Genomic DNA, 72,089 nt, shown 5'->3' with positions numbered 1-72,089 from the left:
TTTATTTCTGCATCATTTTTTGTATTGTACTTCTTTCATTTCTGATTTCATTTGAGTCTTCTCCCTTTTTTCTTAGTCTAGCTAAGGGTTTGTCAATTTTGTTTATCTTTTCAGAATACTAACTCTTAATTTTATTGATTTTTAAAATTGTTTTTCTATTTCATTTATTGCTGCTGTAATCTTTATTATTTCCTTCCTTCTGCTGACTTTGGATTTAATTAGTTCTTTTTCTAGTTCCTTGAGTTATAAAATTAGGTTGTTTAACATCTTTCTTCTTTTTGATGTAGATGTTTATTGCCATAAACTTCCCTCTTATTACGTTTTTGCTTCATCTCATAAGTTTTCATAAATTGTATTTTCATTTTCATTTGTATCCAGGTAGTTTTAACATTTCCTTTTGATTTCCTCTTTTGTCTAATGGTTGTTCAAGAGTGTGTTAGTTTCCATGTGTTTGTGAAATTTCCTGTTTTTTAAGAAAATTAAATTATTTGGGTGGGCGTGGTGGCTCACGCCTGTAACCCCAGCACTTTGGGAGGCTGAGGCGGGCGGATTACCTGAGGTCAGGAGTTCGAGACCAGCCTGGCTAACATAGTGAAACCCCGTCTCTACTAAAAATACAAAAATTAGCCAGGCGTGGTGGCACACACCTGTAATCCTAGCTACTTGGGAGGCTAAGGTAGGAGAATTGCTTGAACCTGGAGATGGAGGTTGCAGTGAGCCAAGATCGTGCCACTGTACTCCAGCCTAGTCGACAGAGCAAGACTCTGTCTCAAAAAATTGTATATTTTTAGAGATGGAGGAGTCTCACTGTGTTCTCACTATGTTGATCAGGCTGGTCTTGAACTCCTGGCCTCGAGTCATCCTCCCATCTCAGCCTCCCAAAGTTCAGGGATTACAGGCATAAGCCACCATGCCTGGCCTGTTTTCTTTCTGTTATTAATTTCTTGTTTCATTCCACTGTGATCTGAGAAGATACTTGGTGTGATTTCAATCTTCTTAAATTTTTTAAGACTTGTTTTGTGACCTAACATATGATCTATTCTGGAGAATGTTCTGTGTGCCCTTGAGAAGAATGTGTATTCTTTTGCTGTTCAGTGGAAAGTTCTGTATATGTCTGTTAGGTCATTTGGTCTATAAAGTTGTTCAAGTCAGCTGTTTCCTTATTGATTTTCTGCCTGGATGGTCCATCCATGACTGAACATGGGATAAGAAAAGCTTTCTAAAACTCTACCGTTTGCTTGAAGGAAGGGGGAAGTTCTCTATGCCTTTTCTCCTCTGGATGGAGAAAAAGTCTGTCATTCTTTCTCAGGGTCCACATGTCCACATGGAGATCACAAGCCTTTTTTTCTGCAGGAGATAGAGGTGCAGGTCACTGTTTAGCTAGCCACTTTTTGCATATTCTGGCAGAGGCATCTCTAGCCCCAGATTCTTTTCATACATGTGTCAGACACTAGTTTCTGTATCTACTCAGGGCCATGAGTGAGGCTGTGGGACTTGTTACATTTGTATCATTCATTCCATAATCCATCATAAATCTTCAGTCATGCAAATCAGAGTTCTACAGAGAAACACATGGTGGATGATAGATAGCACCAGCTTCCTCCAACAATGAGGGACCTTTTGACTTATGGATATCCTACGAGGAGGAAGCTCTGGTGTTATCCATGTATAGGGCATTGCATGTACATTTTGTCTTGGTGATCTTCACATATCCATATAGGCCATGTAGGGACTATCTTATAGCATGGCTCATTTGAATGTGGCGAAATGCCTAGAGATCATTCTGGAACATGAGCACATGTGAGACCTATGAGAAATTGCTCAGAGGCCATGTCCCACTCATTTTCCCACTCATTGTGTGGCATGAACAGTGGCTGTAGCAGTGGTGGGACAAACCTTGGGCTCCTGGGTGGCAAACGCTTGTGATAGTGGTGCCTGTGGCAGGCTGGGTGGGCCAATCCCCAGCCCCCTAGTTGGTGTGTGCAGGTGGGTGCTGGCTATGATGGTAGTAGTAGGCTGGATGGGCCTGTCCTCAGGTATCCAAGAGGAGTGCACAGATGCCAACAGTAGTGGAGGGAGCATGCCCCAGGTGGCATGTTGGGTACTGAAGGGGGTGGTACCAGGCTGGGCAGGTCTGCCTTCAGGCCCTCCCCAGTGGTCCATATGGGAACAGGCTGTGGTGGGCAGGGCAGGGTGATTCCCTAGGTTCCCCAGCAGTGTGCTTGGGTGGTGGCACAGCAGTGGCAGCGAGCGGGGAGAGTCCATCTTCAGGGTATGTGCAAATGCACTGTGGCCCTGCTGCTTGTGGGGAGGATAGGTTTGCTGTCAGTGGCAGCAGCTGCAGGCAGGCAGCTCTTAGGCTCTGGGGAGCCTGTGTTTCAGCTCTGGTAGTGGCTGCCATGGCGGTGGCAGCAGCAGCAGCTGGGGGAGCCAGTTCTCAGGGTACATGCAAGTGTGTGTTGGCCCTGTTGCTGATGACGGAGTGGGGAAGAAGGGGCCGAGTCACTGTAAGTGGTACATGCTTTGGTCCTTAGTGGCGGCAGTCTGGCCTCAGGGTGCACTTAAGTGTCCTGCAGTCCTGCTGGTGATGGGAGCGAGGTTGCTGTCAATGGCTGTGGCTCCAGGCAGGCGAGTTTCAGGCTCTGAGGAGCATGTGACTTGACTCCCTTTGTCTTTGGAGCAGCCTCCTGGGTGCACTGCACTGCCCGTTCCTGGGGTGCAGGGCAGTGTGTGCCAGCGTGCTGGGGAGCCTACTGTTTTGCTGGGTCTAGCTGGTGTCATACTGCTGCAGACCTCTGGGTGGATGTGAGGGGATGTTAGTGGGGCTCCAGGGATGTGCAGATGCAGGGACTGTTGCGTTCCAGGGAAGAATGCAGTATAGTGGGGGTTGGGCTCTCAAAATGGTGCCATGCTATAGCTGCTTAGGACTTGGGGAGTGTGTGGCACCCAGTGTGAGCAACATCTCTAGAGCAATGCCATCGCATGGTCTCCAGGCAGCTCCCCATGCTAGTCTTAGGGCCTGTGAGGGTTGAGGGGCTCTATTGTGGCTAGTATTATAGGAGTCGGTAGTGGGAATGTGGACGACTAGGGATCTCTCACTTACCCTTTCCCCACTGGGGAGCCTCTGGGCTCCCATCTGATCCTGGCTAAGCTGATTTGTGTACCTCTCCTCTCCTTCCATGCCTTGCGTATTTCCTTTCACTTCTCTGTTGAATTCCAGTGTTCTGTCTTAGATGCTGTATTCATAGTGTAGCTGGATTACTTTTTTTTTTTTTTTTTTGAGACGGAGTCTCGCTCTGCCGCCCAGGCTGGAGTGCAGTGGCCGGGTCTCAGCTCACTGCAAGCTCCGCCTCCTGGGTTTACGCCATCTCCTGCCTCAGCCTCCCAAGCAGCTGGGACTACAGGCGCCGCCATGTCGCCCGGCTAGTTTTTTGTATTTTTAGTAGAGACGGGGTTTCACCATGTTAGCCAGGATGGTCTCGATCTCCTGACCTCGTGATCCGCCCATCTCGGCCTCCCAAAGTGCTGGGATTACAGGCTTGAGCCACCGCGCCCGGCCTGGATTACTTTTTATTCCACCTTGCTGTGCTTGTTGGCTGTGGGCAATTATGGGGCATTGTGATAATGATGGTGACTATGAGGTGATAACTGATAATGTGTTCCTGGTGTGGCCAGTATGTCTGAGGGTGGGAGATGTTCTAGGATGGTACAAGGTATATATGGAAGGAATTGGTGAGCCACGTAAGGATGATCTGGGCATACTGTGTAGGTAAGGTAATGGGAGGATTATAAAAGGTGGGTAGCTCCAGGGCGTGGTCATACTGACATCCCACAGTTATTATATATAGATCCATGAGTCTTTTCTCAAGCCTTTTTTTTTTTTTTTTTTACAATAAGACTGATGGTCCCCTTACCCCTATGACTTTGGTGCTCCTCTGTTGTTCATCTTGTTGCTCTGTTTCTTCTATGACTAGTCTTTCTCTTCCTAACCTCTAAGTTTTGGTGTTTTCCAAGGACATATCTTTAAGTTCCTCATCTCAGGTCCCTTCTTTGCCAAATCTCACAAGTGCGAGGATGTCTCCATGCATCCTTCCTCTCTTGACCTCTCCTATTGCTTCCGTCTTTCTGCCCTAGCCTCTCCACTTGTTCCTTTCTCTCTCATGTAAAATTCTGGGTGGGAACTCCAGACTGGCATCAAGCTGCTATCTTGTTACTCTGCCATCTAAACTCTTGCCTTCCTTCACACGGCCAGGGATTGCTCACCATCATGTCTAGCCCCTAGAAGGAAAGGCAAGGGCAAGGGCCTAAAGTCTGTAGCAGGGGGCCTGGAACAGGAAGTTTTTCCTCAGGTAAAACTTCCAATTCTGTAAAAGAAGGGGAGTATGAATATTGATCAATAACTAGCCCCCTCTTTCCCAGGATAGCTTTACTATTCATCATATAGCAATTTAGTATTGTAACCAAATTCAGAGTGGATTAGTGTAGAGGATTATTGGAGCTGCCCTCTCTCCATTAGCTGACATCATGTCCTCAGGACAGAGAAGTCTGAAAGATCATCACATTGCAATGCTAGCTTTCTTGTAGTTCCTTTTGTTCTTTCTGTCATTTTCTACTAGTGACTTTAAGTATCCCAGTTATTTTTATAGATTTGTAAACTTTATGCTGCTTGTTTATTGTAAGCTCAGTTCAAAGCTACTGTGGAGGTGAGAGGGGGTGGATGATGATAGATTATTTAATGAGTACAGTGTATGTTATTTGAGTGATGGATACCATAAAAGCCCTGACTTCACCACTATGCAATCTATGCATGTAACAAAATTGCACTTGTACCCCTTAAATTTATTAAAAAAAAGCTATATGGAGGTGGTGTTCATTGAAGAGCACCAAAGGGGATAAGGCACTGGGGACCTATCTTGCTGTTTTTGTTAGGGGTGTTACTTGGTGTTGGGTAAAGGTAATGAAGTAGTAGAATGACTGTATTAAAGCAAAAATGTTTCAGTGTAAAGTTCAGTAGATCCACTAGATGGTAGCAAAAGGTTACATGTTGTACCCTCACAGTGACTGGGTTATTGATAACATCTTTAAAACTAGTAAAACAATTCTGGAAAAGTGAAAATTACATCTGAAATATTGGTTCCTTGGAGAGGGTAAACACACTGGGTTCAAACTTCTACAAGAAAGTGCTGAAAAAAGTTGTTTTCTCAATAGAGCAGTCTCTGTTCAAATGGTAAGAAAACACCAGTCTTAGATCTGGAAAAGCACTTTATTTGAGCAGTCAACAACTTACATCTGTTGGTTGTATAAGGACCCCTTCACTTCCAGTTGTCCTAGTGCCTTCTTCCAGGAGGAGTCAATGATCTGGCACCCCTCCCAGCCAAGGGGCTAAGCCTTCAGGTAGAAACATTCATTGCTGATAAAGTTTTTCATTCTAGGTCTTAAGTCCAAAGTGCATTACTCTGTACACATCTTTGTACAGAGGCTTCGGAAGAGTACCTACATGGCTACTATGGAACATACAATACCAAAGGGCGTTAGCTATTAGTGTACATTTTGAAACTCTTTGATATTCTTTGGTTATGATGAGGATTTGGTTGTGTAGGGGGCCTCAAATCACTCCCAGACAAAGACCCACTTGGGAGCTGAGAGAGAAAACTTGTGCTGAGTGTTATTTTCTGACATCCTTTTGCTCTGAGTTGGATTGAGATACCCCTGACTGTGGCAGGCACTGACCCCAAGTGGGCCCTAGTGAATCTCCTGCCTACTGGAGAGAGTATCCAGGTTGGCCATCTCTCATGAATACTTCAGTTCCCTTGGAACTTCCTAGAAACTGTCTTCCTGGGTAGCAGTTGCTCAGAATCCTTCTAGTGCTTGCTTCCTTCGGGCAGATGTTGTACTGTCACAGTAGGTTCCACAAGGAAGGTTGAGGTGGGAACTCTGTCCTCAAGGCACATACCATCCAGCTGGAATCAGCTTCCCATATTGATAATACAAACCCATCAGGCTCAGAGGGGGCAGTTCTAAAACCAAGATGCACCTCAGCGACACCTAGGGATCTTAAAAACCATTCAGGTGCTCGGTCCCCAGCCCCAAAGATGAGTATTTAACTGGTCCTTTGGGCCACATGCATCTTTGCTTTTGCGTATAGCATGTCTGGTTAAGAAACACCACTGATGGAGGTTAAGAGCACAGGTTTTGAGTCAGCAGTTTGTATGTTCAAAAACGAGCTCTGCATATGTTTATTGCAGCACTATGGACGACAGCAAAGATATGGAATCAACCTAAGTGGCCATCAATGGATGATTGGATAAAGGAAATGCGATATGTGTATACCATGGAATACTAGTCAGTCATAAAAAGAATGAAGAAATCATGTCTTCTGTAGCACATAGATATAATTGGAGGCCATTATCCTAAGGGAAATAATTCCTGAAACAGAAAGTCAATATCCTGTATTCTCACTTTTTTTTTTTTTTTTTGAGGTGGAATCTTGCCCTGTCACCCAGGATGGAGTACAGTGGTGTGATTTAGGTTCACCACATCCTCCGCCTCCCAGGTTCAAATGATTCTCCTGCCTCAGCCTCCCGAGTAGCTGGGATAACAGGCGCCCACCACCATGTCTGGCTAATTGTTGTATTTTTAATAGAGACAGGGTTTCACCGTGTTGGCCAGGCTGGTCTCGAACTCCTGACCTCATGATCCACCAGCCTCAGCCTCCCAAAGTGCTGGGATTACAGGCGTGAGCCACTGCACCTGGCCAGCCATATTCTCACTTTTAAGTGGGAGCTAAACAAAGGGTACACATAAATACATAGAGTGGAATAAAAGACACTGGAGACTACAGAAGACAGGAAGGTGGGAGAGGGTGAGGACTGAAAAATTACTTGTTGGATACAGTGTTCACTATTTGGGTGATGGGTACACTAACAGCCCAGACTACCACCATGCAATATATGCATGTAAGAAATCTGCACTTATACCCCCTTGATATGGTTTGAATCTGTGTCCCCGCCCAAATCTCATGTTGAATTGTAATTCCTAATGTTGAAAGTGAGGCCTTGGCTGGGCACGTTGGCTCACGCCTGTAATCCCAGCACCTTGGGAGGCCGAGACGGGCAGATCACGAGGTCAGGAGATCGAGACTATCCTGGCTAACACGGTGAAACCCCGTCTCTACTAAAAATACAAAAAATTAGCCGGGCGTGGTGGTTGGCACCTGTAGTCCCAGCTACTCAGGAGGCTGAGGCAGGAGAATGGCGTGAACCCGGGAGGCGGAGCTTGCAGTGAGCCGAGATTGCGCCACCGCACTCCAGCCTGGGCAACGGAGTGCGACTCCATCTCAAAAAAAAAAAAAAAAAAAAAAAGTGAGGCCTGGTGAGAGGTGATTGGATCATGGAGACGGTTTCTCATTAATGGTTTAGCACTAGCCTCCTAGTGCTGTTCTCGCGATAGTGAGTGAGTTCTCGGTACATCCGGTCGCTTAAAAGCGTATAGCAACTTCCCTTTCTCTCTCTCTTGCTCCTGCTCCCTCCATGTGAGATGCCTTACTCCCATTTTGCCTTCTGCTATGATTGTGAGTTTCCTGAGGCCTCCCCAGAAGCTGAGCAGAATGGCAGAATCATGCTTCTTGTATAGCCTGTGGAACCGTGAGCCAATTAAACTTTTTTTTTTTTTTTGAGTCTCACTCTGTTGCCCAGGTTGGAGTGCAGTGGCACGATCTCAGCTCACTGCAACCTCCACCTCCCCTCCTGGGTTCAAGCAATTCTTCTGCCTCAGCCGCCCAAGTAGCTGGGATTGCAGGCATGCACCACCATGCCCGGCTGATTTTTGTATTTTTATTAGAGACGGGGTTTCACCATGTTGGCCAGGCTGGTCTCAAGCTTCTGACCTCAAGTGATCCGTCCGTCTTGGCCTCCCGAAGTGTTAGGATTACAGGCATGAGCCACCACTCCAGGCCATTAAACTTTTTTCCTTTATAAATTACCCAGTCTCAGGTATTTCTTTACAGAGTGTGAGAGCTCATATACACCTAAATCTATAAAAATAAAAAAAAAATACATTAAAACAAAAACAAAAATGAGCTCTGGCACCTGTTGGCCTTGTGGCCTTGGGAAATTTATTTGATCTCTTTGAGCCTCAGTTTCTTCATCTGTAGATGACAGAGAATAATACCTTCCCTAAGTGATCAAGTTGAAATGATAGGATAAATATGATTTACCTTGAGTGTGGGCCAGACTTAGGGACTCATTTCTCTTAAATATATAAGATGGTAGTAATGTTTGGTAATTTCTGAGGCCTGATCACAAAAAGAGAATAGCTTCTCTCTGTCTCTCACTGGGATTACTTGTTCTGGGGAAAACCATCTACCAAGTCATTGAAGATACTCCAACAGCCCCCAGAGAGGCTCATATGGGAGGAATCTGAGGTCTCCCACAGCCTATCAGCACTGCCTTCCCAGCCTTGTGACTGTACCATTTTGGAAGCAGATTTTCCAGCTCTAATCAATTCAGATCACTGCAGCCCTGGTTGACATCTTGACTGTAACCTCATGAGATGCCCTGTGCCAGAACCACCCAGCTCAGCCGTTCCTGAATTTGTGATCCACACATAAACTATGAGTTTGATAAATGTTTATTGTTTTATTTTACAGTTTTTTGAGATACAATTCACCATTTTAAAGTGTATAGTTCAGTGGTTTTTAGTATAATCACAGTGTTACGGAACAATTGCCATTGTCTCATTCCAGAACATTTCCATTATCCCAGAAATGACAACTCATATGTATTAGCAGTCACTCTCAGTGCCCCCTACTTCCCATTACCTCACAACCACTAATCTTCTATCTGACTCTATGGATTTGCCTATTGTGGATATTTCCTAAACATTGAATCATGCAATATGTCACCTTTTGTGAATGGTTTTTTTTCATGTAGCGTAGTTATTTTCTAGGTTCATCTATGTTGCAGCATGTGTCAATCTTTCATTCCTTTTTATGGGTGAATAATATTTCATTGTATAAACGTTTTCTCTATACATTTATCAGTTAATAGACATTAGTTTTTTTCCATTTCTGGCTATTGTGGATAATGCTGCTATGAACATTTGAGAATAAATTTTTCTATGAACATATGTTCAATTCTATTGTGTATTTACCTATGACTGGAATTGTGGGGTATGGTAACTCTGCGATTTTGTGAAGACCTGCCAAAGTGTTTTCCACAGTGGCTGCACTATTGCATGTCAGCAATGTATGAAGCTTTCAATTTCTACAAATCCTTGCCAACATTTGTTATTGTCCCTGTTTTTTTGATTATAGCCATTCTAGTAGGTGTGAAGTGGTATCTACTGTGATTTTGATTTATATTTCCCCAATGATAAATGATGTTGAACATCTTTTAATTTGCTTTTTAGAACTTTGTATATCCTTTTGTGAGAAATGTGTATTCATATGCTTACCCATTTTAAAATTGTGTTGTCTTTTATTGCAGAGTTTTTAAGAGTATTTTGTTTATTCTGGTTACTACAACCTTATCACATATATAATTTGCAATTATTTTATCCGATTTCATGGATTGTCTTTTAACTTTCTTGATAATGTCCTTTGGCACAAAAGATTTTAATTACGATGATTTCGAATTCACATATTTTTTATGGTTTCTCATGCTTCCGGTGTTTTACTTATGAAACTCTTATGTAACACACTATTGCAGATATTTACAAATATTTTTCCGTCTAAGAGGTTTATGATTGGTAAATAGGAGAAGTGAAAAGGGAGATTATGAAAAGCAAGAGAGGAGAAACTGGTTGAGGCTCAGGTTCTTTATAGGTGGATATTATTTAGGAACACATACATATAGAAGATAAGAATGACAAAATGGATTCTTTTAGAATCTCTGTACCCAGGTACTCCTAAGAAGCCTCCCGTAGCATTGGGGACCTAACCTGAGTCAGAGAACCACTGCATTCTTTATAAATACCACTAGTGGAATGAGTGACAATGGGAAAGATGTGGGGAAAGTAGACAACGAGGGGAAAATTGAGGAAGGAAAAGAGAAAAGAGGACACATGAGAGAATACTGGGAAATTGAGGTTGAGTAAAGTGGGGTGAAACCTGTGTTTCTTTATCACATCCTTGTAGGAGTAGTCAGAGATCAAGCAGACCCTCCACATATGTGACTACATTTAACTCTCTCTGGGCCTGAGTTCTCTTGTTTATTCTAGAGAGAATTTATATATTGGATTATCTCCAGTGTGATTATGTCCCCATGTATTTTTTTTGAGGCAGAGTCTCAACTCTGTTGCCCAGGCTGCAGTGCAATGGCATGATCTCTGCTCACTATAACCTCCACTTCCTGGGTTCATGCATTTCTCCTGCCTCAGTCTCCTGAGTAACTGGGATTACAGGTGCGTGCCACGATGCCCGGCTAATTTTTTTTTTTTTGTATATTTTTAGTAGAGATGGGGGTTTCATTCTGTTGACCAGGCCAGTCTCGAACTCCTGACGTCCAGTGATCCACCTGCCTTGGCCTCCCAAAGTGCTGGGATTACCCGTGTGAGTCACCGCGCCTGGCCGTCCCCATGCTTTTAAGCCTAGTTCAGACACTAGTTACTGTCGCCCTCAACCTTCATGGGCACCAGTCAACTTTTCTGAATCTCTTTGTCCATGGTTTGCATCAAGTGGGAAGCAATCATTGTTCCTCTCTCATGAATGTGGAGAAAATGTGATGTTTGGACTTGAGGGTTTTGGGAGGCAGCCTGTTTTGTATATTTAAATGTCCCTTTAAAATATTCAGTATTTGTTGGCTGTTGATTTCACTGAAGTTTCAGGCATCCAGTCAAACTGGGCTGGCTACTGTGAAGGAGCCCTTCATTTTATAAATACCAGTTTCTGCATTTTTACTCCATTTTCCTGTTGTAATGTGACACGTCAGGATTCTAGGTAATTTCTTTTGTAATTTTAAAGGTCCCTTAGAAGGTAATAGAAAAATATATTTGTGGATGATTGAAAGGTCACAGTGTGTCATTATCTCTGGCATTGTGTTATCAAATAGTGACAATGTAGATGACTCTCCTGCAGTCCTTAATATGACTTCTAGGTTGTCATATAACTTTGGAGCATAGTCAAATTGGACTTTGATCACTGTTTCTTCATTCAAGTCCTGTTGAACTGATGTGAAAGAAGTCTAATAAAAAGAAAGCAACTTCATTCTTTTTCCTATGAAAACTATGTTGCTGACCTGTCCTTCCCATGTCTGGGAAAAAAGCCCAGGATGTTCTTATAGCTTTTCTGGTTACTCTCATAAAGCCAAATGTCCTGTGGCTACTTCCATCTTGTAAGAAGCTTATTCTAGTGTAATAATCAATACATCATTTCCTGAATCTTGGGAAAGATCTTCTACTCCCAGCTGAGGCTTACTTGAGTATTGGAATCCTGCGAGCGACGTGCATGTATGGGTTGGGAGTGGAAATGGCAGTCATTTTTTGGCCTTTATTTTCTCCATCTATACTCCAGTTGGGTATTTGCTTATTTTTATCCCACTGATGGGATCTTGAGAGAGCAAGAGAAGGGCTCAGGGAGAACACTCTTGCATGATTGGCTTTGTAATGTGGGTATGGGGTTCTGAGATAAGAAATCCTGAGTGGAAAATCTCATGGGGACTTCAGACATCATGCCCCTGCTCCATGCGGGGCCTTTCTTCTGATTGGTCGCTTAAACTGCACACCCTCCCACCCCAATAGTTCCTTGGCATTTTGTAGTATCTACCAGTATTGAGCACTTTTTGTACCTCCATGTGGTTCTCTTGGCTGACATTCCTTTAAAGTTATTCTCAGGCTCTTTTTTTACCCCCAGGTCCGCAAATGGATTCTGGAAATCAAGTATTTTTCTTTTGTAAATGGTAGAATTGCTGTTCACTTACCAGGTGAACTTTTACTGTGCTCCAGGAGCACCCCCAGTCTCAGCTTTTTGTTTTTCCTTATACAAGTCAGTTGCTAGTTCCTGTGTCCCTCAACCTTTATGGGCATCAGTCAACTTGTCTGAATCTCATTGTCAGTGGTTTACATCAAGTGAGAAGCAATCATTGTTCCTCTCTTATGAATGTGGAGAAAATGCCCACCATACCAACAACTCTCTCTAAGAATTCTTTTCTCTCTCCCCCTCAAATCTTATGTGTGTGTATTGATTAGAAGTTGAAATTCAAGGTATTGGCTGGGTTTATTTTTTCTGAGGGCTGTGAGGGAACAATCTATGTCCAGCCATCTCATTTTTGCTTGTAGATGGCTATCTTCATGTTCAAATGGCATTCTCCTGTATTTGTGTCTGTGTCTAAATTTCCTCTTATAAGGACACTATTCATATTAGAATAGGACCACTATAATTACTTTATCTTGATTACTATTGTAACCCCCCAGTTTCCAATAAATGTGTGCTTTGAAATACTAGATGTTAGGTATTCAATATCTGAATTTTGAAATACATGATTCAATCAATAACAGAGCATCTGAAAAATCTCTTAAATGAGAGGGCTTGTGTTCAACCTCCTATTTAAGGTAGGCTTTCAGGAATGTTTTTTCTTTGCCTGGCCACTAGATGTGCCCTAGCCCCTAGGAATTTTTGGCCCACTTTTCTGTAAGGCTTCCTCTTTTATTTCCAAGGGCTCCTCTTGGGTACTTTAATTTTAATACCGTTTGAAGCCATTCGATATTGTAGCCTCCACATGTGACACTGGAAATTACAGCCTTTTCTTCTGCATGTGGCAAAAGTGCAGTTTGCTCTCAAGCCAGCTTCTTATTGTATCTTCTGGCAGGGAAGCTTAAACTCCAGGTTCTTGACTTCACTTATATGAACTTATTACTAACCCTTGTGTTTCAACACTCCAGGGGTGTAAGACAAGGCTTCAGATGCTCTTTGCCATTTGTTTGAATCAAGGAGGAAGTTCTTTTCATCCTTTCCTCTTGATGGTAGAGAAAATCCCATTACACTCCCTTTCTTATCATCCATATTTCCACATGGAGAACATAAACTTTTCTTCTACTGGAGACAGAAGTCACTACCCAACGAGCCCCCTTTTGTAAATTCTGGAAAGGATAGATCCAGCCTCAGATTTTTTTTTCTAATGAGCCAGACACTAATCTCATATTTCTGTAACTTAGGGCTGTGAGTGAAGCTTACTGATGCTGTTTCACTAGTGTCATTCAAACCATCCCTCTTCCCCTCATTCATCGTGGTGGGTCTCCAGTTATACAACTTAAAGTTCTATAGAAGTAACACATGGTGGGGAATGGACAGCACCAGCTTCCACCATGAATGGGAAGATATTTTGACTTACAGATGTTCCAGGAGGAGGAACTCCCAGCCGTTATCCATGTATAGGGCACTGCATGTACATTTTGTCCTGGTCACCCTACACATATCCATATAGGCCACATAGGGCAGAGCTTGAACATGGTTTATCTAAATGTGGCAGAATGCCTTGCAGTCTTCTCAGAATACAAGAGGATAGGAAGCTTGTGAGGAATTGCTCTGAGGCCATCTTCCACTCACCTACGTATCTCCCTTGAAAAGTTTTTATGAGGCAGTTTTTCATCTTCTCTGTGGTCTTTTGGGATGGGGACTTTTTGCTGCCCATCCACCACCAGAATAGTGCTGCAGAATAGAAAACAGCTTAATGTTCACAACACTGGTACTCATAAACAGACCACATAGATAAATTCTTTGATGATAAGGGCTGTGTGATCTTTATCTTTGTCTCTGAGACACCTGCTGTCTTGAGTTGATAGTTCATATTAGACATAGATCTAAGAAATGCAATTCCTGTTTGTTGAGTATCCATATGTGTTACTGGGAAATTGAAACAGCTTTCCTCTGGCCATTACCTATGACCACAAGTAAAATAGTAGCTGCTGGTAGAGTGCAGTCACTTATATAGAGATGTTCTGAGGTCTACTTCTACAATGAGCAGAATGGAAGGAACATGAAGGATAGGTTTGAGTAAAAGCCCAGTGAGTCTATAGAGGTTTCCTCCTCAGCAAACAGATGAGGGAGCACTGGCAGTCGTGTTGGAGGGAATGAGTGGAGATCATTGTTTTGCCTAATCACCTATCCAGTGTTGTAAGGAGATCACCATTTTGCCTAACAACCTATCCGATGTTTTAAGCCTACCTGGCCATGACTACATTGCTGATGATATGAGGGAGACCAAGAAGACCTAGAAAACCTTGCTAATGTCTGTACTGTTTGGAATGTTGTTGATCTAACACCTTCAACACCACATTTCTACCCAGACTTCTCCTCTTTCAAGAACAAATAGCTGGGTGCGGTGGCTCACACTTGTAATCCCAGCATTTTGGGAGGCCGAGGCGGTTGAATCGCTTGAGGTCAGGAGTTCGAGACCAGCCTGGCCAACATGGTGAAATCACGAAATACAGAAATACAGAAATTAGCCGAGTGTGGTGGTATATGCCTGTAATCCCAGCTACTCGCAAGGCTGAGGCAGGAGGATTGCTAGAACCTGGGAGGTGGAGGTTGCAGTGAATTGAGATCGCACCATTGCACTCCAGCCTGGGAGACAAGAGTGAGACTTCATCTCAGAAAAAAAAAAAACAAAAAAAACAAAAACCAAATAGGTCTGGGGTAAAGATGAGGTCCATTCTTCTCTAATAGCAACTAGAGACTTTATCCATTTGTTAAAGTGTGTTGGTGGCTTGACAACACTTTCCAAACTTATTCAGTCCTTATGGATGCTGACGCACAAGTCCCTGTAATGCCTTGAAGCCTCCATGGGCATGATGTGATTTTTACTTTGGATGTGGAAATAAGTCTCAAATTAGACAGATGTAAGTTTATGTGTGGGCTCTTATGGAACAGTACACACAAGATGTTGTAACTGATACTATTGAGTGTATTGTGGGAAGAGCTGTGTTAAGTGTTTGTGATTCTTCTCTTGATTATAAATGATGTTTCCAATGGGGAAATGCCATGATTGAAATAGTGGTGTTGTAGAACCAAATTGGGGTCTGCTTGCCCAATGTAGTAAAACCAGATATCCACACTGAGGTTTTTGCAGCAAAAGAAGAGAAGGTGTTTATTTGCAGAATGTCAAGCAAGGAGAACTAGGCAGCTGTTATTCAAATCCTGACCTCTTTGATGGCTTGCAGGTAAGAGTTTTTAAAGGCAGGGTTAGATTTCAAGAAAGCAGAAGCTATAGGCAAAAATCATAAATCAATGCATCGAGGTTACACATTGGTTTGGCCTAAAAGGGTAGGATATGTTGAAGCAGGGCTTACAAGTTGTAAGTAGATTCAAAGGTTTTCTGATTTGCAGTTGGTTAAGGAAGGTAAGCCTTGTTTAAAAATTTTGGGTCAGCAGAAAAAAATGTTAATTGGCTTTGGAGTGTGACTCCAAGGCCCTCAGGAAGAAATTTAGAACAGAGAACAGTGGTCAGAGTTCACCACTGGACAGTCTTCAATTCCACTTTATTTGAAGTCTGTGTGCCAATGGATCCATTCGGTGGGTGTCCTCAGTATGTGTGTGTGTGGGGGGGATCCAAGTTTCTGAAAGACGACTGAGGGACATATGTTAAGACATTTTTATTTTATTTTATTTTATTTTTGAGATGGAGTCTCTCGCTGTCACCCAGGTTGGAGTGCCGTGGCATGATCTTGGCTGACTGCAACCTCCACCTCCCAAGCTCAAGTGACCCTCCCATCTCAACCTCCCAAGTAGCTGGGAGTACAGACAAGCGCCATCATGCTCAGCTAATTTTTTGTATTTTTGATAGAGATGTGGTTTTGCCATGTTGCCCAGGCTGTCTCGAGCTCCTGAGCTCAAGCAATCCTCCCACGTTGGTCTCCCAAAGTACTGGGATTACAGGCGTGAGCCACCATGCCTGGCCAAGACATTGTCTTTAATTTCTATAGGGGAACCAACATCTCTGGACTCTAACTTCCTTGGCTATTGTTTCAGGCTACTATTACCCTTTTCCTTAACAAGTTGCTTATTACTTCTCAGGGCTAGCGGGGTGCCTGGAATTTCCGTTGAGGGAACTCAGGATTTTCCTTTATTTCTGTGCTCAGGGAAATGGTCCCTAAAAACAGAGTCACTACTGCATCTCAGTGGTAGTGAGTTGAGTGGACAACTGGGAGCCCACCAGGCTTCCACAGCTCAGCCATAGGGTATAAATAAAGCGGTGTAAGATACTACGTTGTGGCGAGGGACAACGAGGGGAGGAGGGTGAAAGGAGGAGGTTCCTACACTGAACAAAGATGTAATAGAGGCAGAGGTGCTTAATGAGACTATATGACTTTAGAATTGCCCTGTATGTCCCTGAAAAAGCCAAGGATTCTTCACACCTCACTGTGCTGTATCATCAGCTTAATTTGACAGTATTTGACAGTAGTCTTTTTTACACTTGCAGTTCCTGATATGAAGATGCTCTCTCATCCATTGCGAAGACTGAGATCCCTGGTTAATGGTGGTGGACATGTTAATGCTTTATTCAAATAACCACTGCATCCATGGGATCGGAGTCCATTTGCCTTCATGGGCCTTCATATGAGCGGGTGCCATCAAAACATGGCTTGGATTCTTAGAGATGAGACTGAATAAGACAAGTGGAAAGAGAAACTCAGTTCCCAGGGGAGCACATACTTGTGAAAGCAAGTTTGGGTTCTAAATGTGGCGTTACATATATGTTTACCATGCTGCCACAGAGAATCTATACTCTCCCAAGATTTTTCACAAGTGGATATAGTCAAGATGTAGAAAAGATTGAAACCTTACCAGCGCTGTCTTGGTACTATTACATGGATGACACGATTCTAAATGGAAGGTCTAAGGATAGAGTACAATTTGCTGAAGGTAGATGGTCAGATATATGAGTGACTAGGGCTGGAAGATTAAACTCTGACAAGAATAGGGAACTAGACACTGACATAAAGTTTTGTGAACCTCGTGGGCTGATGCTCAGAGTGCAACCTTGAGTCTTTAAAGAGAATCCGATGGACTAAAAAAACTCCAGCTAATCTAGTTTTGAACAGCATATGATAAAAAAGCCCACCTTATGATAGGCTTGTTAAGTATTGGATATACTTCATTTCTCACATGGGAACTTGCTTAACTAATGACATAAAATTACTAGAATGTCATTCAGTTTTACCAAAAACATGCCTTAGAAACTCTCCTGAAGGCTGTACAGAACACGTTTCCACATGAACCAAGTTTTGAGGGAAAGTGGCACTGATTGGCATTTATCCAGACAGGAACTTGTAGCAAAAAGATGTGGCCATTCGGCGAAGGCAGTCTTTGAGATTTGTTTGTGGCACTTCCCTGAAACTGCTACCCAATATACCCCATTTGAGAGGCTATTTCTGGCTTGTCGCTGTTGCTGGTGAACATCGTGAGAGTAACAAAGCAAGAACAGGTGCTGTTATGTCCTGACTTTCTCTATCATTAATTTGGTCTCAAATGAGAACACCATCAAAGTGAGTATTCCCCAAGAAACATCAATTTTTAAGTAAAAGTGGGATATCCAGGGAAGATGTGAAATTAATAGTGTCTCAGAGGTACAGGAAAAAGTGTCCAGTCACCCTCTAGATGTGGCTGTCTCAGATGCAGGGACTATGCCAGCATCTCAGGTTTCTGGTGGCTTTGGACACTCGGGTTCCTAGGATGCCTGGGTCTGGTTTATGGACACATCCATAAGTTAAAGGCAGACAGTTTCTACTCACAACAGAAGCTGTGCAACCCCCAAGATATCTGCTTGGACCTGTGCATGGAAAAGGGAATTCTGCTTATGGGTGGCGATATAGGCTGTAGTGCTTGTGCTGGAAAGCCTCCCTGTAAATGCACTTTATGACATTTTGGCTCACATCTGGCCAGGTGCCCATCAGCTGACAGGATAGATGATTGGTGCCTGGTAGCGTGACAAATGGTTGGTCAAGTTTCAGCCTTATGTATACAAAAAATATCAGCAGATTTCTCAAGTAACATTTCTCCTGTTCGTGCCAATGTGGATGCCTATGGATAATGACCCTTTGAGGATGGGAACTAATGAAGTTAATAAGTTAAACAGACCCGTGCTGCCCAAGTTAGGACAATTGCACAGGGCATGATAATCCATCTTCAGTTCAGGACCTGGCTCAAAAACAGCCAAGTGATTGCAATTCCAGCACATGAAGACAAGAAATCCTGGGAAATGTTCCCAGAGTGGCAGCTAAACATGAATATAAAAGGGATCTTTGTGTCCCCTAGTGAGAAGTACTAGACCTGGTGCCCTAACTTGCTCTCCAAGGTCCTGCTGCTCAGGGACAGTAGTGAATAGCTCCCCAAAGAATGGCACTGCCATCCCTGCCCACATGGCACACGTAGGCAAATATGCAAGGACTCTTAGTGGGACTGTGTTTTACGTTAATATTTGGAATCAACAACCACATCCAATCAGACAATGGTAGCACTTTCATAGGAAACATACCCAGTGGTGTGCAGCTTCCTGGGATATTCAATGGACCATTCATGCTCCATATGACTCCCCAGTAGCAGGTGCCATTGAAACATGGCTTGGATTCTTAGAGATGAGACTGAGTAAGACAAATGGAAAAGAGAAACTCAGGTCCCAGAGGAGCACACACTTATGAACACAAGTTCGGGTTCTAAATGTGGCATTTTCCCAACTGGCACCTCCCATTTGAATAGTATGTTTAGTTAAGAGTTTCGGGAGTGGGTAGGTGATGCCCCAAGTCAGGATAGGAAAGAAAATGCCTACCAAGCTAACAACACTCTCCAAAATCAATCCTCCTTCTTGTCATATCCTTAAGGTAGGTGGTAGAACTTTTCATATTCTTAAGGCAGCTCAACTTTTCATATCCTTAAGGTAGGTGGTGGAATAATGTCAGCAGGCCAGTATTAGAAAAGATGTTGCCAAAATAAAAAACTCAGAATCTCATTTTAGAATATGGAGTCTTTAGGCTGGTCTGAAGGTAGTGAGTTATCTCAATTGATTGTTTTTTTGTTTTTTTTTTTTTTGAGACGGAGTCTCGCTCTGTCACCCAGGCTAGAGTGCTGTGGCCGGATCTCAGCTCACTGCAAGCTCCGCCTCCCGGGTTCACGCCATTCTCCTGCCTCAGCCTCCCGGGTAGCTGGGACTACAGGCGCCGCCACCTCGCCCGGCTAGTGTTTTGTAGTTTTTAGTAGAGACGGGGTTTCACCGTGTTAGCCAGGATGGTCTCGATCTCCTGACCTCGTGATCCGCCCGTCTCGGCCTCCCAAAGTGCTGGGATTACAGGCTTGAGCCACTGCGCCCGGCCTCAATTGATTGTTCACAGTCAGTTACAGATCAAACTCCTTGTTCTACTCTCTGCCTTTCTCACTACTGCACTTGACTAGTCTAAAAAAAAAAAAAAAGGAATATGGAGTCTTTGTAATTTACTGTTTTGGCTTTTGGACCCTCTGCCAAATTCTTACATTCAAGGATGTGTTGCTTTCAAAATCCTTTTCAAGAGTGGATTTCAGAGACATGTCTGACCTAGGGAACCTTCGCTCACTGCACCCATAGTTGTAGGTACTGTGGGCACATTCCTCATCTGCTTTACATGTTTTTAAAGTAGGCCGGGTGTGGTGGCTCACACCTGTAATCCCAGCACTTTGGGAGGCAAAGGTGGGTGGATCACTTGAGATCAGGAGATCAAGAGCAGCCTGGCCAACGTTGTGAAACCCCATCTCTACTAAAAATACAACAATTAGCTGGGTGTGGTGGTGTGCGCCTGTAATCCCAGCTACTCTGGAGGCGGAGGCAGGAGAATTGCTTGAATCCAGCAGGCGGAGGTTGCAGTGAGCTGAGATCATGCCACTGCACTCCAGCCTGGGTGACAGAGTGAGACTCTGTCTCCAAAAATAAAATAAAATAAATAAATAAATAAAATGAAGAGAAAGGCAGTATCTCCTTATTTTATCATTCTATGAGTTGTCAAGATGCATGCATGCCCTGGCCATATGTGACTACCTTTAGCACCCTCTAGAGTTACTGCCTTTTTCTTGTACTCAGAGATAATATTTATATTAGTTTATCTTTAGTGCAAATGTATTTGCTGTCTTCTAAGCTGGCATATTTAGACTAGTGAGAATTCTGTAGAATCCTTTTTAATATTTTCAAAGGCCCCTTTAAGAGATCTGGGTTTTGTTGGTTGTTGACTTCACTCCAGCTTCTGGTGTCTGTTCAATCATTATGCATGATTAGTGAATATAGCCCTTCAATTTAGCAAATTCCAATTTCACATATATTTGTAATTTTTCTGTCATTTAGATTGGGACATGTCAGGGCTCCAGATGCCAAGATAAGAAGCCTGATCCCAACTTTGCATGTGAGCTGATGGTGGTATCTCAGAGGTCCTGTCTCCATGTTGGACATGGTCGGAGCTCCTGCATGGAGTTGGGGTCAGAAACCCAGCAACTTTTGGTAGATATACTCCGTGGAATTTTTAACAACCTAATCCTGGAGGCTGCTCAGGTCACATGATCTTTTGGAAAAATGTTAATTTATTCATCAAGTTAAACATGTTGAATGTGAAAAAGGAAGGAGGAGAACTTGGATGGGATCCATTGTCATTGGAGGGAAGATCTAGTTTAGGAAACCATACATATGGAAGATGAGCTTGTGGAAATGGATTCCATTAGGATTCTCTGTGCCCGGCCCTTCCTAGGAAAGTCTCCTTGAATGACTGGGGTTCTGCCTTCAGTCAGAAAATCACTCTGCTCTTTGTAGCTATCAGTCAGCATAATAAGTGAGGTGTGGGAATAAGTAGAGGAAAATGGGAAAGGAGAAAGAAGAGAGAAAAGAGGGGTGAACTAGGAGAAATCCAGGAGACAAGACAGTATAAAATGTGGGAGAAGCTAATATTCCTTCACCTCCTGCCGCCTTTTCTGAGTTGCCAGGGTTCATGTAGACCCTGCTACATGAGTGACTGCCTTTAGTTCTCCCTGGTTTGGTAGCCTCCTTATTGTTCTTAGAGGACCATCTCCAGTGCGAACCTGTTGCCCATCCTTCAAGCAGGGATTTCTCTGCCACTACACTGTGGGTTTTCTCAAGGGACCTTTTTTCCCTTCATATTTTTGAAGGTCAATTAAAAAAATAAAAAACCTTATGTTTGTGCATAGGTGAGAATTCATTATATGTCATAATCCCTTGCCTTGGGATATCAAATAGTCCATAGTGGAGTACTTTTCTGCAGTCCTCACTATGACTGCTTGGCTGGCTTCTTTGTTTGGAGCATATTTAGATATGAATTTGTTCATTGTGTCCGTAATTGTGTTATTGTTGAGTTCACATTCATGGGTGTAAAGAGAAAGTAACTTTCTTCTTGTTATATATTAAAGTGGCTTTGGGATCTGTTCTGTACTTGTCTAGGAAGAAATACCAGGACTTCCCATAGTTATCTAGCTACACTTAAATAACCAAATATCCTATGGTCACTTAAAGGCAGTTAGAGGTCCAATCTAAATTAATCACAGCTCTCAATTCCTGGAATTGAAAAATTCTTCCCACTGCTATTGGCATCTGGCACTTAATGGCCCTGTATCATTGGGACAAGTATTTAGTCTCTCTGATCCTAAGTTTCTCTATGTGTAGATGGGAGATATTTCTTGACCCTTTCTATGTAGTGATGCTGAAGTGAGGCATTAAATATAAAGCCTTAGCACAGCTTTTTATACTTTAATATTGTAAAACTTCTGCAATATATCAATCAAGTATCAGATTCTGGCCGGGTGCAGTGGCTCATGCCTGTAATCCCAGCACTTTGGGAGGCCGAGGTGGGTGGATCATGAGGTCAAGAGATAGAGACCATCCTGGCCAATATGGTGAAACCCCGTCTCTACTAAAAATACAAAAATTAGCTGGGCATGGTGGTGCAGGCCTTTAGTCCCAGCTACTTGGGAGGCTGAGGCAAGAGAATTGCTTGAACCTGGGAGGTAGAGGTTGCAGTGAGCTGAGATTGCACTACTGCACTCTGGCTTGGTGACAGAGCGAGACTCTGTCTAAAATGAATGAATGAATGAATGAATGAATAAATAAATAAACAAAATATCAGATTCAGTATAAAATGTACAAGTTCAAAGGAGTGTGAGCTAAGATTCCTAAAGCTGAAAGTCACAAATGGTTGTTCTATACCTTGGTATTAGGACATTTGAACTTTGAATGTAGCCCCTAGACAAATATGAGTAAGTTAATAGTTCACCATTTGTATGTATAGTCAAGGTTGTGTAACAGGAAGAACAGATTTCAAACATGATTTCAGTTTTAATTTACATTTTGGAGAATGAGCAAGAGAGAAAGTTCTCATTCCTGGAACACCTCTCTGAGTATTCCTCATGGTTTGGTAATTGTGTTTTTCTTTCATTGTCTTCAAAAAATCAAGGTGGCACTGGCTGGTATTGGCTTGGAGAGCAGGCCTTATCCATATGTAGAAAGTCACTCACTGAATGTGATTCCATGATCCCCTGAAAAGCACGTGCATCTCCAGATGTCTCCCTCAGCTGTGCCACTGACTGAACTCTTCTCATTGAATCATTTATGTTTTGTATTGAGGAAAGTCTCATTCTTGCTGAGTCCTGATAATGGTTATAGAGGGAAAGCTGCAAAAAATATATCTTCATGACATAATTTCAGGAATACTTTTGAGCACCTCCAGTGGCATTCACAGACTGTAAAGCAATGTTGTATAAATGTTTAGATGTAAAGCAATAACTGCTACAAAGATAACATACTTTTCTTTATACTGCCTTCATCTTTCCTTGGTGACCTACAGGATAGGATGCACATGTTAGCTTGCACAGCTGTAACATAGTGCCATACAGAGAGTGAGTGGTCAGAGATGGTTTTTATGAGGAAGTGATATTTGAACACCTGAGGATAAAGAAGGTGTAACTAGATGAAGAAATGGCCTGGGTAGAGGAGGGTGGTTTTTTTTTTTTTTAATTTTTATTTTTATTTTTTATTATACTTTAAGTTCTAGGGTACATGTGCATAACGTTTATATCATGTATAACTCCCCAGTGCAATCCCTCCCTCCTCCCCCTCCCCATGATAGGCCCCAGTGTGTGATGTTCCCCTTCCGAGTCCAAGTGATCTCATTGTTCAGTTCCCACCTATGAGTGAGAACATGCGGTGTTTGGCTTTCTCTTCTTGTGATAGTTTGCTAAGAATGATGGTTTCCAGCTGCATCCATGTCCCTACAAAGGACGCAAACTCATCCTTTTTGATGGCTGCATAGTATTCCATGGTGTATATGTGCCAATTTTCTTTTTTTTTTTCCATTTCTTTTTTTTTTTTTTTTTTTTTTATTTTTATTTTTTATTATACTTTAAGTTCTAGGGTACATGTGCATAACGTTTATATCATGTATAACTCCCCATGCAATCCCTCCCTCCTCCCCACTCCCCATGATAGGCCCCAGTGTGTGATGTTCCCCTTCCCGAGTCCAAGTGATCTCATTGTTCAGTTCCCACCTATGAGTGAGAACATGCGGTGTTTGGTTTTCTCTTCTTGTGATAGTTTGCTAAGAATGATGGTTTCCAGCTGCATCCATGTCCCTACAAAGGATGCAAACTCATCCTTTTTATGGCTGCATAGTATTCCATGGTGTATATGTGCCACATTTTCTTAATCCAGTCTGTCACAGATGGACATTTGGGTTGATTCCAAGTCTTTGCTATTGTGAATAGTGCCGCAATAAACATACGTGTGCATGTGTCTTGTAGTAGAGTAATTTATAATCCTTTGGGTATATACCCAGTAGTGGGATGGCTGGGTCATATGGTACATCTAGTTCTAGATCCTTGAGGAATCGCCATACTGTTTTCCATAATGGTTGAACTAGTTTACAATCCCACCAACAGTGTAAAAGTGTTCCTATTTCTCCACATCCTCTCCAACACCTGTTGTTTCCTGACTTCTTAATGATTGCCATTCTAACTGGTGTGAGATGGTATCTCATTGTAGTTTTGATTTGCATTCTCTGATGGCGAGTGATGACGAGCATTTTTTCATGTGTCTGTTGGCTGTATGGATGTCTTCTTTTGAGAAATGTCTGTTCATATCCTTTCCCCACTTTTTGATGGGGTTGTTTGTTTTTTTCTTGTATATTGTTTGAGTTCTTTGTAGATTCGGATATTAGCCCTTTGTCAGATGAGTAGGTTGCAAAAATTTTCTCCCATTCTGTAGGTTGCCTGTTCACTCTGATGGTAGTTTCTTTAGCTGTGCAAAAGCTTTAGTTTAATTAGATCCCATGTGTCAATTTTTGCTTTTGCTGCCGTTGCTTTTGGTGTTTTAGACATGAAGTCCTTGCCCATGCCTATGTCCTGAATGGTACTACTAGATTTTCTTCTAGGGTTTTTTGGTATTAGGTCTAACATTAAGTCTCTAATCCATCTGAATTAATTTTCGTATAAGGGGTAAGGAAGGATCCAGTTTCAGCTTTCTACTTATGGCTAGCCAATTTTCCCAGCACCATTATTAAATAGGGAATCCTTTCCCCATTTCTTGTTTTTGTCAGGTTTGTCAAAGATCAGATGGCTGTAGATGTGTGGTATTATTTCTGAGGACTCTGTTCTGTTCCACTGGTCTATTTCTCTGTTGTGGTACCAGTACCATGCTGTTTTGGTTACTGTAGCCTTGTAGTATAGTTTGAAGTCAGGTAGCGTGATGCCTCCAGCTTTGTCCTTTTGACCTAGGATTGTCTTGGCAATGCGGGCTCTTTTTTGGTTCCATATGAACTTTAAAGCCGTTTTTTCCAATTCTGTGAAGAAAGTCATGGTAGCTTGATGGGGATGGCATTGAATCTATAAATAACCTTGGGCAGTATGGCCATTTTCACGATATTGATTCTTCCTATCCATGAGCATGGTATGTTCTTCCATTTGTTTGTGTCCTCTTTGATTTCACTGAGCAGTGGTTTGTAGTTCTCCTTGAAGAGGTCCTTGACATCCCTTGTAAGCTGGATTCCTAGGTATTTGATTCTCTTTGAAGCAATTGTGAATGGAAGTGCATTCCTGATTTGGCTCTCTGCTTGTCTGTTACTGGTGTATAAGAATGCTTGGGATTTTTTATGTGCCACATTTTCTTAATCCAGTCTGTCACAGATGGACATTTGGGTTGATTCCAAGTCTTTGCTATTGTGAATAGTGCCGCAATAAACATACGTGTGCATGTGTCTTTGTAGTAGAGTAATTTATAATCCTTTGGGTATATACCCAGTAGTGGGATGGCTGGGTCATATGGTACATCTAGTTCTAGATCCTTGAGGAATCGCCATACTGTTTTCCATAATGGTTGAACTAGTTTACAATCCCACCAACAGTGTAAAAGTGTTCCTATTTCTCCACATCCTCTCCAACATCTGTGTTCCTGACTTCTTAATGATTGCCATTCTAACTGGTGTGAGATGGTATCTCATTGTGGTTTTGATTTGCATTTCTCTGATGGCGAGTGATGACGAGCATTTTTTCATGTGTCTGTTGGCTGTATGGATGTCTTCTTTTGAGAAATGTCTGTTCATATCCTTTCCCCACTTTTTGATGGGGTTGTTTGTTTTTTTCTTGTATATTTGTTTGAGTTCTTTGTAGATTCTGGATATTAGCCCTTGTCAGATGAGTAGGTTGCAAAAATTTTCTCCCATTCTGTAGGTTGCCTGTTCACTCTGATGGTAGTTTCTTTTGCTGTGCAAAAGCTCTTTAGTTTAATGAGATCCCATTTGTCAATTTTGGCTTTTGCTGCCGTTGCTTTTGGTGTTTTAGACATGAAGTCCTTGCCCATGCCTATGTCCTGAATGGTACTACCTAGATTTTCTTCTAAGGTTTTTATGGTATTAGGTCTAACATTTAAGTCTCTAATCCATCTTGAATTAATTTTCGTATAAGTGGTAAGGAAAGGATCCAGTTTCAGCTTTCTACTTATGGCTAGCCAATTTTCCCAGCACCATTTATTAAATAGGGAATCCTTTCCCCATTTCTTGTTTTTGTCAGGTTTGTCAAAGATCAGATGGCTGTAGATGTGTGGTATTATTTCTGAGGACTCTGTTCTATTCCATTGGTCTATTTCTCTGTTGTGGTACCAGTACCATGCTGTTTTGGTTACTGTAGCCTTGTAGTATAGTTTGAAGTCAGGTAGCGTGACGCCTCCAGCTTTGTCCTTTTGACCTAGGATTGTCTTGGCAATGCGGGCTCTTTTTTGGTTCCATATGAACTTTAAAGCCGTTTTTTCCAATTCTGTGAAGAAAGTCATTGGTAGCTTGATGGGGATGGCATTGAATCTATAAATAACCTTGGGCAGTATGGCCATTTTCACGATATTGATTCTTCCTATCCATGAGCATGGTATGTTCTTCCATTTGTTTGTGTCCTCTTTGATTTCACTGAGCAGTGGTTTGTAGTTCTCCTTGAAGAGGTCCTTGACATCCCTTGTAAGCTGGATTCCTAGGTATTTGATTCTCTTTGAAGCAATTGTGAATGGAAGTTCATTCCTGATTTGGCTCTCTGCTTGTCTGTTACTGGTGTATAAGAATGCTTGTGATTTTTGCACATTAATTTTGTATCCTGAGACTTTGCTGAAGTTGCTTATCAGCTTAAGGAGATTTTGGGCTGAGACGATGGGGTTTTCTAAATATACAATCATGTCATCTGCAAACAGGGACAATTTGACTTCTTCTTTTCCTAACTGATACCCTTGATTTCTTTCTCTTGCCTGATTGCCCTAGCCAGAACTTCCAACACTATGTTGAATAGGAGTGGTGAGAGAGGGCATCCCTGTCTTGTGCCAGTTTTCAAAGGGAATTTTTCCAGTTTTTGCCCATTCAGTATGATATTAGCTGTGGGTTTGTCATAAATAGCTCTTATTATTTTGAGGTACGTTCCATCAATACCGAATTTATTGAGCGTTTTTAGCATAAAGGGCTGTTGAATTTTGTCAAAAGCCTTTTCTGCATCTATTGAGATAATCATGTGGTTCTTGTCTTTGGTTCTGTTTATATGCTGGATTACGTTTATTGATTTGCGAATGTTGAACCAGCCTTGCATCCCAGGGATGAAGCCCACTTGATCATGGTGGATAAGCTTTTTGATGTGCTGCTGAATCCGGTTTGCCAGTATTTTATTGAGAATTTTTGCATCGATGTTCATCAGGGATATGGTCTAAAATCTCTTTTTTTTTGTTGTGTCTCTGCCAGGCTTTGGTATCAGGATGATGTTGGCCTCATAAAATGAGTTAGGGAGGATTCCCTCTTTTTCTATTGATTGGAATAGTTTCAGAAGGAATGGTACCAGCTCCTCCTTGTACCTCTGGTAGAATTCAGCTGTGAATCCATCTGGTCCTGGACTTTTTTTCGTGGGTAGGCTATTAATTGTTGCCTCAATTTCAGAGCTGTTATTGGTCTATTCAGGGATTCAACTTCTTCCTGGTTCAGTCTTGGGAGAGTGTAAGTGTCCAGGAAATTATCCATTTCTTCTAGATTTTCTAGTTGATTTGCGTAGAGGCATTTATAGTATTCTCTGATGGTTGTTTGTATTTCTGTGGGGTCGGTGGTGATATCCCCTTTATCATTTTTTATTGCGTCTATTTGATTCCTCTCTCTTTTCTTCTTTATTAGTCTTGCTAGCGGTCTGTCAATTTTGTTGATCTTTTCAAAAAACCAACTCCTGGATTCATTGATTTTTTGGAGGGTTTTTGTGACTCTATCTCCTTCAGTTCTGCTCTGATCTTAGTTATTTCTTGCCTTCTGCTAGCTTTTGAATGTGTTTGCTCTTGCCTCTCTAGTTCTTTTAATTGTGATGTTAAGTGTCAATTTTAGATCTTTCCTGCTTTCTCTTGTGGGCATTTAGTGCTATAAATTTCCCTCTACACACTGCTTTAAATGTGTCCCAGAGATTCTGGTATGTTGTATCTTTGTTCTCATTGGTTTCAAAGAACATCTTTATTTCTGCTTTCATTTCGTTATGTACCCAGTAGTCATTCAGGAGCAGGTTATTCAGTTTCCATGTAGTTGAGCGGTTTGATTGAGTTTCTTAGTCCTGAGTTCTAGTTTGATTGCACTGTGGTCTGAGAGACAGTTTGTTATAATTTCTGTTCTTTTACATTTGCTGAGGAGTGCTTTACTTCCAATTATGTGGTCAATTTTGGAATAAGTGCGATGTGGTGCTGAGAAGAATGTATATTCTGTTGATTTGGGGTGGAGAGTTCTATAGATGTCTATTAGGTCCGCTTGGTGCAGAGATGAGTTCAATTCCTGGATATCCTTGTTAACTTTCTGTCTCGTTGATCTGTCTAATGTTGACAGTGGAGTGTTGAAATCTCCCATTATTATTGTATGGGAGTCTAAGTCTCTTTGTAGGTCTCTAAGGACTTGCTTTATGAATCTGGGTGCTCCTGTATTGGGTGCATATATATTTAGGAGAGTTAGCTCTTCCTGTTGAATTGATCCCTTTACCATTATGTAATGGCCTTCTTTGTCTCTTTTGATCTTTGATGGTTTAAAGTCTGTTTTATCAGAGACTAGGATTGCAACCCCTGCTTTTTTTTGTTCTCCATTTGCTTGGTAGATCTTTCTCCATCCCTTTATTTTGAGCCTATGTATGTCTCTGCATGTGAGATGGGTCTCCTGAATACAGCAGACTGATGGGTCTTGACTCTTGATCCAGTTTGCCAGTCTGTGTCTTTTAATTGGAGCATTTAGTCCATTGACATTTAAGGTTAATATTGTTATGTGTGAACTTGATCCTGTCATTATGATATTAACTGGTTATTTTGCTCGTTAGTTGATGCAGTTTCTTCCTAGCCTCGATGGTCTTTACATTTTGGCATGTTTTTGCAATGGCTGGTACCGGTTGTTCCTTTCCATGTTTAGGGCTTCCTTCAGGGTCTCTTGTAAGGCAGGCCTGGTGGTGACAAAATCTCTAAGCATTTGCTTATCTGTAAAGGATTTTATTTCTCCTTCACTGATGAAACTTAGTTTGGCTGGATATGAAATTCTGGGTTGAAAATTCTTTTCTTTAAGAACGTTGAATATTGGCCCCCACTCTCTTCTGGCTTGTAGAGTTTCTGCCGAGAGATCTGCTGTTAGTCTGATGGGCTTCCCTTTGTGGGTAACCCGACCTTTCTCTCTGGCTGCCCTTAAGATTTTTTCCTTCATTTCAACTTTGGTGAATCTGGCAATTATGTGTCTTGGAGTTGCTCTTCTGGAGGAGTATCTTTGTGGCGTTCTCTGTATTTCCTGAATTTGAATGTTGGCCTGCCCTACTAGGTTGGGGAAGTTCTCCTGGATGATATCCTGAAGAGTGTTTTCCAACTTGGTTCCATTTTCCCCCTCACTTTCAGGCACCCCAATCAGACGTAGATTTGGTCTTTTTACATAATCCCATACTTCTTGCAGGCTTTGTTCATTTCTTTTTCTTCTTTTTTCTTTTGGTTTTCTCTTCTCGCTTCATTTCATTCATTTGATCCTCAATCGCTGATACTCTTTCCTCCAGTTGATCGAGTCGGTTACTGAAGCTTGTGCATTTGTCACGTATTTCTCGTGTCATGGTTTTCATCTCTGTCATTTCGTTTATGATCTTCTCTGCATTAATTAGTCTAGCTGTCAATTCTTCCACTCTTTTTTCAAGATTTTTAGTTTCTTTGCGCTGGGTACGTAATTCCTCCTTTAGCTCTGAGAAGTTTGATGGGCTGAAGCCTTCTTCTCTCATCTCGTCAAAGTCATTCTCTGACCAGCTTTGATCCGTTGCTGGCGATGGGCTGCGCTCCTTTGCAGGGGGAGATGCGCTCTTATTTTTTGAATTTCCAGCTTTTCTGCCCTGCTTCTTCCCCATCTTTGTGGTTTTATCTGTCTCTGGTCTTGATGATGGTGACGTACTGATGGGGTTTTGGTATAGGTGTCCTTCCTGTTTGATAGTTTTCCGTCTGACAGTCAGAAGGACTGTCTGTTGGTCTGTTGGAGATTGCTTGAGGTCCACTCCAGACCCTGTTTGCCTGGGTATCAGCAGCAGAGGTTGCCAAAGATAGAATATTGCTGAACAGCGAGTGTACCTGTCTGATTCTTCCTTTGGAAGTTTCCTCTCAGGGTGACTCCACCCTGTGAGGTGTGGGGTGTCAGACTGCCCCTAGTGGGGGATGTCTCCCAGCTAGGCTACTCAGGGGTCAGGGACCCACCTGAGCAGGCAGTCTGTCCGTTCTCGGATCTCAACCTCCGCGTTGGGAGATCCACGGCTCTCCCCAAAGCTGTCAGACAGAGTCGTTCGCCTCTGCACCGGCCCCCGCTGCTTTCCCTATTGGACCTCAGCTGTGGGCTGTCCCCAGAGGTGGAGTCTACAGAGACAGGCAGGTTTCCTTGAGCTGCTGTGAGCTCCACCCAGTTCGAGCTTCCCAGCGGCTTTGTTTACCTACTTAAGCCTCAGCAATGGCGGGCGCCCCTCCCCCAGCCTCGCTGCTGCCTTGCGGATAGATCGCCGCAGACGGCTGTGTTAGCAGTGAGGGAGGCTCCGTGGGCGTGGGACCCTCCCGGCCAGGTGTGGGATATATTCTCCTGGTGTGCCTGTTTCCTTAAAGCGCAGTATTGGGGTGGGAGTTACCCGATTTTCCAGGTGTTGTGTGTCTCAGTTCCCCTGGCTAGGAAAACGGATTTCCTTCCCCCTTGCGCTTCCAGGTGAGGCGATGCCTCGCCTGCTTCAGCTCACGCTGGTCAGGCTGCAGCAGCTGACCAGCACCGATTGTCCGGCACTCCCTAGAGAGATGACCCCAGTACCTCAGTTGAAAATGCAGAAATCACCGGTCTTCTGTGTTACTCGCGCTGGGAGTTGGAGACTGGAGCTGTTCCTATTCGGCCATCTTGCTCCGCCCCCCGAGGGGGTTTAAGAAAGGGAGATGAGCATCCCAGAAAGCAATGTGGAAGTCTTGACACTGGAAGGCATAAAGTGACTCCAGGAACTGCATGAAATGCAGGAACTGTGTAACATAAAGCACTCAGCTTAATTTAGAGAGGAGGAAAGTGAGCCTAGGAAAGGGCACCAAGCTAGAAATTGACAGAGACTGGCTTTGAGTTCAGATCTTTGGCATCCACATCCTTTGGTGCTCCCAGGGGTTTACATTTTGAGAAATGCACCTTTTAAGAACTAGGTGGGTAAGCCTTTTCACATTGCTTTCCTAAAATGGGAGAAATTGATTGTGAAAAGGAAGAGAGGAAACCTTATGGAGGCTGATATGGTTTGGCTGTGTTCCCACCCAAATCTCATCTTGAATTCCCATGTGTTGTGGGAGGGACCCAGTATGAGGTAATTGAATCATGGGGGCAAGTCTTTCCTGTGCTGTTCTCGTGATAGTGAATAAGTCTCATGAGATCTGATGGTTTTAGAAAGAGGAGTTCCTTGCACAAACTCTCTCTCTGTCTGCTGCCATCCATGTAAGAGATGACTTGCTCTTCCTTGCCTTCTGCCATGATTGTGAGGCTTCCCCAGCCACGTGAAACTGTAAGCCAATCAAACCTCTTTCTTTTGTAAATTGCCCAGTCTTGGGTATGTCTTTATCAGCAGTGTGAAAACAGACTAATACAGAGGCCCAGGATGTTTTGTAGGTAGATATACTTTAAGAAAACCTACATATGGAAGATAAGAAGGGAAATGTGTTTCATTAGGACTCTGTGCCCATGTAGCTTTAGGAAAGTGTCCTTGCAGGACTGGGGTCCTGACCTAAGTCAGAGAACCACTGTACTCTTTACAGATATCTTTTGGCAGAGTGTGGGAGAATAGGAGAGACTAGGAGAAATCAGAGAAATAGGGGAATGTAGGAGAGAAGGGGAGGAAGAGTAGACAAAGGTGAATACTGAAAAGTGGAGATGGATAAAGTGAGGGAAAGCCACTGTTCCTTTACCTCCATTGTAGGAATTGCCAGTGTGCATGCAAAGCCTTCCACATATATGACTGCTTTCAGATCACTCTGAGCCTGAATGCTCCTGGTTATTGTCAGAGAGAAATGTTACTGGGTCACCTCCAGTGTGAAGTTGTCCCTGATTGTTCACGCCTGGGTACTTTTTGTTGTGAATTTTCTCAAGGAGTCTGTTTTGTATATTTAAAGTTCCCTTAAGAAGACTTGGTGTTTATATACCTTTGATTTCACCACAGCTTCTGGCATCATGTCAATTGGAACTCACTATAGTAGGGAGCCCTGCAGATTGATGGACACCAGTTTTTGCATTTGTATTCGATTTTTCCATCGTAATGTGACATGGTAGGATTAGATGTTTTCTTTCATAGTTTTGAAGGTCTTATAAAATACTAGAAACATGTGTTTGTGGATAGCTGAGAAGTCACAATGTTTCATAATTTCTTGCCTCATGGTATCCTTAGTACACACCTATATGACTCTCCAGTGGTCCTCACTATGACTTCTGGGTTATCATACAACCTTGGAGCATAGTTAGATTGGAATTTTATCACTGTTTGTTCCTTAGAATTCCTGTTGAAATATGTCAACGGGGCCAAAAGAAAGTAGTTTATTATTTTTCTTTTTCCCTGTGAAAACTTGCTTAGGGACCTGTTCTTCCCATGTTTGGGAAGAAAGCTGAGGTGGGTCCCATAGTTTTTCTGGTTATTCTTACATAGTGCAGTGTCCTGAGCCACTTTCAACTGTAAGAAACCTGCCTATTTCAGTACAATAATCAAAACTTCAATTCATGAATCTTGGGGACTGATCTTTCAACCTCAGGTGCATATATTAGGGTCTGTTTAAATATTTGAATCCTGAAAATGATAAGTGCATAGGTGTGTGGGTAGAAGTAGGCACCTAATTCTTTCTGCATCTGCACCCAAGTTGACTGCTCATTCTCTTTCCCCTGGTGAGATCCCCACAGTGGGAAAGACTTAGGGAGAAGAACACACACTGGCATATTTGGCAAAAACATAGTATGATCTGGGGCTCTGGGATATGGAGGAAATCATGAACTGATGATGTTAGGAAGCACTTTTCCTTTCTTCAGATACCTCATTTTATATTCCTGCCACATGCAATGCCTTCCCTGTGACTTATCACTTAGAGTCCTTCTCAATCACTAGGCCTTTGTGAGCTTTACTTCTGTTGGGGTCTTTCTTCTTCTGCAAGCAGTTCTCTTGAGTGGCTTCCTTATGAAATAATTATCAGGTCTCTCTTTTTCCCAGGATGATATACTGAGCCTGGAAATGAAGATCCTTCTTTTGTAATTGGTGGAATTGCTTGTTCTCTCACAAGTCATACTCTTAGTGTCCCCTTCCCAGGAACATCTCCAGCCACAGCCTCTTGATTTTCACTGTGTGAGTCAGACACTAGTTCCTGTGTCTCTCAACCTTCATGGGCATCAGTCAGCCTTTCTGGAGCTCTTTTTCAATGGTTTGTGGCAAAGGGGCACAAACCATTGACCTTCCCTCATGAGTATAGACAGAATGTCCAGCACACTGACAAAACTCTAAAAATTATTTTTCTGTCTCTTCTACCTCAACTATTTTATATCTCTGAGGTGGCTTAATGGGCTAATGCTGGCAGAAACTGGTTCTATTTATTTGCTAGGTGGTTGGCAGCTCACTTTAGAATACAGCAGTTTTTTGTTTGTTTGTTTGTTTTGTTTTTTTTTGAGACAGAGTCTCACTCTGTTACCCAGGCTGGAGTGCAGTGGCAAGAATATGGGAATATTTGATATGTCTTGGCCTTTGGAGACTGTATTGATTTTCTAGAGTTTCCATAAGAAAGTACCAAAATGTGGAGGCTTAAACAACAGAAATTTATTGTTTCACACATCTAGGCCTAGAAGTCGTCTGAAATTCAATGAAAATGTTGGCAATATTGGTTGTAAGGGAATTCAGGGAAGGTTGTGAGGGAATAATCTGTTCCAGGCCTCTTTCCTTGGCTTGTAGTTGACTGTCTAACATGTTCACATGTGTTTTCCATGTATATGTGACTGTGTCCAGATTTATTCTTCTTATAAGGACACTGGTCGTGTTGGATTAGGGCTACTTTAGTGACTTCATTTTAACTTGATTACATCTTTAAAATCCTTTCTCCAAATAAGGATACATTCTGAGGAATTGGTTACTAAGGATGAACATATGAGCTTCTTCTTTTTGGTAGGGGGTACATAATTCAGTCCATAACAGAGCTTCTGCCGAGTTTCTTTCATGAAAGGATATTCGACATCTTATTTAGTGCAGGCTTTCAGGAACGTGCCTTTACTCAGCCTGGCCACAAGAGGGATCCTAGCCCCTAGGATTTTGTAATGTATCCCTCCGTTGTGTGCTCCCTTTTCTTAAAAGAGCCCCTCTTAACAAAAAAAAAAACAACTTTATTTATTTTATTGTTTAAATATAATTTCAACTTTTATTTTAGATTTAGGGGGTACATGTGCAGGTTTCTTACATGGATATATTGCATGATGCCGGGGTTTGGAGCATGATTGGGCCTGTCACCCAGGCAGTGAGCATGGTACCCAATAATTAGTTTTTAAAGCCTTGCCCTGCTTCCGTACTTCCAGTAGCCACCAGTGTCTATTGTTGGCATCTTTATGTCCATGTGTGCCCAATGTTTAGCTCCCATTTCTAAGTGAGAACATGTGGTATTTGGTTTTCCATTTCTGCATTAATTCACTTAGGATAATGGCCTCCAGCTGCATGTTGTTGCAAAAGACATGATTTTATTATTTTTTATGGCTGCATAGTATTCCATGTGTATATGTACCACATTTTCTTTTTCCAGTCTACTGTTGATGGGTACAGAGGTTGGTTCCATGTTTTTGCTATTGTGAATAGTGCTGTGATGAACATGCAAGTGCACGTGTCTTTTTAGTAGAATGATTTATTTTCCGTTGGATATATACCCAGTAATTGGATTGCTGGGTCAAATGGTAGCCCTGTTCTTAGTTCTTTGAGAACTCTTCAAGCCTTTTTTCATTGGATTGTTTGTAACTCAAAGAATAAATGCTTGAGGGGGTGAAGAACAAAGAATACTCTTAGACTTTGCTTCATGTTTGCATTCACTGACAGTGATACCAGGTTTACAGGAAAAACTACTCATCTTGAGAAGCTACCTGGGATGTTTACTGGACCATTTATGCCCTGTATAATAGGTAGCAGGTACCATTGAAAGATGGCTTGGGTTCTTAAAGAATGTATTGAAAAAGAGGTATAGACTACTAATGTTCAGCTCCCAGTGGAACACATGGTTAAGAAACTCAGATTGGGCTTAAGTTCCTCCTGGTAATTTCCTAGAAGGTTACCTTCCATTTAAATAGAATGTTTGATTATGTATTTTTGGAAGAAGAGAGAACCAGACTCATGAAGAGAACCAGATTCATGATGGTAGAGAATATTCATACCACATTGACAATTATCACTTGAACATTTTATATTCTTTCCAGTGAAACTTTTTTCTTTTTTTAACCTTTGGACTGGCCATAAGATAATGCCAGCAGAACCAGTTTGGTCTTTTTCTTTGCAAGACGACCTGTCCCCTCAATTTACAATATAGTTATACTGGGCATTTAATGATTTGCCCTTTGGATCTTTGCTATATCTCTTGCATGAGAGGATATGTTGCTTTCAACATCCTGTTCAATGCAGATGTTTAAGAACGTGTCTAACTGAATATTCAGTCACTACTCTTTTTAAATTTGTGCAAATTTATGGGATACATGAGAAATTTAGCAATTATATATTATGCATACTAATAAAGTCAGGGTATTTAAGGTGTCCATCACTCAAGTACAATACATTTTTTAAAGTATAGTTATCCTACTTTGCTATCAAGCACTGGATTTATTCCTTCTATCTTCTTTTTTTTTTTTTTTTTGAGATGGAGTCTCACTCTGTAGCCCAGGCTGGAGTTCAATGGCAACTTGGCTCACTGCATCCTCTGCCTCCTGGGTTCAAACGATTCTCCTGCCTCAGCCTCCCGAGCCTCCCGAGTAGTTGAGATTACAGGCATGTGCCACCATGCCTGGCCAATTTTGTATTTTTAGTAGAGACGGGGTTTCACCATATTTGTCAGGCTGGTCTTAAACTCCTGATCTCGTGATCTGCCCACTGCGGCCTCCCAAGATGCTGGGATTACAGATATGAGCCACCGCGCCTGGCCTCCTTCTATCTTATTGTATGTTTGTACCCTTTAACCCAATTCTCTTCATCCTCCTTCCTCCCCTCCATTCATCCTTCTTAGTCTCTGTTATCTATTTTTCCACTCGGTACCTCCATGTATTCAAACTTTTTAGCTCCCACATATAAGTGAGAACATGTGATATTTGGCTTTTCCCCCCGGCTTATTTCACTTGAGATAATGACCTCTAGTTCCATCCATGTCGCTGCAAATGATCTGATTTAATTTTTTAATGACTGAATAATATTCCATGTGTATATATAAAACATTTTCTTTATCAATTTATCCACCAGTAGACATTTAAGTTGATTCTATATCTTTGCTATTGAATAGTGCTGCGATAAAAATGTGCATACGGGTATCCCTTTGATATATTGATTTCTTTTCCTTTGGGTAGATATGCAGTAGTGGGATTGTTGGATTAAATGGTAATTCTATCCTTAGTTTTTTTAGAAATATCCATATTGTTTTCCACAGTGGCTGTACAAGTTTACATTCCCACCAAAAGCATATAAGTGTTCCATTTTCTCTGCATCTTTGCCAACATGTGTTTTTGTGTGTGTGTCTTTTTATTAATGGCCACTCTGACTGGGGTAAGATGATATCTCATTGTAGTTTTGTGATATGGTTTGGCTGTGTACCCCACCTAAATCTCATCTTGAATTCCCACATGTTGTGGGACAGAGCTGGTGGGAGGTAATTGAATCATGGGGGCAGATCTTTCCTGTGCTGTTCTCATGATAATGTATAAGTCTCACGAGATCTGATGGTTTTGAAAAACGGGAGTCTCCCTGCACAAGCTCTCTCTTTGCCTGCTGCCACCTATATAAGACGTGACTTGCTCCTCCTTGCCTTCCACCACGATTATGAGGCTTCCCAGCCACAAGGAACTGCCCCAGCCACGTGGAACAAGTTACAAAATTTACGTGGCTTCCCCAGCCACATGGAACTTCCCCAGATACGTGGGACAATTTACAAAATTTACGTGACTTCCCCAGCCATGTAGAACTTCCCCAGCCATGTGGAACAATTTACAAAAGAAGTTTAAGTCCAAGTAAACCTCTTTTGTAAATTGCCCAGTCTTGGGTATATCTTTTTATTTTTTTAATTTTTTTTAGATGGAGTCTCATTGTATTACCTAGGCTGAAGTGCAATGGCCCGGTCTCAGCTCACTGCAACCTCTGTCTCCCAGGTTCAAACGATTCTCCTGCCTCAGCCTCCCAAGTAGCAGGGATTACAGGCATGCGCCACCACGCCTGACCAATTTTTGTATTTTTAGTAGAGACGGGGTTTTGCCATGTTGGCCAGGCTGGTCTTAAACTCCTGACCTCAGGTGATCCGCCTTCCCAAAGTGTTGGGATTACAGGCATGAGTCACTGCCCCTGGCTGGGTATGTTTTTATCAGCAGTATGAAAACAGACTAATATGTTTTGATTTGCATTTCTCTGATGATTAGTGATGTTGAGCATTTTTTCATATGCCTGTTGGCTATCGGTACGTCATCTTTTGAGAAATGTCTATTCATGTCCTTTGCCACTTTTTAAGATTATTTGTTCTTTTTCCTGTTGAGTTGTTAGAGTTTCTTATATATTCTGGATATTAGTCCCACATCAGATGAATAGTTTGGAAATATTCCTCCCATTCAACAGGTTATCTCTTCTCTCTGTTGTTATTTCTTTTCTGTCTAAGACCTTTTTAATGTAATTAAGTCCCACTTATCTATTTTTGGTTTTGTTGCATTTGCTTTTGAGGTCTTAGTCATAAATTCTTTGCCTACATCAATGTACAGGAGAGTTTTTCTTATTTTTCCTTATATACTTTATACATTTCAAGTATTCTTCTGTCCTAGGACACAGCTTTATGGTCCTATCAAGTGATAGTGATTGTATACTCCTGTGGCTTTAGAGTTACCCTAAAAGAGGAGGTTTGCCTGCCCAGAAGGACATGGGGTAGTATACCCGTCTGGTGTGGGACTTCCTCATTCTCTTGCCTAAACACATAGGATTTGAGCCAGTCATTTTTTGGTTACAATCTGAGCTCTACCACTTATTGGCCTTGTGGTATTGGGAGAGGCATTTTATATCTCTGAGCCTTATTATCGTCACCTTTCCGTAGGAGATATGTCATGACTCTCCTATGTATTAAATATGATATTCGATGCTAAGTATAAAACTTTAGTACAGGTCCTGATACTCAGTGTTGTAGCTCCTCTTATTAATCATTGAAATGAAATGTTAGATTCAGTGAAAAATGTAGGACAAGACAAGGACAGTAAACTAAGGCTTGTCCATTGAGAGTCACAAATGATTGTCTTAGACTTGCGTGTTAGACCATTTCAACTTTGAGGGTAGCCTCTAGTCGAATATTGTCAGGTTTTAATTGTCTGACATGTGTACCAGTAGTCAAAGTTAGGTAGGATGGAAGTACATGTGAATGGAAGATTTCAAAATGTTTTTCATTTACGTTTTGGAGGAAGAGAAAAAGAGGGCACACTAATTCCTGGAAATCCCCTCTTATATTCCCCACTGGCCAGGCACATGCATCTTTCTATACTATTCTTAAAATATCAAGTTTGTGGGAGTTGATATTTGGCTCATGGAGCAGATTGTATCCAGATGTAGACAGTCACTTAGGTGATGTGATTCCAGGAACCCCTAGAAGTCTATCCATCTCCAACTGTCTTCTTCCATTATCTGTACCTTTGTGGACTATTCTGTCATTGACATTTATTCTGCTCTGTCTTAGTTATACAAATTAATCTATTAAAACATGACCTTATATTAACTACTAATTTCTGGGATAATTTTGAATGCATATCACAGTATGGAACAGGTACTAACCAAAAGGACATGTTTCTGCCCTTAAAGTACTAAAAGACTAGGGGAGTTATCAGTAATTTAAGGTTTGGTTGTATAACTGTAAAACTGTAATGTGATAAGTACTCTGTTGATTCTCTTGGGAAGAAAAACAGGCTACCATGAGAGCCCATTGTATAGAATACAGAATTTATTCTGGAGTGGGGTCAGAATGGGTGACTGAGTGATGAGGGCAAACTTTCCTCAGAATGTTACATTTGAGTATCTGAAGACAAGATGGTTGTAACTAAGTGTAGGAATCACCTGGGTAGAGTGGCAGGGTTAAGAATCAGGAATGAACATCCCAGGCATCCAGAAAACAACCATATGGAACTTTGACACTAGAAGGGATAATGCAAAACCAAGGACCTGGGAAAAATCCAGAAAGTATGTAATGTGATTTACCCATCTTAATTTGGAGTTGTGAAAACTGAGCTTAGAGAAGGGGACTGAGTTAGAAATGTCAGAGACAGACTCTGAGTATGGGTTTTCTGAATCCTGATCAAGTACTGTGTTCCCTATTTTGAACAACTCTCTTTAAAAATTTTTTCCTCCTTCGGCCGGGCGCGGTGGCTCAAGCCTGTAATCCCAGCACTTTGGGAGGCCGAAACGGGCGGATCACAAGGTCAGGAGATCGAGACCATCCTGGCTAACCCGGTGAAACCCCATCTCTACTAAAAAATACAAAAAAAACTAGCTGGGCAAGGTGGCGGGCGCCTATAGTCCCAGCTACTTGGGAGCTGAGGCAGGAGAATGGCGTGAACCCAAAAAGAAAGGCGGAGCTTGCAGTGAGCTGAGATCCGGCCACTGCACTCCAGTTTGGGTGACAGAGCGAGACTCCGTCTAAAAAAAAAAAAATTCTTTCCTCCTTCTTCCACCTCAACTCTTTTATATCTCTCTGGTGGATGATGGTCTAATACCAGCAGAACCTGTTTATGTCTGTTTGTTTTTAAGTTGGCCTAGCAACTCACCTTAGAATATGGAAGTAGGCAGAGCACAGTGGCTCACGCCTGTAATCCTAGCACTTTGGGAGGCTGAGGCAGCCGGATCGCTTGAGGTCAGGAGTTTGAGACCTGTCTGGCCAACATGGTGAAACCCCGTCTCTACTAAAAATATAAAAATTAGCTGGGCGTGGTGGCGGGCTCCTGTAATCGCGGCTACTTAGGAGGCTGAGGCAGGAGAGTCGCTTGAACCTGGGAGGCTGAGGTTGCAGTGAGCTGGAATTGTGCCACTGTATTCCAGCTGGGTGACAGATCTAGACTCCGTCTCAAAAAAAAAAGAATATGGAAGTGTTTGGCATTTATTGTCTTGGCCTTTGGAGCCTTTCGCAAGATTCTTTTCTGAGAGGGTGTGGGTTGACATCCCATTCAATGCAGGCTTTCAAGAATGTGCTTTTCCTTTGATTGGTCATCAGATGCACCCTAGCGCCTGTGATTTTGTGACTCATCCTTCAGCTGGAAAACTTCTTTTCTTCCCATGTGCTTTTATTTGATCCCTTCCTTTTAATATGATCTCAGGCTATTCATTCTCCTAGTGTCCATATGTGGATATTAAAAAACACTGGTTTTTCTTCTGCATAAGACCCATGCCAGAATTCTAACCTTCAGAATTGTTAAGATAATAAAATTGTGTTGTTCTAAGCCAAACAGAAAGAAAGAAAGAAAGAAAGAAAGAGAAAGAAAAAAATGCTGCTGCTATCCATCACATCACATGTTTCTCCTTAGAACTCTAACCCATATGACTAGAGACACTCCTAAATACTGGGAAATATCTGTCTACTCCAAGCTGGTTTCTGATTGAGTTTTTAGTCTAGCAGGTGATGTGTGTATATGTATATATGGGATTGACAGATTTTACCTCTTTTTGCCTTTCTGGTTTTCATCTACTTTCCCCTCCTGGCCAACACCCTTGATGTGGTCTCCATGGAGAGAGATGGATGTGCATAAGAGCACACCCTTATATGGTTTCCAAAGTTATAATGAGGTTTTGGACTCTGTGATATAGAAGAAATCCTGAACTGACATTCTCATGGGTACATTTTGAGCTTCCAAAAGGAACTGGCTGACTCCTACCATATCCATTGCCTTTCATCTAGCTGGCCACTAGACTCCCCCTCAGTGTGTAATCTATTGTGAGCAACACTGCTGTTGGGGTCATCTGCCTCTCTGGACACTTCTTGATGCTTTCCTTTTAGGAGACTCTGAGTAAACTCACTTTCATTGTCATGTTGACCATGGAAAACACAGAACTTTCTTTTTTTTTTTTTTTTTTTTGAGACGGAGTCTCGCTCTGTCGCCCAGGCTGTAGTGCAGTGGCTGGATCTCAGCTCACTGCAAGCTCCGCCTCCCGGGCTTACGCCATTCTCCTGCCTCAGCCTCCCGAGTAGCTGGGACTACAGGCGCCCGCCACCTCGCCCGGCTAGTTTTTTGTATTTTTTAGTAGAGACGGGGTTTCACCGTGGTCACCAGGATGGTCTCGATCTCCTGACCTCGTGATCCGCCCATCTCGGCCTCCCAAAGTGCTGGGATTACAGGCTTGAGCCACCGCGCCCAGCCAGAACTTTCTTTTTTAGGTAGAAGAAGTACAGTTCACCTTCAAGTCAGCTCTCTCATTGTATATTCTGGTTGGCATTTTCAGCCCTAGGTTCTTGACTTCATTTGCATGAGTCAAACATTAGTTCCTATGTCTTGCTAACTGCAGAAGACACATGTCAAGTTCATGCCAACCTTGGAGAACACAGTCACTGTTTATACAGGACAGCTCTATCCCCGTTTTCTTTTCTCATGTGAGCCAGATACTAGTGCCTGTCTCCTTTTATTTTTATTTTTTTGTAGAGACAGGGGCTTGCCATGTTGCCCAGGCTGGTCTCAAACTACTGGGCTCAATCTGTCCTCCCACCTTGACCTCCGAAAGTGCTAGGATTACAGGTGTGAGCCTCCGCAGCCAGCCTCTGTCTCTCTTTAATTGAAGTGTCTGTGGGTTGAGCTTCTGACTAGACACTAGACTTCCCCGAAAACCCCAGAGTTATGTGGCCCTCACTTCAGTCGGAGTTTTCTGTCTTTCCAGGTTCTCCTTTTGGGAGCTTGCCTTTTAACACAATGTTTGTTCACTAACTTTTGCAGGATCTATATATTGACCATAAAAGCACTGTTCTTTCTTCTGCAAGTGTTAGAAGTGTCATAAGCCAGTCCTCCATTATAGCTTTTGATCTGGGCAGATCCTGACCCAAGTTCTTAACTTCATTTGCATGAGTCAGATAGTCGTCCTAGTCCTAGTGTCCCTCTAACTCCAGGATACTTAAACTAAGTTTTCTGAAGCTGTTATTTGCTTAAGGCAAGGGGGAAGCAATCATTGTCCATCCCTCATGAAGGTGGAGAAAATGCCCACCACCATTCTCTTTCTCAGAGTGCACATGTCCACCTTCGAAAAACCAGTCTTTTCTTTTGCAGCTGCTGGAAGTTCAGTTATTTCTCAGGCCAGCCCTCTTTTGTTTTTTCTGGCAGAGGCAGCCACAGCTCCATCTTTTCTAACCGTGTGAATTAGACACCACGCCTGTGTCACTCTAACTCCAGGGAACATGAGTGAAGTTTTCTGAAGTGTTGAGCTTGGGTCATCCATTCCAACCCTCATCGTCATGAGACAGTTTTCTCATTCTTTCTGGGGTCTGTTGAAATATGGGGATTTTGGCCCTGCCCTTAATTGAGAATAGAACTTCAGAATAGAAAACCACTTAGCTGCACTCTAGATGTGGCTCTTCCACAAGGGAGTATCCTACAATTTGCATTGACATTATTTGTCCTCTTTTGTTATCCTGTTGTTATTTTTCGTGTGAGGTACAAGAGCTAACACTTTTACTTCATTTTTCTTTTTGCTGTCTTTTAAAGTATTAAAGTGTCTCAATGTAGAAGTGTTTTTAAAAATTTTTTTTACTGAAACAAAAGTGGCTTTTTGTATTTTTGCTGTTCTTGGCTTGCATGTCTCTGTGCATGAGATGGCAAATTTGGCCTCAAATGTATGATCAATAAAGTTATGATGCCCTTTTATTAGACAAGAGACCACACTGGTCAGATTAGTGCCCAAAGTATATTCCCCAGCATCTAGTAGTACATGCTCGCACCTAAGTGCTGAGTAGTCCTAGTAGTCCTAGTCCTAGTGTCCCTCTAACTCCAGGATACATAAACTAAGTTTTCTGAAGCTGTTATTTGCTTGAGGCAAGGGGGAAGCAATCATTGTCCTTCCCTCACGATGATGGAGAAAATGCTCACCAACATTCTCTGAGAGGGAGTGATAGCGTCCCCTATAAGCAATTGCATGTTTCATGTTTGGATGGACAAGTCATTAGGATGGGTGACACCTGGGATTGTTTAGGATGGTCACTGGAAGATGAGATGCCTCAATCTGGTCAAACAGCAAGGGCACACTAGGAGAGATCAAGAATCCTCTGGACCTGGTAGAGCAGTGGGGTCCAGATTATGAGAGGTATGGCTCCCTAGGGTCTGATAGCCCACCCTTGTCTACATGGACATGAGAGTCCTTCCACTGTTTAGTCTTCCAGGATGTGTGGACCAGGTTAGGAGTAAGACATGTTCTCTGGGATCTGATAATGTATGCTACCTATTGAAGAAAGTTTGGGGGGTTAGGCAGCAATAGGTGGGATTGGAATCACCTGTCTCATTTGTGCCTAATTGTTGTTATAAGCACATTTTTCCTGGCCTTAGAATGGTTGAAAGTATGTGAAAATCTTTGCTTACTGGGGCCAATTGCTCTACCTGTATGTTCCCCTTTTTATTTTTCAAGCTTTCATCCCAGGAGAATAGAAACTTTCACCCAAGTCTCCTGGAAACTCACATTATAAAAATATCCATGGTCTGTGTTCCTGTAAAAAGTGTCTGAATGCAACTGTAGAACTTGTGATGAAAAGATAAATAATTAAAAGTGATTTTGTCATTTGAAGACCTGCAAGCCAATTCATTGTATGCACTACATAATAATGTGTAATTGGTGTTTAAATATGGTACATGTTTGAATCGTGAATGTTCATATGGTTTCCGAGAAAAATTCCTCTGATGTTCACTTCTTTCGCTTTATAATGGTGTTTTGTTAATTGGTAAGTTGAAGGTGTCATTCATTCTCTATGGCTTTTGATGCCTTCCAGCAAGGGAGACTTGTGATCCCCAGCAAGATTTAGGGCATATTTGCCAGTTCCAATACTTTTTTGTAAGCAAAAATGAAATTTACGTTGGATGTGTACATGCCTCTCAGATTGGACTATGAACTAATGCGAGTTTATGGGTGGGCTCCCGTCGGCAAATAGACAGGCAAGTTATTGTAATTGATACTGCTGAATGTGCTTTGGGAAGAGCTGTGTTAAGTATTTGTAACTATTTTCTTGTTTGTAAGGGATGTTCTCAATGGGGAAATGCCACAATAGAATAGTGGTAGTGGGACGTTAGTACAACTGGGAACCCACCAGGCTTCCCAACCTAGAGGCATTGTTAAAGCAGTTTAAGATACTGTATTAGTCTGTTTTCACACTGCTGATAAAGACACACCTGAGACTGGAAAGAGAAAGAGGTTTAAATTGGACTTACAGTTCCATATGGCTGGGGAGGCCTCAGAATCACGGCGGGAGGCAAAAGGCACCTCTTATATGGTGGCAGCAAGATGAAAATGAAGAAGCAAAACTGGAAACCCTTGATAAACCCATCAGATCTCATGAGACTTATCCACTATCATGAGAATAGCACGGGAAAGACCAGCTCCCATGATTCAATTACCTCCCCTGGGTCCCTCCCACAACATGTGGGAATTCTGGGAGATACAATTCAAGTTGAGATTTGGGTGGGGACACAGCCAAACCATATCAGATACTGAGTTGGGTTTGGGGGGTGGGACATGTGAAAGAAGGACCCCTAACTAATCAAAAAACCAGTATAGTAGCTGAAACCTCACTGTCTTTTACCATGAGCTCAATGTAGCAGTAGTCCTCCTTGTTCCTGTACTTCCAGATATTGTAATGGTCATGGTCATGTGCAGAATGAATGGCTTAGTCTGCAATAGTGGACATACCAATGTTTTTTTCAGATCCCATTGTGGGTTGAAAGTCTAATTCGCTTTGTGGGGATCTGATTACAACATGTATTCATCTTGCTGCCCCAGTGTGACCTAAACTTTCCCATGATTTCTCACTGGTGGATAGGCCGACACCTAGGAAAGACTGAATTCTCACCAGAGGTGTTCTGGTCCCATTATATGACTGACATCATTCTGATTGGAAGCACTAAGGACAGCATAATGTCTGAGGTAGATAGACAGTCCAATATCTGAGTAACCAGCACTGGAAGATTAATAACCCTGACAAGAACCAGTAGCCAGAACCCAGATAAAGTTCTGATGAAACATGTGAGTTGATGCCCAGAGTATACTCCTTAGGTCTGCTCAAGAAAAACTGATGGCCTTGAAAACACCAGAAAAACAAATTTGAGAGAGCACATGATAAGCTTGAGCAGTATTGAGTTGACTTTATACCTTATGTGGGGATCCTGCTCAGCTCATTATATAAGATTACTCAAAAGTCATTTGAGTTGGCCAACAACCTGCCTTTGATATTATCTGTCAAGCTGTACAGACCATTGTTTCACTCAGGCCAGTCACTCACGTTTTGAAAGAAAGTTTTAGCAATGGATATTAATGCTCACGGGAACTGTGGTAAAATGTTGTGGCCACTAGGCAGTAGAATTCTTTAGGATTTGTACGTGGTCCTTGCCTAAAACTGCCACCTGGTATACCACCATTGAGAAACGACTGCTACTTAGTGACACTGAGAGAATAACAAAGCAGAGGTTGAAGAGAGGATGGAGGAGGCCCAGATTCAGGATGGAGAAGAAAATGTCTACCACAGAGAAAATTCCTTTCAAAATTCTTTTCCTTCTCTCTCAACACAACTTTTTATATTACAGAGGTGTGTGATGGGCTAATCTAGTAGAACCAGTTTAGGTCAAGCTTTTGGCGAGATGTCTCAGACCCTTGTTTTAGAGTACAGAGTACTTGACATTTATTATTCTGTTCTTTGGAGCCTCTGGCAAGGCTCTTTTTAAATTTGTAATTTTTATGGATACATAATAGTTGTACGTACGTATTTTCACCCTTATTTTAGGTACTCAGGTACATTAGCTTATTCGCTTTACTTACCTCAAATGTGAGGGTGAGCCAGCATCACCCCTCATTCTTTGTGTTGTCAGCATGCTTGCAAACCCTGCCATATGTTGACTTCCTTCAGCTCTTTCTGTACTCAGTGCCTCTGTTGATCTCAGAATTTTTATGTTGGATTACATCCAGTGCAAAATTATCTGCCAAATTTTTAAGCATAGATATCTTGGCTAGTGGATATTTTCTGAGAGCCTTCTTTGTTTTTCAAAGTCCCCTTAAAAAAACTTGGTATTTATTTACTCCAGCTTCAGGTATGAATTTGATTCTGGTGATCAGTGCGTGTAGTGTTCAATTTAGCAAAACCTAGTTCTCGGCATTTGTATTATTTCTGGCATTTGGATTGCTACATATTGGAGTTCTACACACTAAAGTAGGAAGTGAGATTGCCACTTGTGTTGGTGGTGGCACCTTTAGGGTGCCAAGTGAACCTGGTCCTGAGCAACCATGTGAGTGGGGAGGTCAGTTCTCATATATTTTTTGATGATTTATGCTGGGGCTCCAGGCACACATGTATTTAAAGACCTCTTGAAAAGACTTTATGTCCATTGGATTCAGCCATCTGTTCATTCTGGGCCAACCAGTGTGTAACCCTTTCTTTTGCACACACTTTTTTCCCTCACATTTGTACTCAATATTTTGGTTGCATTATTATATGTCAGAGCTTCAGGCACACAGTGATGAGTTCTAGGCTTGGCAGGAGCCCAAGTTTACATGTGTTGTGGTGGCCGCATATTTCTACTATGGCCCCACCATCACATTGGAACTGCAGTTCATGTTCCAAGTCATCCTTCTTGTTGTGCCTTTTATTAGGGTTGTTCCATCCCCAGATTCTTGTCATCACTTGGATGAATGAGACACTGGTTCATGTGTTTCAGGGAACATAAGAGGAGTTTTCTGAACCTCTGTTATTTGCTTGAAGCAAGAATCAAGTGATCTTTGTCCCTCCCTCATGAGTGTGAAGAAAATAACCACAAGCTCTTTTTCTTAGGTTCCACATATCTCCCATGGAGAATATATTCCTTTTTCCTGTATATGGTGAAAGTGTAGTTCTCTCCTAAACCAGTCCTCTTATTGTGCCTCTGACAGGGGCAGCTCTAAGTCTAACTTCTCTTCCTCAGTGATTTAGCCCCTCTAGCTTCTGGGGACTTAAAATTTCACTGGCATTTTCCAGCCTTTTTCTTCATCACATGCTCCCCGGATACTGTAAGTGTTCAACTAGTTTGCAGAGCTATACATTTAATGCTCCAGACAGATTTTGCCCACTCAGTAGTTGTTTTGGTGGACAGATTGATGCCTAGGGTCTCCTACTCTGCCATCTGATGTGAGTTCTTTTGATACCTGGAGTCTAGATCATTTGGAGCTCCCAGATGTCTACATTCTGGGCAGTGTACCCTTTCAAAATGGGAGTTAGTGAGATTTTCTCCTTGTTTTTGTAAATTGGCAGACTTTGTGAAAGGAGATGGAGGAAGGCCTGCCTTAGCCCAGGATCCTTCATACATTGATGTTCTTTAGGAAAACATACATTTAAAAGATGAGAATGGGGAAATGGATTCCATTAAGACTCTCTGTGCTCAGGTATCTCTAAGAAATTTCCCTTGTAGGGTAGGAGTCCTGATTGGAGCCAGAGAACCACTGCATTCTCTTCTTACATTCATCAGAAGATTGACTGAGAATAGCAGAAAAGTCGAGTAATAAGAGAATCTGGAAGAGAAAGGATGAAAGGAGATGTAGGAGACTACCAGGAAGTCATGGTAGGATAAAGTGAGGGAAAGCCAATTGTCCCTGTACTTTCAAGCCTGAGTATTTAGTCTTGCGAATTTTCTCATAGAGCCTGTTTTTTATATTTCAAGGTTCCTTAAAAAACTTGGTATTTGTTGGTTATTGATTTCACTGCAGCTTCAGGCACCTAGTCCAATCAAACTGGCCAGATGGGTAAATCTTCATTTTGGATAACACCAGATTCTGCATTTTTACTCTATCTTCCTACTGTAATGTGACATGTTCATGTTCCAGGTCTTGTTTTTTTGTTTTTTTGGTTTTTTTTGTTTTGTTTTCTGAAACGGAGTCTTGCTCTGTCATCCAGGCAAGAGTGCAGTGGCATGATCTTGGCTCACTGCCACCTCTGCCTCCCAGGTTCAAGCGATTCTTGTGCCTCAGCCTCCTGAGTAGCTGGGACTACAGGCACGTGCCACGGCGCCTGGCTAATTTTTGTATTTTTAGTGGAGATAGGGTTTTACCATGTTGGCCATGCTGGTCTTGAGCTCCTGACCTCAAGTGATCCGCCCTCCTTGGCCTCCCAAAGTGCTGGGATTACAGGCGTGAGCCACCACGCCTGGCTTTCAGGTCTTTTCTTCTGTCATTTTGAAGGCCCCTTACATTATTAGAAAAACATATTTGTGGATAGCTGAGAAGTCAAAATGTGCCACTATTTCCTGCTTTGTGATATCAGGTAGTGCATAGGATGATTGCTCTCCTGCAGCACTCACTATGAATTCCAGTTTGTCAAATAAATTTGGAGCATATTCACGTTGGAAATTCACCACTGTTTCTTCCTTCAAATTCCTTTTGATGAGTTCCAAGAGAAAGTAACTGTATTCATTTTCTTTTTCACTATGCAAACTGGCTTGGATCTGTTGTTCCCATGTCTGTGATGAAAGTCCAGGTAGGTCCCACAGACTTTGTTTCTTCTTATGAAGCCAAATGTCCTGTAGCCATTTGCAATCTGTATGAAGCTGATTACAGTATATAATCAAAATCCTAACTTCTGAATCTTGGGAATTATCGTCCACTCCCTACTGAGGCCTGCTTAAAGATTGGAATTCTGCATGTGATATTTGTACATGGGTGTTGGGTGGAAATAGGCAAACAGGTTTTGCCTTTTTTCCATCTTCTCTCCAACTGTGCAACTGTTCATTTTCATTGATGCCAAACTCAGAAAGAGGAAGACTCCAGAAGAGCACATCCTTGCATAGCTGGCTAAATTGTATTGTGGACATTGGGCTTTGAGATATGGAGGAAATACTGAGCAGAGCCTCTTGTGGGGACATTTTCATTTTTCTATAGGGACCTCAGACTTCATGTTCCTGTCACATAGAGTGCCTTTTATCTGACTGATCACTAGGTTCTCACTCAGTTTTGAGGCCTTTTATGGCCTTCACCTCTTTTGGGGTCATTTGCTTCTCCAGCAGGTTTTTTTCATTGACATGTCTTTTAAGCTACTCTCAGGCCACTCTTTTTCCCAAGGTCCATATATCAACCCTGGAAATCAAAGATCTTGCTTCTGTAAAGGTTGAGTTTGCTTTTCAATCAAAGGCACACTGTTACTCTCCCTTCTTTAGGGGTACTTCTACCCCCAGCATGTTAATTTTACTGATGTGAGTCAGACATTAGTTCTGTGTTTCTCAACCAGCCTGCCAGGGCATCAGTCAGGTTTTCTGAAGCTCTTGATTTGCAGTCAGTGAGTGATTTGTAGTGAGGAAGAAACAGTCCCTATCCCTGGGGATAAAATGCCCAATACACTGACAGCTTTCTCCCTAAATTATTTTTGCTTCTTCCATGTCAATTCTTTTATTTATTTATTATTTATTTATTTATTTATTTTGAGACAGAGTCTTGCTCTATTGCCCAGGCTGGGGTGCAGTGGCATGATTATAGCTCACTGAAACTTGAATTCTTGGGCTCAAGTGATTCTCCTGCCTCAGCCTCCTGAGTAGCTAGGGCTACAGGTGTGTGCCACCACACCCGGCTAATTAAAAGAAATTGTTTTTTTAGAGACAGGGTCTTGCTATGTTGCCCAGGCTGGTCACGAGCTCCTGGGCTCAGGCAATCCTTCTGCCTTGCTTCCCAAAGTGTTGGGATTATAAGCGTGAGCCACTGTGCCCAGCCTCAATTATTTCATATCTCTGTCATGGGTGGTGGTCTGATAATATCTGTTTGATTCCACTTAAATATTATTTTAGTTTTAATTGACACAATAATTGTATATATTTATGGGGCACAATGTGATGTTTTGATACATGTATACATCATGTAATGATCAAATCTGGGTAATTAGCGAATCCTTAACATCTTACTTTAGAATATGGGAGTATTTGTCATTTATTGTTCTGGTGTTTGTAGCCTCTGACAAGTCTCTTCCCTGAGAAGGTATTCAATATCCTGTTCACTACAGGCTTGCAGGATCATGCCTTCCCTTGACTGCCCACTAGAAATGTTCTACCTTCTTGGATTTTGCGAGCCATCTCTCTGTTGTGCCCTCTCCTTTCTTTCCAAGGGCTCTTTGTGGTGTTTTCATTTAATACAGTATCAGGCCACTCACCCTCATAGTGCCTGTATGTAGACATTGGAAAGCACAGGCTTTATTTCGTATGTGGTACATTTGTAGTTCACTCCCAGGCTAACCTTCTTATTGTACTTTCTGGCAGAGGCAACTCCAGCCCAAGACTTTGACTTCACTTGTGAGAGTTAGATATTATCCCTGTGTTTTCATAAGTTCCAGGGAGATATAAAGCAAACTTTCTTAAGTTCCTTGTCATTTGCTTGAAGTAAAAGGGGAAGTAAAATTTGTCCCTTCCTCTTCAGGGTAGAGAAAAGCCCACCATAATACCTTTCTCAGGGTCAACATTATCTACATGGAGAGCACAAATGTTTCTTCTACAGGAGGCAGAATTAATTGTAGTTAACTCGCAAGGAAGCCCACTTCTTCTCTTGTAAAAGGAGCAACTCCTGCCCCAGATTCTTTTCCTATATGAATCAATTGGTATCTGTGTCCCAATAAGTCAGGATCATGAGTGCAGCTCTGGGAAGCTGTTGCTCTTGTGTCAGCCATCCCATCACTCATTTCATAATCCATCGTGGGTCTCCAGTCATGCAACTGAGTACAGAGAAACAGGTGGTAGGTAATGGACAGTGTCAGCTTCTTCCATGGATGGATTATGTGACTTATGAGTGTGTCTGAGGAAGAGGAATGTCCTGGTGTTACCCACATGTAGGGCATTGCTCTGCATTTTTGCTCTGGTACCTTGAACGTATCCATATAAGCCACAGAGGGATAAGCTTCAGCAAAGTTCTTCTGAGTGCGACAGAACACTTTGTGATCCCTCTAAAATGCAGTACAATGGGAGGCATGTGAAGAATTGCTCCCAATGCTGTCTCCCACGTGCCTCTTTATCTCTTATGAAAGGTTGTTATGGGGCAGTTTCTCTTCCCCTCTGTGGTCTTTTGAGATATAAGGCTTTTTCCTGTCTGTTTACCTCCAGAAGAGAGCTGAAGAATAGAAAACATGTTAGTGTTCACAGCTCTGGCACACTGTAAGACCATGCTGCCCAAATCTTTGGTGACATGGGGCCAAGTGATCTTTCACCATTGTCCTGAGTTCCCTGCTGAGTTGCAAAGGTGGTTCGAGCTAGACATAAAGTGGATAGGACCACATAAATCTAATAAAAGCATTACATAGTTATTGTGCACTCATCTGTGTCATTGAGAAATTAAAACTCCTTTCCTCTGACTACTAGCCCTGACCATAGATGAATTCCTCCCTGCCGATCAGTGGTGGTTATTTACAGAAATGTATTGAGGCCTGTTTTTCCAATGAGCAGAAATGGAGGGACATTAAGGATAAGTTTGGTCAAAACTTTAGTGAGCTATAGGATTCCTCCTTGACAAGCAAATGTGGGAGCTCTATCAGTTGTGCTGGAGGGGAAGGAGTGAAAATTACCCAATGGCCTATTGGCCATTCCAGTATTCCAGCCACTCAGCCCATAAGCACCTGGGTAATGTTTAGAGGGGGAACTTGGACACCTAGAAAATCTTTCTGAGATCTGTTTTCTTCTGACTAATGTTTATCTAACACATTCAACACCACCGTTTCTTGGTCTTAAAAGGAGTTCTAAAGTAGAGTTTAAGACCCTGAACCTTTTCTAACTGGACCAGAAGGCTTTATCCACTGGTCAAGGATGTTGGGGGGACTTGACAGTAGACATGTTTTAAACTTTTTCAGTCATTATGGACATGAGGCAGAAGTCACTCTGCTGAGTGGAAGTATCCACAGACATGGTCAAAAATTACTCTGAATGTTGAAATATCTCTCAGATTGGACTATGAACTGATAGGAGTTTATGACTCTGTCTTTATGGTCCAATACACATGCAAGTTGTTGTAATTGACATATCTGAGTATTTGGGGGAATAATTTTGTTAAGTGTATGTAATTCTTCTCTTGATTGTAAGGGATGTTCCCAATGGGGAAATGCTATGATTAGAACAGTGGTAGTTGATACAAATGAAAAACCTTAAGCCCCACAGACATCTCCACTAAGCCATAATGACCAATAAAGCAGTGTAGGATTCTATGTTAGGGACCAAGTGATAAGAGATCCCTACACTTATCAAGGAACTTACAGATGCAGAGTTGCTTAAAGAGACTGTAGCACACTACAATAGCCTCCTGTGACTAGTGGGAAAAACAGGGCCGCTTAACCCCTTACTGTGGATTACTGCAAGTTTTTTGTGGCAGCCAATCCTCCTTGCCCCTGCTATTTTAGATATCATAGTGGTCACAGAATCCATTGTACAGATTGAAGGGCCTGGTATGTAATGCTGGATATGTTAATGTTTTCTTCACATCCCACTATAATCAGAGGATCAGAGCCTTTATGGGGCTTAGCATGCAAAATAAGCTCTATTCTGCCACATAGAGACGTAACCCTTTACACGATTTCTCACCAATGGATTGGTCAAGACCTGAAAAAGACTGAGTTCTCACCCGAGTCCTGGTACCAGTAAATGACGACTGTATTCTGATTGGAAGCAGTAAAGACAGCATATTTTCTGTCTTAGATATACAGTTGAAATTTGAGTAGCCAGCACTGAAAGTTTAATTCTGACAAGAGTTAGTGGCCTGCCACCCAGATATAGTTCTGGTAAATCATGTAGGCTGCTGCCCAGATAACAATCCCAGAGCCTGTTCAAGAAAAATTAATGGCCTTAACCCTTCTGAAAACCAAGTGTGGCATAGCATATGATGTATTTGACCAGCATCACATGAATTTCTTATCTCAAGAGGACTCTGTTCATCCCATGACATAAGATTATTGGAAAAGCACCACTTTGACCAACAACATGTCTTAGAAACCATGCAACAAGCTGCACAGACCACCTTTCTACTTGGGCCAGTCATCTGTGCCCACCATTTTGACGGAATGTATCAGTAATCGACATTTATTCAGAATATAATGACTGGCAAGGGTGTAGCCACAAGGCAGTGGCACTCTTTTTTCATGACCTTTGCCTGACATCACCACTCAATGTATGCCGTTTGATAGACGATTGCTGCCTGTTATCAGGTGCTGGTGGGCATAGAAAAAGTCACAAGCAAGAGCAAGGGTTGTAATGGCCTAACTTTCCTATCATGGGACAGGTCTCAAATGAGAACTCAAATAATGTAGGAATTGCCCAAGTATATCCTTTTTTTTTTTTTTTTTTGAGGCGGAGTCTCGCTCTATCGCCCAGGCTGGAGTGCAGTGGCCAGATCTCGGCTCACTGCAAGCTTCGCCTCCTGAGTTTTACGCCATTCTCCTGCCTCAGCCTCCCGAGTAGCTGGGACTACAGCGCCCGCCACCTCGCCTGGCTAGTTTTTTGTATTTTTTAGTAGAGACGGGGTTTCACTGTGTTAGCCAGGATGGTCTTGATCTCCTGACCTCGTGATCCGCCCGTCTCGGCCTCCCAAAGTGCTGGGATTACAGGCTTGAGCCACCGTGCCCGGCCCTTTTTTTTTTTTTTTTTAGACAATGTCTTTCTCTGTGTCCCAGGTCAAAGTGCGGGAGCATGATCAGGGCTCATTGCAGCCTTGACCTCCCAGGCTTAAGCGATCCTTTCACCTCAGCCTCCTGAATAGTTGGGACTACAAACATGTACCACCATGCCCAGCTAATTTTTAATTTTTTTGCAGAGATAGGGTCTCATCATGTTGCCCAGGTTAGCCTCCAATTCCTGGGCTCAAACAATTCTCCTGCCTCAGCCTCTCAAAGTGTTGAGATTACAGATGTGAGCCACCATGCCCAGCCATAATATCCATTTTTTAAGTGGAAGTGATATATAACTTGAAGAAGTAAACTGGGCATTAATGGTGTCTTAGAGGTGCTGGAAAAAATGTCCAGTCACTCTCCACATGCAGTTGACTGACAGGCAGGGCCCATGCTAGCACTCTGTCTTCTGCTGGCTTGGGACACCCAGGTTCCTCAGGATACCTGGGTTTAGTACATGGATACATCTGCTGAGCTAAAGACAGACCAGTTATAGTAGCTGTGGAAGGTATACAACACCAAAGAAAACTGCTTGTGTCTATGCATGGAAAAGGGAGTTCTGCTTAATGATTGGGATGGAGATATGGGCTGTGCATTTTACCTTGAAAATATCCCTTAAATATACCTTTTAACATTTAGATGGACTCCTGGAAAGTCTGGCAGTGTGATGACTAGTTTATCCAGTCTCAGCCTCTCAGGTGGTAGATATTATTAGTCGATTTCAGAAGATGCATACCTGTTCATGGCTCATGCGACTATGCATGGATTAGGACCCTTTGAGATTAAAATTCTAGGAGTCAATAAGCTGATAAGGCATATCCTGCCCAACTTAGGACCATAGCCACCTGGATAGACTCTGCAACAAGGCATTGTGATTCATCTATAATTCAGGACCTGGCCCAAGTACAAGACCTAGTATTTCCAGCACATGAGGCCAAGGAAGCCTGGAAATGTGTCCAGAGCATCAGCTACATGGTTGAGTAGAGTGGGGATCTCCACTTTCCAAATGCAGAGGTGTTCAATCTATCCCATTCCCTCTATTCAAGGTTGCTGGGCTGGGTATGGACTATGGACTACAGTTGATTCCTTATCTGGGCATGCCACTGCCAACCCTCTATGCCCAGCAGATGGAAGAATTGTATACAAGTTTTTCAGTCAGATACTTAAAATAATTTTACTATTTTTATATATTTAGTGGGCACAAGTACAGGTTTCTTACATGCATGTATTGCATAGTGGTGAAGTTTGGGCCAGAGTTTTAAGAAATTATTCTGTTTCAGAGAGTACATGTGCAGGCTTGTTACATGGGTATATTGAATAACGTTGAGGTTAGTTTTATTTTATTTTATTTTATTTTTAAGACAGGGTCTCTGTTGCCCAGCCTGGAGTTCAGTGGCATGATCATGGCTCACTGCAGCCTCAACCTCCCAGACTCAAGCCGTCTTCCCAGCTCAGCCCCCCAAGTAACTGGGAAAAATGACTAGAATTCTTAAAGAAAAAATTTAAATAGAATGGATGACTGGTGCTCAACTCTCAGTGGAGCACACTCTTAAGAAAGTCAGTTTGGGTCTACATGTGGCATTTCCCTGGCAGGAATGTTTAATAATTTTGTTGGGGAGAGGAGGAGGAGAGGAGCAGAGGCCTAGATTCAGTCTGAGGAATAAAATGCTTACCACAGTGATAACTTCTTCCAAGTTTCTTTCCTGTTTTTCTACCGCCACTTTTCATATCCATGAGTTCAAAAGAATTAGATGTCTACTGACTGAGCTTTGATCAGGTTTTTGTCGATTAGTATTTTATTATCCTAGACATTTATTGTTTTGGCATTTAGTGCCTTTGCTAAATCTCTTTGTTTGGCAAACCTGAAAACATATTGCATTAAACATCCAGTTCAAGATAGGCTTTCAGCAGAGTGGGAGAGGGTCAAGATGGCTTACTAGATGTGGCTGGAAAATGCCTCTTCCGCCAAGAGAAACCACTATTTCAAGTAAACTATCACATTTTGAAAAGATCTTTTGAGAGAAATCACTGAAAATCGATAGAGAGGTGACACAGACACCATAGCTGAAGAGGGAGGAAGCTGGGAAGCCTGCTTGCAGACACTGGACATGAGGACAGGTCCCTGGCCATGAATGAGATCTAAGGAAAGTATGAGTGAAGGAACTCCTGGGCACCAGACTCCCACTGCTAACTTCTGATATCCCAACCATAGGAGTTTTCATGACCTCCATAGAGATTTGAACTGGCAAGGGAGCCACCCAGAGATCAGACAGTGGCAGAATTTGAACCTGTACAGAGCACAGAAGGTTGCTGAGTGGTGTAGCTACAGGAAAGCATGACCATAGCTGCCTATCCTCAAGGCTTTCCATTCTGCAGTCAGTGGCTACAGTTCCTGCTGTCTGCCGAGCTGGCAGAGAGCAGGGCTACTACTGCTGTGGAATTGGGGCACACTGGATTCATATGCCCCCTTGCCTGCTGGCCCCTCCCAAGACTGCCTACGTGGATGCTCCTGCAGGAGGGTGACCACAGCACAGCCCCTGCTGCCCTGCTTGAGTACCCTGCACGGAAGCCTGGGAGCAGTTTGACCCTGCCAGCATAGCTAGTTAATATAGTTTTGTTGTGTGTCTCTGCCTAAATCTCATGTTGAATTGTAATCCCGAATGTTGGATGTGGGACCTGGTGAGAGGTGACTGGATCATGGGGGTGGATTTCTCATGAATGGCTTAGCACCATCCCCTTGGTGCTGTCCTTGCTGCAGATCTCTCATGAGATCTGGTGGTTTAAAAGAGTGTGGCATTTGCTCTCTCCCTCTTGCTCCTGCTTTTGCTCTGTTTCCCTTTTAAAACTGAATACTTTTAACAGCACCCAAGTCACCTCTTGAATGCTTTGCTGCTTAGGAATTTCTTCCACCAGATACCCTAAATCATCTCTCTCAAGTTCAAAGTTCCACAAATCCCTAGGGCAGGGGCAAAATGCCACCAGTCTCTTTGCTAAAACATAACATCACCTTTATTCCAGTTCTCAACAAGTTTATCATGTCCATCTAAGACCACTTCAGCCTGGATTTCATTGTCCATATCATTGTCAGCATTTTGATCAAAGCCATTCAACAAGTCTCTAGGAAGTTCCAAACTTTCCCACATTTTCCTGTCTTCTTCTGAGCCCTCCAAACTGTTCCAACCTCTGTCTGTTACCCAGTTCCAAAGTTGCTTCCACATTTTTGGGTATCTTTTCAGCAGTGCCCCACTCTACACCAGTACACCAATTTACTGTATTAGTCCATTTTCACACTCCTGATAAAGACATACCTGAGACTGGGTAATTTATAAGGAAAAAGAGGTTTAATGGGTTCACAGTTCCACGTGGCTGGGGAGGCCTCACAATCACGACAGAAGGCAAAAGGCATGTTTCACATGGCAGCAGACAAGAGAAGAGAACCTATGCAGGGAGACTCCCCTTTATCAAACCATCAGATCTCGTGGGACTTATTCACTATCACAAGAACAGCATGGGAAATACCTGCCTCCATGATTCAATTACCTCCCACTGGGTCCCTCCCACAATACGTGGGAATTGCGGGAGCTACAATTCAAGATGAGGTTTGGGTGGGGACACAGCCAAACCATATCAGCTGCTTTGATGCATCCAAAGCACAATCAAAATTTTACTTTGACTTGATTGAAAATAGTCCTCATATTGGATAATGGACTTATGTATGTTTATAGTTGAGCTGTTTCATGTCACTATATATGAAAGGTGTTATAAACTGGTACTGGTGAGTGTAATGTGGTAAGAGTTGTGTTAAGATTTGTAATTATTTTCTTGATTATAAAGGATGTTTCCAATAGGGAAATGCCAATATAGAATAGTGGCAGTGGGAAAAGTGAGCGATCAGAGCCCACCAAGCTTCCTCAGACCAGCCATGAGGTAACAACCAAGTGTGGTAGTATGCTGTGATTTGGGGTTTGGTGTGAAAGGAGGACTCTACACTGACGAACAAAGTAATGGAAGCAGAGATGTTTCACAAGGCTATACTACTCTACAACAGCCCTGTTTTACCAGTGAAATAATCCAATGGCTCTTTATTTTTGTTTCTTTTGTTTGTTTGTTTGTTTTTGCTCTTTTGAGACAGAGTCTCACTCTGTCACCTAGGCTGGAGTGCAGTGGCACAATCTCGGCTCAGTGCAACCTTTGCCTCCCAGGTTCAAGCAATTCTCGTGTCTCAGCCTCCCAAGTAGCTGGGATTACAGGCATGAGCCACTATGCCCGGCTAATTTTTTTCTTTTGTATTTTTAGTAGAGACTGGGTTTCACCGTGTTGGCCAGGCTGGTCTCGAACTCCTGACCTCAGGTGATCCACCCACCTTGGCTCCCCAAAGTGCTGGGATTACAGGCGTGAATCCAGTGGTTCTTGACACCTCACTGTGTTGACCTATAAGATCAATATGACAGCAGTTTTCCTTATACTTGCCCTGCTTTTCCAGACATCATAATAGTTGTGGAGTCTATTGCACAAAATGAGGAACCTGGAATCCTGTGGTAGACATATTAATGTGAAGCTTTCTTCAGATACCACTGCAACCCTATGATCAAAGCATATTTGCCTCATAAAGCTCATATGACAATGTATGTCTACTGTGCTGCTCCACATTGACCTACACTTTCAAGCAATTTTTCATCAGTGGGTATTCCATGACCAAAATAAGACTGAAACCTCACCAGAGGGGTCCTGGTAACCTTTCATGATGACATTATTCAGATTGGCAGGCTATGGGCAGCATACCATATAACTGAGAAAGATGGTCTGAAAACCGAGAGACCAGGGCTGGAAGATTAACCCAGACTCATATTACCAGCCAGCCACTAATGGGAAGAATGTGGCTGATGCCCAAAAAACAATCCTGGAGCTTTTTAAAGAAAAACTTATGGCCTCAAAATCTATAGCAACCCACATGAAGCATAAAATATGATAACTTCATTCAGTACTGGATGCATTTCATATCTACCATGGGATCCTGCTCAGCACATTACCTAAGATTACTTGAAAGGCTTACTCTTTGGACAACAGCATGACTTACAACCTCTTCAACAAGCTGTACAGACCAGATTTTCTCTCAGCCTGGTACCCTTGCATTATGTTTTGAGAGAAAGTTAGTAACTAACATTTTTGTAGGACCCCAGTGGCAATATGATGTTCTTACCCTTTGGGATTTGCTCGTAGTGCTTGCTTGACATTGCCACCTGATGTACTTCATTTGAGAGACTATTGTTGGCTTGTTACTGGTTGCCAGTGGACCCTAAGAAAGTAACAAAGCAAGACAGATGATGGTATGCCCAGACTTCCATACCATGGGATTTGTCCTAAATGAAAATACCAATAAAGTGGGTCTTGCCCAAGTAACATCCCTTTTGTTTTTGAGATGGAGTCTCACTCTGTCGCCTAGGCTGGAGTGCAGTGGCATGATCGCGGCTCCCTGCAACCTCTGCCTCCCGGGTTGAAGCAATTCTCCTGCCTCAGTCTCACAAGTAGCTGGGACTATGGGCGCATGCCACCAAGCCTGGCTAATTTTTTGTATTTTAGTAGAGACAGGGTTTCACTGTGTTGCCCAGGCTGGTCTGAAACTTCTGAGCTCAGGCAATCTGCCTGCCTTGGCCTCCCAAAGTGCTAGGATTACAGGCATGAGCCACCACGCCCAGCGTAACATCCATTTTTAAGTATAACATATATATCTAAGAAAGACAGAAACCAGGCATTAATGATATCTCAGAGCTACAGGAAAGTGTGTTCAGTTACTCTCCAGATAAGGCTGTCATAGTTGTAGCAACTGTGACATTACTTTGGACTTCTTGGTGGCCTTAATACAACAAGTTTCTGGTGGATATCTACATATTTTTCAGGGATTTATCATCTAAGATAAAGGAAAGGAGATATGTGAGCCAGTACATCTGTGCAACCCCCGGAAAACTGTTAACAATTACACGGAAATGAAAATTTTCAGAGTGAAGATCTGGGCTGTGTTGCTTGCCCTGGAGATCAAGTTCCCAAATATACCTTGTTACATTTTGAGTGACTCTGGAGTAGCTGCCAATAGCCTGGCAGTGTGGGCTGGTGGTTGATGGATGAAGGACTAGATGACCCATAGTCTCTGTGGGGATGAATCTTAAAAATTTTTTTTTTCAATAGCTTTTAGGGTACAAGTGATTTTTTGTTACATGAATGAAATATATAGTGGTAAATTCTGAGATTTTAGTGCACCCCTCACCCAAGTAGTGTACATTGTACCTAATGTGTAGTTTCTTAATCCCTAGCCCCTTCTTACCTCCCCCCTTCTGAGTCTCTAAAGTCCATGATGTCATTCTGTATACCTTTGCATACTCATAGCTTAGCTCCCACTTATAAATAAGAACATATGGCTTTTGGTTTTCCACTCCAGTGTTACTTCACTTAGAGAATAATGGCCTCCAGCTCCATCCAAGTTGCTGGAAAGGACATTATTTCATTCCTTTTAATGGATGAGTAGTATTCCATGGTGTGTATATACCACATTTTCTTTATCCACTCATTTGTTGACAGGCATGTAGGTTGGTTCCACATCTTTGCAATTGTGAATTTCACCACTATAAACATATGCGTGCAAGTGTATTTTTTAATATAATGACTTATTTTCTTTTGGGTAGATACCCAGTAGTGGGATTGCTGGATTGAATGGTAGATCTACTTTTAGCTCTTCAGGGAATCTTGTGGGGATGAATCTTAGCAGCAGAATTCCCAAGACACACACTTCCTTTTCGTGCTTTATGTGGATAACTGTGAATAAGGATTGTTTCAGTATCAACATCAGAGGAACAAAGAAGCTCATCAGACATGTCCTGCCCAGGTTAGGACCATGGTGAGGTGGACTGACTATGTAACAAGACATGATAATGTATCTACAATTTGAGACCTGGCCTCAAAATATGATCTAGTGTTTCCAACACACGAGGCCAAAGAATTCTAGAAAAGGTACAGAGTGTGCCTGCTGCACAGTCAAGTGGAGAGAGGATCTCCAGGTCCCATAGCCAGAAGTACCATAACTGACCTCTTTTCAAGGGTACTGATGATCATGGATTGCATTAGATTACTGTTTTTAGTATCACACAGCCAACCCATTTCCACAGCAGACAGGATAATTCTATGCAGGTACTCTTAGACTTTTCTACATGGCTGGATTCATTGCCTGCATATAATCAGATAATGATGCCAGGTTTATAGGACGTACCCATTAGTGGGCAGCTATCTGACTTGTTTGCTTCATGCTCTGAATAATAGCCAGGTAGCATGTTATGTTGGAGAATGGCATGGATTCTTAAGGAATAGCCTAAAAAGGAGAACTAGATGACTTATTCTCAGCTCCCAGTGGAGCTCATGTTTAAGAAAGTCAGTTTGGGTACAAAATGTGATAATTCCTCAGAAGGTACCTCCCACTTAATAGAATGTTTAATTAATTATTATTTTTCAGATGGAGTCTTGCTCTGTCGCCCAGGCTGGAGTGCAGTGTCATGATCTCAGCTCACTGCAACCTCCACCTCCTGGGTTCAAGTGATCCTCTTGCCTCAGCCTCCCGAGTAGTTGGGACTACAGGCATGTGCCACCATGGCTGGCTAATTTTTAGTAGAGATAGGGTTTCACCATATTGGCCAGGCTGGTCTTGAACTCCTGACCTCAAGTGATCCACCCACCTCAGCCTCCTGAAGTGCTGGGATTACAGGCATGAGCCACCACACCCAGCCTAATATTTACTTAAGGAGTAGGGATAGTTGGCCCAAACTCATGATGATGAAGAATGTGCCTCTTACATTGACAACTCTCACAAAATGCTGTATTTCTTCTATTTAATAACTAAACTATTTAATATATTAGGGCTGGGCCATGTGACAATGCAGTGGAACCAGTTATGGTCTATTTCTTTGCAAGGCTGTGCAGCACTTCACTTTAAAATATCGAGTCCTGGCCGGGCACGGTGGCTCAAGCCTGTAATCCCAGCACTTTGGGAGGCCGAGACGGGTGGATCACGAGGTCAGGAGATCGAGACCATCCTGGCTAACACAGTGAAACCCTGTCTCTACTAAAAAAATACAAAAAACTAGCCGGGCGAGGTGGCGGGCACCTGTAGTCCCAGCTACTCGGGAGGCTGAGGCAGGAGAATGGCGTAAACCCGGGAGGCAGAGCTTGCAGTGAGCTGAGATTCGGCCACTGCACTCCAGCCTGGGCGACAGAGTGAGACTCCGTCTCAACAACAACAACAAAAAAAATTGAGTCCTGAGCATTTAATGTTTTATCCTTTGGAGTATCTGCCATATCTCTTACATGAGGGGACATGTTGCATTCAATATCTTTGTCTCTGTAATTTGTCATGTTTTTGAGTTTTGAATGTTTATATTGTGTGATAAAAAAATTCCTGATTTCCAAAGTTTTCACTCTACAATGATGTCTTGTTGATTGGCAAGTTGAAGGTGGCATTTTTTATGTCCTTGGGTGCCCCAGGCAAAGGAGAATTAAGATCCCTAGCAAAATCAGGGCCTGCCTGCCAGTTATTATACTCAAAATAACTTAAGTGAGCTCACACACTCAGTACTGCTGTCTTTTTTTTTCCTTAGACTTTTTTTTTTGGAGATGAGTGTTGCTCTGTCGCCCAGGCTGGAGTATAGTGGCGCAATCTCGGCTCAGATCAGATCCTGATAGTTGAAATAGGACAAATGGATTGTGTCCTGTTGGAAAAAAATGTCCAAGAATTCTATGTTCTGAGAGAAAACTTGTTGCTCCTACAAAACTGTTGTAAATACTGGTTCACTTCTCCTATAGTAAAAGAGGCAATACCACACAGGCCTTTCACCAACCTCTTTTTGAGGAACTTACTACGTGATTTTTAACCCCTTTTCTTGGAGGCTGATAAGGCCATAATGCCCTTTTTAGGGAATTAGGTGAGAATCTGCAGGTTGATTATCCAAGTATGGTATGGTATCTGTAAGGCAGTGGTAGACCTTTTTGAAAAAGTGTCTGGTGTAAAGGGGCAGTTGGTTATTTAAAAATGTGAAGTCTATTCCTACATTTAGTGGGAAATAAGTTATTATTATTATATTTTTGAGACAGAGTCTTGCTCTGTCACCCAGGCTGGAGTGCAGTAGCAGGATCATAGCTCACTGCAGCCTCGATCTCCTGGGATCAAGTGATCTTCCCGCCTCAGCCTCCTGAGTGCCTGGGACCACAGGCACACGCCACCATGTCCTGCTAATTTCTAAACATTTTTTTTTTTTGTAGAGAAGCAGTCTCACTATGTTGCCTAGGTCTTGAACTCCTCGGCTCAAGCTATCCTCCTGCCTCAGGCTCCCGAAGTGTTGGATTTACAAGCATGAGCCACCATGCTTGGCCAAGAAGTAATATTGAAGAATTTTGGACAAACACCCGTTGAGCCTGTATATACTTGACTCGTTGTTTAGTAGATGAGAGAGCCCTCCACATCGTGCTGGAGAAGAAGGAATGGAGGTCACCCAGTCGTCTATGACTGATCTCATTTTTTAAGTTAGTCTGGCTATGAGATTCTCACTAATGACAAAGGAGGACCAAGAAGACCTAGAAAACTTTGCTGAGTTTGATGCTGTTCATAAGGTGGTTTATCTAACACCATCCACTCCACGTGTCTACTTAGACCTTACTTCTTAGAAGTAAAAAAGAGTCTAGGATAGATGTCAAGGACCTTTCATTTATAATAATAAATGGAGACTTTATGCACTGGTTTGAGTGTATGGGGGAATTGACTGTTCCCAGTTGAACAATCTTTTCTGCAATTTTGGACACTGGGGAACAAATCTCTGTGCTGCGTAGTGACCTCTGATATTCTTATGAAGATTTACACTGACTCTCAGACTGAAGAATGTCTTTAAAATGAGTTTTTAGGTGAGTCCTTTCTGGCCAATACACATCCAAAGTGTTGTAGGCGAGACTGCAGAGTGTATTGGCCAGAAAGGATTCTCCTAAACACTCGTTTAGTCTGAGAGTAAAGATCCTTCAGTCTGAGAGTCAGTAGTTCTTCTTGTGATGGTAAGGGATGTTCCCAATGGGGAAATGCCACAATTAGGATATGGTAGTGGGATGAGTTGACAACCAAGATCTCACTAGGCTTCCATGGTATAAGCTGTGATATATCAGTCAAGCCATGTAAGATACCAGGTGAGGGCAGAGGATGAAAGAAGGTCCATACACTGATCAAGGAACTAATGGAGAAAGAGGTGCTTAAGGAAAGTATACTACCCTGTATTAGCCCAGTATACTTGGTGATAAAATACAATGAGTACTTGATGCCTCACTGTGTCATACAGCAAGCTGAATGCAGAGTAGTCCTTGTACCTGCACTTCAAGGGTTAATGATCACGGGATCCATTGCGTAGACCATGGGGTCTTGTTTTTGGTGGTGGACATGATAATGCTTTCTTTCAATCCCACTGCATCCATGGGATTGGAGCCTGTTTGACTTCATGGGGCTGAGATTACAACACATGTTCAATGTGCTGCCTCAAGATGACCTAACACCTCCCTTGTTTTTTTCAACATTACATAGGCCCAGAAATACAGGAGATTGAAAGAGCAGCCAACCTGTCTTGGTAACATTACATAGATGACATTATTCAAATTAGATAGACTAAGAAATACATACTGTCTGTCTTAGGTAGATTGATATCTGAGTAACCAGAACTTGAAGATTAACTCTATAAGAAGTGGGGGCCAGTCACTGAAGTACAGTTTTTGGAAACCATGCTGGTTGATGTCCAGAAACAATCCATGAATTTGTTCAAGAAAAACTGATAGTCTAAAATCCTCCAGGAAATCATATCTTGCACCACTTATGATAAACTTGTTCAGTATTGTACTTTATACCTCACATAGGGATCTTGCTCAGACCATTGCACAACTTACCTTTAAGTACATCTAATTTGACCATCAACTTATCTTAGAAACTCTCTAGGCAGCTATGTAAGTCCAGCTTTCTACTCAGATCATTCTCTATGCAGTATTTTTGAGAAAGTTGTCAGTGAATGATATTGATACAGACTGTAGCCTAAAGCAAAAAGATGTGGCCATTAGAAAGTAGAACCTTTTGGGGTTTTTGTTTTGTTTTGTTTTGTTTGAGACGGAGTCTCTCTCTGTTGCCCAGGCTGGAATGCAGTGGTGTGATCTCAGCTCATTGCAAGCTCCGCCTCCCAGGTTCACACCATTCTCCTGCCTCAGCCTCCCGAGTAGCTGGGACTACAGGTGCCTGCCACCACACCGGCTAATTTTTTGTATTTTCAGTAGAGACGGAGTTTCACTGTGTTAGCCAGGTTTGTCTCAAACTCCTGACCTCAGGTGATCCACCTGCCTCGACCTCCCAAGTGCTGGGATTACAGGCATGAGCCACCATGCGGCCGGGTTTTGTTCTTAATGTATGACTGAAACCACCACCTCATGTGCCCCATTTGAGAGATTTGTTAGTGGGTGTTATTGTACATTGAGCAAGTAATGAAGCAAGATCAGATGTAATACGGCTTGAGTTTTCTATCACACAAGGGTACCATATGTGAACACCAACAAAGTAGATATTACCCAAGGAATATCCATTTATAAGTGAAAGTGGTATGTCAAAGGAATGCATAAACCACACATTAATGGTTTTGCAGAGGTATAAGAAAAAGCGTCCAGTTGCTCTCCAGATGTGGCTGTCTCAGGTACAGGAACTGTGCCCAGCACCTTGGCCTTCTTGGTGGCTTTGGTACACCCAGGGTCCCAAGGATGCCTGGGTGTGATTTATGGACTTAACAGCTAAGAGGACAGAAGGGCTTGTGAGGTGTGGAAGCTGTACAACCCCCAAGAAAACTGCTTGCATCTATGTGTGAAAAGGGACGTTATTCTCAGTAGTTGGAGTTACAGGCTGTGGTGCTTGCCCTGGAAATCACTTCCCAAAATGCACCTTCTTACCTTTTGATTAATTCCTAGGCATGTGTCCATATGGCGAAAGTGTAGACTGTTGCTTGGTTGCAGGAAGCCTGCCCAAGACTCAGGCTTAGAAAATACTATCAACCAATATCATAAGACGCACAACTCCTACTCATTCACCATGTGATGTCCATGGATAAGGAGCTTTTGAGAATGAAATTCAATGGAATCAACAAGCTGATCAGACATGTTCTGGCCAGGTTAGTACCAAACAATCTGGATAAAGTATGCAACAAAGCATGAGAATCCAACTTCGATTCATGATCTGGCACCAAAACACACCTACTGATTCCAACCCATGAGGCCAAGGAAACCTGGAGAATGTGCCTAAGATGTTGGCTATACAATCTAGTGGAGGGGGGAATCTCCTCTTCAGGTAGGCAGAAATACCGGACTTGGTACCCTAACCTTCTTTCAGGATACTGCTGGCCAAGGATGCAGTAGGTACCTTTATGAAGAATGGCATTGACATCCTCATTTCCATAGCAAGGGTAAGCAACATGCCAGAATTCTTATTTGTACTGTGTCTTATATTTGTATTCAGCAACCACATTCAATGAGACAATGCTGACACTTTCAGAGGAAAAGTTACCCAGAAGTGAGAGGCTTCATGGACTTCTGGTGGATGCAACCATGTGCCATATCAGTCGCCAACATCAGGAACCATTGAGAAATGGCCTGGATTCTTACAGAAGAGACTGAATAAAATAGGAGTACAAACCAGACTAAGGTCCCAGTGGAGCATAGGCTAAGAAGGCAAATTTGGGCTCTAAATGTGGCATTTCCCCAGCCAGTACTTCCCATTTAAATAGAATGTTTAATTATGAGGTGGAGGAGGGGTTGAGGATGCCTGGAGTCAGGATGGGATAGAAATGCATATCTCATTGTCCACACCCTCCAAAATCTCCCTCTTCCTTCTTCTACCCAGATGTTTTATATCCCAGAGGTAGGTGATGGGCTAATGTCTGCTTAACCATTTTTGGTCAAGGTTTTGTGAAGATAGCTGAGAACCATGGTTTAAAATTTAGGGTACTGGGAATGTATTATTTTGTCTTTTGTACCCTCTGGCCAAACTCTTATATTCTAACATATATTGCTTTCAGTATCCTGTTTAAGGAAGGCTTTCAGGGATGTGTCTGATCCACAGCATCTTTACTCTTTACCCTTTTTTTTCTTTTTAGATGGAGTCTTGCTCTGTTGCTCATACTGAAGTGCAGTGGCACGAGCTTGGCTCATTATGACCTCCACCTCCCAGGTTTAAGTGATTCTCCTGCCTCAGCCTCCTGAGTAGCTGGGACTACAGCACTAACATATCCACCTGTAGTGGTATGCTAGTCCTGGCTAAGTTTTCTATTTTTAGTAGAGACGGAGTTTCACCACATTGGCCAGGCTGGTCTTGAACTCCTGACCTCAGGTGATTTGCCTGCCTTGGTCTCCCAAAGTGCTGGGATTACAGGCGTGATCCACAGTGCCTGGCCTACTCTCTACGTTCTTATTAGGTAATTGGGTGGATTAATTTATTCAGTTTACTTATTTAAAAGTGAGGGAAGCCTGTGTTCCTTCATACCATCATTCTAATTGGTGGGGTGCCTGCAGATCCTGCCGCATATATAAAATATAATGGCCTTCTATTCTTTCTGGGGCAAAGCCTTCTTTTTGTTCTCAGAGGGAATTGTTGATGTTGTATTATTTCCACTAAAAATTATCCTTCAACTTTCAATCTGGAGAATTTACATTTAGTGGGTATTCTCTGGAGGCCTCTTTTCTCTTATCATTGGACCCTTAAAAAGACTTGGCAGGTTTTGTCTGTTGCCTTTTTCCAACTTCAGGTGCCGATTCAGTTGCTATACCCAGTGTGCATAACCCTTCATTTTAGCAAAAATGAGCTCCCTACATATGTACTCTTTCTTCCATTTGGATTACAACATCAGAGCTGCAGACAAGGTATGAAGCATAAGCCCAAAGTTCCCTGAGGTGCTGGTGGAAGCTCTGGAGGCCCCATGTCCATGTTGACCCCATTCCAAGCTGCTGTGTAGACTAGGAGGTCAGGGTGCCATATGTTTTTGACAGATCTACTCCTTGGATTTTTAACCTTCTTTTTCTGGAGCCTGGTAATGTAACAGTGCTTTTTGGGAAAAAGAGATCAGATCCTGATGGTTGAAATAGGACAAATGGACTGTGAAAGGATGGGAGAGCATTCTAGATCTGCTCTATGTTCATTTTGGATACATCTAATTTAGGAAACCATACATATGGATGATGAGTATGTTGAAATGCATTCCATTAGGATTACCTTGTCCAGCCACCCATAGGAATGTGTACTTGAATTATTGGGTACCTATCTTCAGTTAGAGAATCTCTGCATTGTTGTAGCTATCCCTCAGCATGATGAATGGGATCTTGGAAGGGTTGGGAAAAAAAGAGGGAAAGTAGAAGGCAAAGGGGAAGAAGAGATAAAAGTAGTGTGACTGGGAGAAATCCAGGAATACCAATGGGTTATACTGTGCGTGTAACCCAGTATCCTTTCATCTCATCCTTTTCTGAGTTGTCAGGGTACATGCAGATCCTGCCATGTATGTGACTAATTTCAGGTATGCCTTTTTAGTAGCCTTCTTGCTGTATTTGGAGGATCATCTTCATTGTGTACTTCTCCACCCTTCACCCAACGTGGGTGATGTGCTAATGGCAGCAGATCCCGTTTGGGTCCATTACTTTTCAAGCTGGCTTAGCACCTCACTTTAGAATATGGAAATATTTGACTTTTTTTGTCTTTGCCTCTGGATCCTGTAATTGTTCACTAGGATTGCCATAGGTAAGTACCACAAACTTGGTGGTTAAGAAACTGAAATTTGTTGTCTTACAGTTTTGGAGGCTCAGAGTGAGAAGTCATGCTGTTTGCATGGATTGTTTCTTCTGGGGTATGTGAGGAAAGGGTCTTTTCCAGGACTCTCTTCTTTGCTTGTAGGTGGCCACCTTTGTCTTCATGTGACATTCTCCCTGCAGATGTATCTGTGTCCAAATTTCCTCTTCTTATTCCAGTCATATTGGATTAGGACCATGATAATGACTTCATTTTAATTGGTTATTTCGTAAAGACCCTCTCTCCAAAAGATAGCCTCTGCCAAATTACTTATTTGATATTGTGCGTGTTGGACATCTCATTCAATACAGGATTTCAGGAATGTGCCTTTTCTTTCACTGGTCACTAAATGTAACCTATGTCCTAGAATTTTGTGATCCTCCTTTTGGGGCTCCCTCTTTTCATTCCAAGGACTCCTTGAATGGTTTAATTTTAATACAATCTCAGGCCACTCATCATGGTAGCAAGCACATAATGACTTTGGAAAACACAGTAATCTGCATATGGTAGAAATGCAGCTCACTCTAAAACCAGATATTTTATTGTACCTTCTGAAAGGGGCAGCTTCAGTCCCAGATTTTTAAGCTCATTGCGTGAGCCAGACACTAATCCTTGTGTTTACAAACTGCAGGAGACGTAAAACAAGCTTTTTTGGAGGTCTTTGTGATTTGCTTGAAGTAAGGTAGAATTAAACTTTACCCTTCCCCTTTTAGAGTAAAGAAAAAGCTTGAAACATTTCCTTTCTCAGGGTCTATGTGTCAACATGAAGAACATTAACCTTACCTCTGTAGGGGAGCAGTTCACTTGCTAGCCAGCCCCCAAAATACAGAGGACCAATACAGATACATAAATATAACTGATACTGCTGAGTGTATTGTGGGAAGTTTTGTTAAGTGCATGTAAATATTCTATTGATTGTAATGGATATACCCACAAGGGAAATGTAACCATTAGAACAGTGTTAGTAGGATGAGTGGACAACCTATATCTTACTAGGTTACCCAAGGTCAGCATGGCAGTGTCAGCAAAGAAGTGAGGGACTAATAGAAGCATATGCACTTAAAGAAGATACACCATCCTACAATAGCCACAGTTGGCCTGTGAAATAGTCAGGGTCAATTGACACCTCAGTGTGGATCATAACTAGTTTAATGTGGCAACTGTCTTCTTACTCAATAATTTTCCAGGTATCATAACAAACTAGGAGTCTATTGTGCATCCTAAAGGACCTTGTATGCAGTAGTGGATATGCTAGTGCTTCCTTCAAATCCTGCTGAATTAATATGATTAGAGTCTATTTTCCTTAAATGGTTGGATTACATTATATGTTAAAATGACAAGGCAATGAGACCCACACTTTATCACCAGTGGATAGGCTGAGACTTAGAAAAGACTGAAACCTCGCTGGAAGTATTCTGGTACCATTACACAGATGACATTATTTGGATTGGAAGTGCCAAGGACAGCATATTGTTGTCCTTAGAGAGAGGGTAAAATCTTGAGTAATAGGCTCTGAAAGATTAAACCTGTCAAATATCAAGGAACAATCATCCAAATAAGGAAATGACATCCACTGAGATTTTTTTCCCCATTCACCCTTCATGTTTAAATTCATACGTTTCTGAAACAGGCTTATAGTCTGTTAATGCCACTGGAGATACTAAGAGTATTCCTTAAACTATGTCATTAGTGTAACATCCAATAAAGGTTTGTGGTTTTGTTCATGGTGCTTCTCTGACCTTGCTACTGCCTATACCTTATTTCAGGGATGAATATTGGCTTGATCCTGGTGTTGGTGGATGTCAGTAGAGCAGCAAACCAAGGGTAGGGATTGTTCCATCCTGCATCCCTTTCAATGAAAAGTCAAATGAAAATCCCATGAATTCATTCTTGCCTATGAGCATCCTTGTTTAAATGGAAGTGGTATATTAGGAAATAATAAACTGGGCATTGTTGGTGTCTCAGAACTACAGAAAATGTTTCCAGTCTTTTTTCAGCTATGGATGCCTTAGATGTAGGGTTTGGGACGTTTACTTGGGCTACTTGTTGGCTTCAGTACCTCAAGTTATTTTTGTGTATGCCTAGGTCTGTTTCATTGACTTATCAATTATGTTAAAGGCTATTGGGATATGTGGGCCAATGCAGCTGTACAGCCCAAAAAAATGTGCTTACAGTGTGTCTAGATGTACAGGGGGACTAGATGAAGGACTCATTCTGCTCAACGAGTATTATTCTGGGCTGTGATGCTTGCCCTGGGGAACAAACCCTCAAATGGCCTTGAGAGGTTGTGTTGCTTTCAACATCCTGTTCAATACAAACTTTTCGAGATGTGTCCGATTCAAAGCATCTTCACTCACTGCACCCTTAAACATACCATCATGTATGTTTATTTAGTCATTTAGACGTTTTGAACAGTCCTGTATCCTAAGGTGCAGGGCTATGGCCCTTTCAAGAAGTAGTGCCTGAGTACCACTGTTTCCTCAGCATAGTTTTTGCTTATGCTGCTTCCCTGACACCACCACTGCTGGATCCCATTTCAGGGACTAATATGGCTTGTTCCTGGTGCTGGTGGATATCAGTAGAGTAATAAACCAAGAGTAGTGGTTGTGACCTCCTGGCATCCCTTTCAAGAAAGGGTCAAAGAAAAATCTCATAAATTAGGTCTTGCCCAATGAGCATCCTTGTTAAGTGTAAGCATTATACCAAGGTGACAAGCAATCTGGGCATTAATGGTGTCTTAGACCTGCAGAAAATGTGTCCAGTCACTCCATGTGTGGCTGTCTTAGATGGACTGGGACTTCTTGATCTTGATGGCTTCAGTACGCCATGTTTCTTATAGGTGCCTGAGCCTGGTTCATAGACTTATCAACTAATTTAAACACCCATGGGTTATGTGGTCAGTGCTGCTGTGTAACCCCAAAGAAAGGGATTTACAATAATTGTACATGGAAAGGCAATTCTGCTCAATGAGTGAAGTTCTGGCTTGTGGTGCTTGCCATGGAAAACAAGCCTGAAAATGCTCCTTTTTACATTTTTTACTGACTCATTGGCAGCAGCCAATGTCCTGGCAGTGTGGACTGGTGGCTGGTGGCCAAAAACTAGATGATTAATTCTTAGACTCTTTTGGGATAAGTATTATCAGCAGAATGCCAAAGATACACACTTTCTGTTCTTGCACTATGTAAATGGCCATGGATAAAGACCCTTTGGGGGAAAATTAG

Source organism: Trachypithecus francoisi, unplaced genomic scaffold, assembly GCF_009764315.1.
Source record: "Trachypithecus francoisi isolate TF-2019V2 unplaced genomic scaffold, Tfra_2.0 Contig01603, whole genome shotgun sequence".
Classification (NCBI taxonomy): Eukaryota; Metazoa; Chordata; class Mammalia; order Primates; family Cercopithecidae; genus Trachypithecus; species Trachypithecus francoisi.
This window is presented reverse-complemented; position numbering follows the sequence as displayed.